Raw genomic sequence first — 72089 nt, forward strand, 5'->3', positions numbered from 1 at the left:
GTTGGGTGGCCCTTTTGTGTCAGGCCTGCCACTGTTGAGCCTGTATGTTCAGTTTACACTCCCATGTCGTCTTGGCATTTGAAATCCCTTGCAAAGTCTTAGAATCCCCTTTTATCACATATATGTCACTCCTAGGGTCGGCCCTAGGTAGCCCATATGGCAGGGGGCAGTGTAAGTAAAAGATAGGACATGTAATTTTAGGTTTTACATGTCTCGGTAGTCAAAATTGCTCCAATTCATTTTTCACTTCTGTGAGCCTTTCCCTCCCATGGGCTAATATTGAGGAATCCTTGTTATATCAACTATGCTGTAATTCCCAATCGGAAGGAGGTAGGTCTGTCATACTTGGTACCTTTGGAACTGTAGTGATGAATCATCTTTTTTTTTATTTTTTATTGAACCAGATTCGATCAGACACTATAAACAGAAAAAGATAAAGTACAATAACTTATTACAAATAATACAAATACAATTGATACATCAATACTGAATCAATAAGGCTATTAAAAGAAGCAACATGCAGTTGTAAAACATAACACACATAACAAAAATACGTATATAACAAGAACATTGTCTTAATTCATAGTTACGACACCAGTTTTCCAATTTGTTATTGGGTGCCATATTGAATCACCACGTTTCTTTGCTCTAATTCCCCTAGTAGCATAAATAGCTGTCTCATAGCTAAAAACTGCTAAGAATCGAGCTAACCACATGTGGAAGCTAGGGGGTTCAAGTTCTTTCCAACGGGATGACAAAATAATTCTAAGGACAGCCGTTCCAATAAATAACAATTTTTCCTCTTGATTTGAGAGTTCTAACAAGGAGTCATAACCAAACATAAACAAAGTATCGGATTCAGGGAGTTTACGCCCAAATATCACCAGCCAAAAATCACTAATCGCTATTTTAATATGATTGAGCTTTGGACAGTTGCTAAACATATGTACTAGTGTCGCTGGGCCCTGCGAACATCTAGGACATAAATCATTTTCCCTTTTACCCCAGTTGAATAGTTTAGCAGGAGTATAGTAGAGGTTGAATACAGTTTTATACGTCTGAGCTTTAAGATTACTAGCCATAAACAAAGAATCGCTTAGTTCCAACACTTTATAGATATCGACATTAGGATTATTCATTTTTCTAGCCCAGTTTGCTTCGGTTTTCTCCAAATCATCTTGGATGTGAGTTGATAAAATGTCATACAGTAATCCTATTTTTATATTTGGTCTATTAACAACTTCTATAATATCCACTCTTGTTAGACTTATGGCTGATCCTTTTGCTTTGAGATAAGCATACATTTGTACATATTTAATATAATCACCATTAGATAATTGATATTTATTCTTTAAATCTATAAACTTAGTTTCAAAATTATTTAACAGAAAATCCTTTATTCTACAAATTCCAAGTCTTTGCCATTTCCTAGCTATAACATCATGGGAAAAACAATGAGTGGTTCTCGGTTGCCATAGTGAAGTATATCTATTAAATTTCGTAATTTTCATATGTTTAACAATCCTAGCCCAAACCTTCCAAGCACTGCTTACAATTTCAAATTTACATATCTTTCTAATATCTTTGGCTTCTGTTTGTTGTAAAAACAGCCCATTTACATCTCTTCCGAGAACTAGCTCATAAATTGATGGTGTTACACTGACGTCCACGATAGCTATCTCAGGACTATAATTAAACATGGGTGACATTTGTTTAAAGAGTGCTGCCCAATGATATAGACTTGTATTGGGAATGGCAAGCCCACCTCTATCTCTCGATAATGATAATAGCTTGTGGGATCTCCTAATCTTTCCTTGTTGCCATAAAAATGTACTCATAACAGAGTTGAGTGTTTTTAAGGTTTTGGAGTCTACTGCAAAGGTAATTGCACGGAACAGATATAAGCATCTAGGCAGCACATTCATTTTAAGAAAATTGCCTCTTCCAATGATTGATAAGTGTAAACCATTAACCCGATCCAGATCTTTTTTGATTTTTTCAATAAGAGGGTTATAGTTAAGAACATTTATTACCTTAACATCAGGGCTAATATTAATTCCTAAGTAGGTAGCTCTATCAGCCCCTCTCTGATCGATATAATTAATGTTGTCAGTACATAGTACAATTGTCTTCTCCCGGTTCAAAGAATACCCTGAGTGGATACCATATTCAGAGGTGAGGGACACTATTTCCTCCATAGCCTCAATCGGGTCAGATGTAATAACCGCAATATCATTGGCATATGCCAGAACTTTTGTTGTATATTGATTACAAATAATTGGGTTGATGGGTTGACTCTCAAGAATTTTTAAAATTAATGGATTTATATACAATGCAAATAATAGGGGTGAGCATGGGCACCCTTGTCTGGTACCCCTTGTGATGTTAATATAACCAGACTCAGTTCCTAACATCTGAAGTTTGGCTCTGGGAGATATATACATAGATTTAATGGCTTTAATACATTTGGGGCCGAAATTATTATGTACCATAACTGCCCAAAGGAAGCTCCACGAGACACGATCGAAAGCCTTTTCGGCATCCAGCAAGATCATTGACATCTGACCCCCTATGACAGACATGGCATCAAAGAGGGCAATAGCCCTACATGTATGATCGGTAGTGCCTTTACCAGGAACTAAGCCATGCTGCCAAGGGGAGACCAGTTGTTCAATAACCCTGCTGAGTCTCGTAGCCATCACTTTGGCATATCATTTAGAGTCCGAATTTATCAAAGAAATAGGGCGATATGAAGTTAATTGCTCAGGGGGGTTTTCCTTTCTTAGGGAAGACAATTATATTTGTTTCTTTCCAAGAATGTGGTGATACACCATTCCATTGTATTCCCAAAAAGAGATCAAGAAGCAGAGGAGATATTTGATGACTAAGTATCTTATACAGGTCTATTGGTATTTTATCAGGTCCAGCTGCTTTGCCCGATGAGAGTGATAACAGAGCATTTTCCACTTCATGTAGGGTGATTTCACTTTCTAAATCATCTCTAGTAGTATCATCTAAGATTTTTGATGCCTCATGGTTATGAAGGAGATTATCAAGAAAACAGAATATTTCATTGTCAGTAGATTTAGTTTCTTCAGTATAGAGTTTTTGATAATACTGTTGAAATTGATAAATGATGTCAGGAGTGTCAGTATAGGTTTTACCACTATCAGTTATCTGACTGATATAGCTAGATACATTCTTTTATCTAGTGCGCAAAGCCAGTTGCCTACCAACTCTCTCCCCACTCTGGTAGACATATTTCCTGTATGCTTTATACGTTTGGGCCGCTTTTTCACTAAGGCTTGCATTCAGCTCCGCTTTTAACAATGATAATTGATACATAGATTGTTTTGCATCTAACCTTTGTGAGATGATCAAGGTGTGACTTTATTCTGCCTTTGCTAAGGCCGCGAGTTTCAGGCTATAGTTCATGGTGTTTTGTTTTTTAGCCCTAGCTTGGAAGCTTATAGTTTCCCCCCTAAGTGCCGATTTATAGCAGTTCCATACCACATTCCTTGCGGCGCTAAAGCGATGAATGTTAAAAAATTCCTCTGTCCAATTACTAATATAGTTAATATAATCATTGTTAGAGAGCAATTTGCGATCAAAAGTCCATTGTCTAGATTTGTTAGTTGACATTTCTATTTTCATTGTGAAGGCCAGGGCGTTATGGTCTGATATAATTTTGGGGTATTTACTGATAGAGGATTGCGTGGCTAGATCTCTAGTTGTGAAAACATAATCTATACGAACGTGCTTTTGGTGTGAATGTGAAAAATATGTGTATCCAGCATTCTGGGTATTCTGATTTTTTTCCCCCCATATATCAATTAATCCCAAGCTATTCACCAGTCTCCTAATTGCTTTATATACTTTAGGTTTCCGGCCTGTATAGGTCTGTTGAGTAAAACTAATGTTATTAAGCATAGGATTAAGAGAGATGTTGAAATCCCCACACATAATTAGAGGGCCCTGCCAAGTGGCGAGTTCTGATTCAAGAAATGTGAAGATTGTAGGGTCATCTTGGTTAGAGCCATAGATGGTACAAATACTAATACCTATGGCAAGTTTTACAATTGCCCATCTTCCATGAGAGTCAGAGAGGTGACGTACCGGCCCACCTAAGTGTGATTTAGCTATGATTGCAACTCCTCTTATATTTGATGACTGCATTGATGCAGCTAGCAGATTATAACCTCTTACTTTCAATAATGATCTTCAAGCCCATGGCACATGTGTCTCTTGGAGACATAGTATATCTACCGGATTCAGGCCAATTAGTTCTGCGAACCGACGTTGTTTCTCACTGTTCAATAGCCCCCCTACATTCCATGTTTGTATAACCAACTTACCCATTATTTATCACGAAAAATTGACCAAGAGATTCTTTTGGTGTCTTGTTATTATAATCAGTCATTATAAACAAACATTTTTTATTTTTTTTAGTATATTCGAAAAAAAGGGAACGTTATCGTATTGTTCTGTCTTCAGATCTGGTTCATTTTTATTTTTTGTTTGAGTGCCCCACCAACCCCCCCCAACCCCCCCTAGCAGCCCCTCCCACCCCGCCCGCTCCTTTCCCCCCCCAAAGTGTAGGCCATCAGACTCTACCAGAGTCAGACTAGTGATGGATGCAGTGTAACACCTGAGCTACCGCTTCAACTAAGTGAGAAAAAAATGAATAATTTCATAATGTAATGATGTAGAGAGAAATTTAAAAACACTAAATATACCAGAGAAAAAAAAAAAACAAGAAAGCATATTACTAAACGTTTTTCAACATACCTAGATATACCTAAGCATATTTAGAAAAAGCCTATAAATCGTAAGAAAATATTTAGGTATAAGAATTATTCTAAATTTTAGCAGTACCCTCAGGCATAAATTAGAAATCTGGTTTTCAATTCATATTCTTTTCTATTCAGATTATTAGTGCAGATCCTCTAGATAGTTTTTGGCTTTGATCTCAGAAACAAAGAATTTGGTTATACCACCCCACACAACCTTAAGTTTAGCTGGGTTATTCAAAAATGCTTGGGCTTCTTTCTCTTGAAAGGGTTTGATTAATGACCTTAAGCGCCAACGTCTCTCAACAGTAGCATGACAAAAATCAGGTCTCGTAAAAAAGGTAACTTCATTAACGGTTAATTTCTGATCAGGTCTTGCTTTTTCTGCTACTGTTTGCCTTAGTAGAAAATTACCAAAGTACACTAATATAGCGCGAGGATATAGTCCTGGTTTGGGCGGTAGGTTAAAAGGCATTTGATCACCACGCTGAACTTCAACGTCCCAATCTCAGGTTGTTAATTCCGGCATTGCCTTGCTAAGTAGTTCCACAACAAAAGAGCGAATATTTACACCCTCCATCTTTTCGGGGACCCCCAGTATGCCTAGATTGTTCTTGCACTGCCGATTCTCAAAATCCTCCAGCTTCCATTTAATGTCAACTAATTCTGCGTCTTGCAACTTGATTTTCCCTGAATTTGCTGTTACTTCGTTTTCTGCGGAGAGTACCCTTGCTTCTATTTCGGTGACTCTTTCCCCAATTTGATTACATGTCTTAGTCAGTTTTTTAACCACCCCTTGAACTTTGCGTATAGCTGCCCGGGATCGTTTGCTGTCAATAGCTGTCTGTTCTCTGTGAGCAACGATAGCCTGTAATATAGTTTCAACCGCATTTAAGGGGATCTCTTGGTTATTGACAATGTCACCGTCTGCTTCTAACCCTTCAGCATCTTGAGTAGATTGCATAATGGTTCGAGAGGTAGCAGGATGCTCAACCGGCACTCGATGACTCAGCCTGGATACTATTTTAGCCTTAGATCTGATTGTATTGAGCTGTAAGCCCTCCTCGAGGCTTCCTTCATCCGAAGTGTAAGAGGTGTTAGAAAAAAGCAGAGATTCATCATTTTCATCTTCGGATTCTTCACTAAATTTTTCATCTTCATTATCAAGTGATCTAGATTCTGACTCGACCTCTACTCATGTCTCGTCTGAGAATGAGTAGAATACATTTGTCTCTTTTTCACCTTCAATTGAAGCAAGATGATTAGAATTTTTCAGGTCAGCATTGGATGTTGGTTGTTTGACATCATTGTGTTCATTAGGTTCATTATTTTCAGTGTCTAGTGACTGAGGTGATGGTTCCGTAGCTAATTGGCCAGAAGCGATAATAGCTGGGGTAGGTAGCAATGTGTCTGTTCTAATTCGCTCATTTCCAGCCCCAGTCTCATTTATCTCCTGGCTAGAAATTTCAGGCGTATTTGCAGCGGAGATCAAAATAGTTTGCCCTACCACAGTTTCAGCTACACCCATGATATTCTCTCCTGCCCCAGAGAATGACATGCTATGCTTTTCCGTGGCTATTTGTTGACCAATACCAGTATTAGAAGGTGAAGTATTAGAAGTATTAGAAGGTGAACCAACAGTGTTATCTACATCAAGCGCCACCTCAAGCGCCACCTCAATCGGCTCTCCAATTACTTGTGTACTCACAGTTTTGGCGGTTGTAGCCGGCTGCGCACGTTTTGATGATCCCACAGCCTTATTGACATCTTCCAGATCCAGATCTAGATCAAGCATTGGTGACAGGTTGGAGCGCTGAGAGTTGGGGGAGGCGTTTATTGAAGCACCTTGTTTTCGCAGCAATAAATCCATCACGGAGTTTCCTGGTGTAGCCATTGTTAGCATGTTATCTTTATTTATTTTGCGTTTGGTCGCTAGCACCTCTTGTCGTGGTGTGGGCTCAGCAAAAGGATTAGGCTGCTTTTTACTTCTAGGTTTCATGGTTGTATTACCTCCAGATGCAGATCCTGCTATTTTCTGTGAGATATCCTGAGTTTGCTGTAACTCTTCTAATTCAGCCTCGCGCAGAGCTCTGGCAGCCTTCGCTAATCTCGAGCGGGCTGCTGCTGCAGACGCGGCTTTAGAAGACATGTTAGTAGTTGCTGCTATCCTGGTACTGCAACACCCGGTTGCCGCAGGTGGATTAGGGGGCGAAAATATCAGCCTACACACTGCCCGTCCCAGCGCTAAATATAGATCTTCTGTGATAGATTTCCTCCGATCCTGTAGTAGCTCGTGCAAGACAAAAAATACAGACGTCGCCTCTGACTCACACTCCGCCTTAGATTCCTGCACGCAGGGGACGCTGAATGTTTGCTGAGCCTGACTCTGACTCAGGCGTGTCAATTGGGAGCACCGGTGTGTGGTTCCACCCTCAATCTCACAAACAATCCAGCCAAGCAATGCCTGCAGCCTTTCAGTCAGGTCCGATGTCTCGAGTAAACGTTTTCTTAGATTTGGCGTTTCACAGCCTGCGCCGAGCATTTCTCCTGATTCACCTGTGAGTTTTGCTGGATTTTCAGGTATGACTACGGGCTTCAGTCTGTTTCAGTCCGTTCGGCGCCAGGCATACAAAATACCTTTTCTCTGTGTTCCCGTTTTTTTTTTCTTTCCTCCTTTTCTTTATCTAGTTAGTCTCATTGCTCCGTTTGTTTTCATTGCTGATTACCATCGTTTTTCATGGCTCGACGTTTTCCCGCTTTGAAGCAATCTCGATTTACTAGTAGAAGCGGAGCTCTGGCGTTGTGCTGCACTTCGGTCTATAGCCAGACCGCCATCTTGCCTCCCCTCATCTTTAATGACAAAGCACATTTTAAAAATGCCACTTTTATAAAGATTGTGTTTTTTTGCTCTTAAGCCCTGTCCACTGCACTGGACTTTGTATATTCCATTTGGACTGCCACACACAATTAGAGTTTATGTGTGACTTGATAGACTGTCCTGGGAGGATGGGAGGGGGGGAGCTGTGCGTAGTCTCACACGTACACCTGAATAGGCTGTGTCCTGTTCCCATGTAAAGGGCTGCATGCCCCCTTGTAGTGAGTCTGAGGCAAGGGCAGGAAGGGAGTACCTCTGTGCACTTCAAAAACCCTTCTTGGAAGTCTTCCCCTCTTCAAAGGCTCCAGTGGGAATAAGAACTGGACTTGAGAACCTACCACTTTTTACCCTTCTGGACCATTTGATACTCTGCCATGAAAAAGGACTGCTGTGCAGCTGAAGGAAAGCCACTCTGCTGTATTGCTGCTCTGGAAGAACTGCATTCTTGCTTTTCTGACCTGCTATCCTTCTGGCTTGGTGAGAAAGATGGGATGTACATCACTTGATCCCTAGAACCCAGAGTGACTCCAAGGGCTTGTTGGCTAAACTTCTGATCTGAAGTCTCACGGCCATAACTAGCCCCTCGCGGTGAACTCTGCTCTTCCAGCAGAGTTTGCAGAGATTTGCCTACTCCGCGCTCTGTGGCAAACGTAGAGATAGGCAAAACTCTGCCTCCTTGGTGGAGCAGAGTTAGCTGCTCCCTCCCCCCTTCCAAATGCTTTAAAATTAATAAAAAGAAGGCACGTACCTGTGTTTCTGCCATCTCCCCTGTCTGGCGGCTCTCCTTCCTGCTCCTCTCCCGTCCTTTTTCATTAAAAAAAAACCACTATGTTGTATATCTTGCAAGTGCACATGCACGCACGAGACGTACAAGGTAGTGTTTTTTTTTTCAATGAAAAATGACGTGAGACAGTGAGGAGCAGGAAGGAGAGTGGCCAGGCAGGGGAGGCGGCAGAAACACAGGTAAGTCTCTTCTTTTTTATTCTTTTTAAAGAATTTGAGAGGGGGTAAGCGGGGAGGGAGCTAAGCAGAGCTTTGCATAGCTCCACTGAGTTTTTTTCAAACTCTGTGGAGCTACGCGTACAGCGTCTACGCCAGCTCCGCCCACTGTTAGCCATAATAGACTTCCAACTATCCTGCTTCTGCACTTGGACACTGCCATCTGTGAGTCTATCCTGTCCAGTGGTGCCACCCTGTTCTGGACCCTTGATATTGGTCAATGGTGCTTGCTTAGCACTTTACCGCCAATGCTGTGATGAAACTGGCACTTCACTGCAACTGTGTGGTCAGAACCGTAGCATTTTTGCCACTGCACAGATCGGAACAGGTGTATCGCTCTTGTTTGTGTGGACCAGAATGGACATATTGCTGCATCTGCATGGCTCTGATCCTCTGCGCCGCCTAAGGAACCACCACTATGCAATACTTTTTAAGGCACATTCTCGCATCTCTCTCGATGACAGCATCAAAAGTAAAATTGAAACTCCACATCACACTGGAGACGATGCATAAGCGATGCTGCACCGCCATCACCAGTGTATCCATGCCGAATGTGGGGATCAATAATGGCACATTGCCTCCTCTGCCCTAAACATTCTCTCTGTCGACAGGATCTTCAGCCTAGATTAAGGTACTTTTACTCAGCTGGCCCAACCTGGTCCCTGTAGTCAACCCATACTCCATCGCTGTTGGCCTGGACATTTGACTTTGTCCGAGTCCAGCACGACCAGATATCCCTTTTTGGCACTTAGTGCTTTTTGGTGCTATTTTCACTAAATTCTTCTAAAATTAATATCCCCTGTTCTACTTATTGGATGTTTCTCATTTTAGTGTCAAATAATTTGGTTTGGGATTTCACTTGTGTTGTTTTGACTTTATTACTGTTTGTGTGCAGCATAAATACTTTACACGTTGCTTATAAGTTAAGCCAGACAGCTTGTGTGCCAAGCTACCCAGGGTAAATCATAAGGTAATTTTGTGACTTTTAGTGGTTCACCTGCAAGGGTAGGTCATTGTTGCTTGACTAAGGTTAGCACCCTCGTCAAACAGCAACTTCAATTCTCACAACCACAAACCAGAATCTTAAAATACTATAACTAATACTAAGGGTCTCAATCACCCCATCAAATGGATGTAGATAGTAGACTATTGCCACTTTCTCAAGGGGGACATTCTATTAGTACAAGAAACAAACATGGACTCAAAGATGGGCTCCAAAATCAGTATGAACTGGTTTGGAGCTACCTTTTACTCCCCAAATGCCAGAAAAAAACAGAACACTCACTGTCATTTACAAAAGTTCAGGGATCTCAGTTTCATCACACGAGCATGATAGCAAGGGACGCTGTCGAATTCTCTGCACAAAGAAAAACAACAAAAGCTTTTGTCATTATTTACAAACTTTTGATGCACAGGAGTGCAACAGGGCTTCCTGCTGCAATGCCATGTGTCAAAAGAAAAGGGCTGGAATGCACCGTATCTACAAGATACACTGCATTCCTGTCCTTCTCCCCTGTGCTGGTGCACAAACAGCAGCCATGCGTCAATGCAGACACCATTACTTCATGTTGTAAAGGTGCCTGCATTGCGGGGATGATGCTATCAATATTTTTTTTTTCTGCAGGAAGGTGTCCCTTCCTTCACAAAAACAATCATTGGTGGCCCTTTCCTCTTTCTATCTGTGCTGCAGAATATAGCACACGCAAAAAGAGGAAAGAACGAGAAGGAGTAACATTATTTCTCCTCCTTTGCCGAAGCGTAGGATTCTGTCACATTCCCAGGTTTACGATTCCTCGCAAATCTGGAAATGTTTCAGATTCCTTGGATGTTGTATGGGAACAGCCAAGGAATGCCCCTTTCACACAGTGTTCTGTATGAAAGGGGTACGCATTTACAAGGCCATGAAAAGCCATGTAAAGTTGCCTTGTGTGGCATTGTAATTATGCTGCGACACGCTGCGCCACCTGAATGTCAAAAAAGTGACACTCCAGCAGCATAAAAGGGCCTCTAGTGCCTTGTAAATGATGCCTTTCATGTTGTAAACAGCTATGCCCGACTGACAACACAAACACATTTTGGGAACTTCTGGACCTTACCATGCACCATCTCCTCAGAAATGTTCCAATAATTCTTTGAGGTGACTTTAATCTGCCTATCAATGTAAAAATGACAGGATTTGCAAAACTAATTTACAGGCAGCGGTTCCCTCACAAAAATGAAACACTGTATATCTAATCACAATCTAATCGACATTTGGAGATTACACAACCCCACACGGTAGCAAATTTACTTTCAACTGTAATCCACACCACACGCTAAATGTTTTGTTGAAGACAGAGTCTGCTGTAGCCTGTGCTGCTCCCCTGCCAGAATTTCACGACCTCATGTTTTATTCAATTGCTGTTTTTAGGAAAGTGTGCTTTTAAAAACTGTCATAATCTGCTGCTCGTAGCTCCACTTACCTGTTGTTCAAGCCTGATTAGGCAGTCCCCGGTCCACCACGGCAAGTGCCGATTGAGCAGAGGGACCAGTGGCTATCTGGACTGCCTCACCTGTTCGGGGGATTGTGTCATAATACTGGCCCGCCCCCTCAGGCACTTAAACCAGGGCCGGGCGCGGACGCGCACAGCGGCGCGCCAAAGGCGCGCCATAGACAAGCTCGTCTGCGCCCGTCCGCGCCAGACTGCCGCCAGCCGTCAGGACCCCTGCCCGATTCCTTCAGCGGCGCCCCTGTGAGTACCCTGAACCTATGCTACGCTACTCTAGCCTGGAGTTGCGACTCCTGAATCCTCTAGGTCCTCAAACTTATGTACCTCCACTGCAAATAGGCGATTCCCGTTATTGTCTTGTACCTCCTGTTTGGAATTGTTCACAAGGATCTGCCTCCCCCGGTAACACTATTGCATCCGCCGTTCCAGAGGCAAATTTTAAAAGATTTTCCAACCAATTGAAAGTCATCTATTTAAATGCCAGATCTATACCAAAGCATGCAATAGAACTCTGGACCCTCTTAGAGGCTGAAACACCAGACATCTGCTTCATTACCGAGACATGGCTCAGATATTACTCCAGCCTTCCCTCCCCTGTATCACCTAACTAGACTGGACAGGGAAACTGGGAGACGAGGAGGCATTACAGTTGCCACTCGGGTCCCTTGTGAGACCAAAGTTTTAGAGTCCTTTACCTCTGCAACACTAGAACTTCTAATATTCAGGCTGGAAACCCCTGACCCTTATACCTGTGGAGGAGCCCTGGTCTATAGACCTCCTGGGGCTAAAACTTCATTTGTAAATCAATTATTGGAAGCCATAGCGCCGCACACCCTGGCACTAGACAACTTCTTGTTAATTGGCGACTTCAACTATCACACAGAACTAATTTTGAACCCAGACACCAGCTTTTTAATTCAAACAATGGACTCTTTAGGACTAGTGCAGAAGTCAGTTGGCCCAACCCACCTAGTCGGACATACATTAGATTTAATATTCACTAACACATCTAAACTGACAACGGAAGAACCTTCCCTGCTTCTTTGGACAGATCACTATCTGTTAAAATTTGGCCTGTCAATCTGCTTAGACAGGACTCCTCGGCCGGTAAGAGACATCCTAATCTGTCCTTGGCGCAAACTTACCTCTACTGCCTTTCTATCCCACTTCAAGCCCCAGCTGATCTCTGATTCAGATACAGTAGAACATGCAGCAAGTATGCTCGAAACATCCATCATTGTTGCCTTGAATAAAGCCGTCCCACTTACTAAAGTAAAGGTAAAGAGTAAAGCATCCCCTTGGTTCACGGCTGCATTGATGATTGATAAGTATCTTAGCCGTACAGCCGAACGTCAGTGGAGGAAAACCAAAAGGGATAAAGATCAAAATAGCTATCGGCTAGCCCACCTCCACTACATAAAAAATATCAAATCGGCAAAAAATCCTACCTCACCCTTCGAATAAATAACGCCTCTCACTCCAGCAAGGAACTTTATAAAATGTTAAAGGAATTCACCTCTCCTATGGCGGAACAGTCCTCCTTCTCCCCTACTCAAGGGTGGGTGGACTCCGTTTCGTCTTTCTTCCATAACAAAATTAAAACTATTTATTCATCCTTCTCTGATTCCCATTGTTCTATTGACTCCATGCCTCTAGCGCCAGCATCTATGACGTCAGTTGCCTTGGAAACAACTGATGTCCCAGTGCTGCAGGAATTTGAACCAATTGTCACCACTGAGGTAGGAAGGCCTAATTAAGATAAAATCCGGCTCTCCCGCAATACCCTTCCCTCCTCAAGCTTGTTCTAAGATCATGCCCCTTCTAGTAGAGGCATTAACCCAAATCTTCAATATGTCGTTAAGACAATCCAAGGTTCCCTCCAGATGGAAACAGGCCCAAATTAAGCCTATCCTTAAGAAACCCTCAGCAAACCCTAACATACTGACTAATTACCATCCCATCTCCCTGTTACATTATTTTGGGAAGGTACTAGAACACCTAGTCAATAAAAGGCTCACCGCCCATTTGGAGGATAGCGGTCTCCTGGACCCCTCCCAGTTTGGTTTTAGGGTCACCCACAGTACGGAGACCGCCGTCATCGAGATTGTTGACAGCGCTAGGCTCACTTTGGACAATAGGGGATCAGCAATTTTGGTGCTATTAGATCTGTCGGCCGCTTTTGATACCATCTCCCACAGTATACTGAAACATAGACTGGGGGAGGTGGGAATCAGAGGGAAGGCTCTCGACTGGTTCGAGAGCTATCTGGCTGACAGATCTACCACGGTTGTAGTGGATACCTTCTCCGCGTGCAAGCTTCCTGTGACCGTGGGGGTCCCACAAGGTTCAATACTGAGCCCCATGCTGTTTAATCTTTATCTAAACCCATTAGCTGCCATTATCAGATCACACGGTTTTGAAACCGTGTCTTACGCCGACGACACTCAGTTACTCGTCACCTGTGACTCCGATCCTGCCGGCACTCGGCTCCGCTTTAGGAGTTGTATGACCCAAATAAATGAATGGATGAGCGCCAATAAGTTATAACTGAACAGAAGTCCGAGATCATTTTGTTTGGAAGAGCTGAGGAGGTTTGGTCACATGATTGGTGGCCTGCGGAACTAGGAGTGTGCCCCCACCCCAAATCATCTGTCAGAAACCTCGGCATCATCATGGATGCCCCCTTGTCCATGAAGCCCCACATAGATCAGGTTCTCGGGGTCTGTTATGGCATCATGCGCAGTCTCCGCAAGATTTTTAAGTGGCTCCCTATTGAGGCTAGGAAACCACTGGTGCAGGGCCTTATCGTTAGACGTTTGGACTACGGAAATGCCCTGTTTACTGCCCTGAATGCTAATCTGCTCTCCAAGCTTCAGATCCTTCAGAACACGGCAGCTAGGCTGGTCCTTAATCTCCCCAGTAGATCTTCATCTACCTCGAACCTCCGGACCCTTCACTGGCTCCCTATCCGCCACAGGTGCCACTTTAAAATCCTAAGCCTGGTCCATAAGACAATGCTTAACGCCGGCCCTAACTATCTAAAAAACAAGCTCCTTAGGTACATCCCTGGCAGATCTTTAAGGTCCAGCTCTAAATTCCTCCTTGCTCAGCCCCGTTTTCGGACTCTGCGAAACGGGGGTCGTTCTTTTTCCTATCTTGCCCCAATGTTGTGGAACAAACTACCGGTCCATATTTCAGCCATAATCATTCTCAAATGCTTCCATAAAAAATTAAAAACCTGGCTTTTCCCCCCTTCCACCAACTAGCCGCAGTGCTTGTCCCTGTCCTCCATTCTTTAGCTGCTAGCGCCTTGAGAGCTTGCGGTGAATTGTGCGCTATATAAGAATGTATGACTATGACTATGACATTGTCAATGGTCGATTATATACTAACCGATAAATCCCTGGTTCCACTATACAACTCACCCACTATTCATGCAATGCTTGATTCTGATTACACCTGCATCACACTTGAAGTTGAAATTGGAGATAACTTCAAGCCCCTAAACAATAAAAATTCAATGACAGCTTGCTTGACGATCCCAGGTCAAAAATTAAGAATTCACAGGATACCAAATTCTTCCTAACAGATAACAAAGCTGATGATACTACCCTGGTAAAGAGTTGGGACGCATTGAAGGTCACCCTTTGTGGAACTATCATGAGATTAATGTCTGCCACTTCCCCAGTAACATGTGGGCGATTTTTTCTGTGTTTCTCCGTGCCACTGCTGTAGTTTGGCATTATGCTAATTTTTCCTTGATGTCAGTACTCTACCCAGCAAAAGTGTCATGCACCGGTCAAAAGGCATCACAAAGTAACAGACATTTCATGAAATCTAGAAGTAGTTCTGAGATTCTTTGAAAATTATCAAACCTGTCATATGATCAGCAAGTTTTTAAAACATGTTGTTCCTTTTGATTGTATATATTTACTTCTGTTGTCACAGAATGAAATGTGTCAGGGTTTTGCCTGAGCAATAACTACATCAAGAGACCTCTACTGTGCATCACAGTCCATCTCTAAATCAGTTTGGAAAATTTAAAAACAAGATGTGAATTGACAGCATATGCAGTAGGTTAAACTCAATACACATTTCAAAATAGAATTTATAATTTGAAAAAAGAGGATTGAGAGGAGAGTGATTTATTTTTCATTCATTTAATTATTTAATTAGAGTTCGGATATAATTGAGTATTTTGGTCCTTTTATAGCATTTCAGGAACATAAGTGTTACATAAAACGTTTAGATACAAAGTCTACAAAAGTCAAGGCTCCTGCACACTGAGTCCCTCAGTCAGTTTGTTTAGGAGTGGGAAATGGTGTTAAATGAGCAAGGAGTGATTTCCCCACATTTAATCTGTGTTTAGATAAAGGCTGGGGTGTAAAACAGGCCCTGCACCTCCTAAGGTGCAGCTTCCCTCTTGTTAAATGGGACCTGCCTCAGCCCAGGGCCAATGAATACCTGTTCAGTACATGCAAATCTCAGGTGCTCCTCACAGCATTCTGAACTGTGGACCCATAATTGTGGTTTACTCCACTGGATAAAAGTGTTATTATTGCATAAAAGATGCTGTTTTCCACATCTACAGGTGCAAAATATCATCAGCTTTTATTCCATAAAAGCTGGTGCTGTTTTTCACTTTTAAATGTGGATAAAGGGGTAGGTAGCATGGGAATTCTCCATGTAATTCTGAATTCACTATAATTCTATTATTACTAGTTATGGTAAAGCAATTATCAGAATGGGACCTTCAATCTCTCAATGAAGAATGTGCATTTCTTTCATGGGTTTAGTTGATTGATGTCAGTGACTGAAGCTGCCCCTTTAAGTAATTTCTGCTGTTCAGATCAGGCCGGATGACAATGATGTAACACTTGGGAATAAATATGCAAACTACAATCCCCATTGAGGATGAGATGATAGCGAAGACCTCCACAGCAACCATGTACTTCCCTTTGGTGTTCTGATAGGATGGAAGGAACAGTGTCCAGACGGTTAAGAAGGTCACCATGCTAAACGTGATGAGCTGAGCCTCATTGAAGCGGTCAGGCAACTTTCTTGCTTTAAATGCAACCAGAAAACTGGTGAGGGCCAGAAGCGCCATGTACCCCAGGGCACACCAGAAGGCCGTGGGAGAACCTTCATTACATTCAATCACAACCTTCCCAGTCTGAGACTTCATATTCTGTACAGCAAAGGGATGGAATGAGGCCAACCAGACTGTGCAGATCAGAGCTTGAATAAGTGTGCAAACAAAGACTATTATAGTTGATATCTTAGAGCCAAGTCCACTTCTCAAGGGCGTGTTTGGGTGGGTGGCTTGGAACGCCATCAGCACAAGGACAGTTTTGGCCAGTAAGCATGAAATGCACATGACAAAGAGGATGCTGAATGTGACCTGGCGAAGCATGCAGGTGATGTCAGTAGGACGTCCTAGGAAGAGCAATGTGCTTAGAAGGCAGAGTGACAAGCTAATTAGAAGAAGGTAGCTCAGGCCCCGATTGTTTGCCTTCACTATTGGGGTTTCTCGGTGCTTGAAAAAGACAGCAAAGATTGCGAAGACAGCCATGGTACTGGATGTGGCCACAGCAAGCAAGATGAAACCCAGGGGCTCTTGGATAGAGAGGAACTCCACATATTTCAGGATGCAGCGATCCCGTTTCTCGCTAGACCACTGGTCATCTGGGCACTTCATGCAGTCAGGTGAATCTAGAACAAGAGACAGATATCCATGAGACAAGATCAGACACACCATCTTGATTTATTTGGTTGGGGTTGGAGTGGAAGCATTCTACAATTACCCTTCTGTTGTGTTACAGGTACATTTCTGTCAACATTGTCAACAACTGAGTGAGGTGGCAAGGCATGGAAAACAGTCAACATCTTTTTTATTAGTGTTCTTTGTGTACATCAGGCTTTCACAATGATTAGCTTGTGAGCTACTAGTAGCTCTTCAGTTTTCTGTAAGTAGCACAACTGTGTGTAGATTAGGCCACTTACTTAGATGCTTTCGCTTGTTTGAATAATATATGCATACCAAAATTGAAAGGTGTTTATTAGAGATTATGTTAGAAGGAAAATGGTTGAATTTCCAAAATATATGTACAGCTATTATTTGAGTGACAAAATATGTGACATTGAGGACTTATTACTCATAATATTGCCTTTGTGCCAGGGGTATTTCAGCTATGGTTGTTATGTGTTACTTATATAGAGGCATTTCAAATTGATAAAGCCCTTTTTAAATTACTACTGGCAAGCCTTCCTGATGCACTGAGATGGTCACTGTTGACAATATTGCATGGGCATTGCCACCCAGAACTTGTATCGAGCAGCTGGATGCATGTGGGGCCACCAGGACTAATTTATTGGCACAAGCAGTTCTTTTTACCTCAATAGATTGTGACACAGAGGGGAACATCCTTTTTAACGCGGATGTTACCCCGCAGTGCTTTTACGACACGTACTTTACAACGCAAGTCGTAACCACGACTTGCGCTGGTGGGCGGTAAAGGATAAAGAATAGTATATTTACTATTCCAACACCTTCCCTACTATCCACGGGACTGGTGTTAGAATAGTAAATTATACTATTCACTATCCGCGCCCAACAGCGCAAGTCGTTGTAACGACTTGCGTTGTTAAAGACGCGTTGAAACGGTACGCGTTGTTCCATAACACATCCGAAACAGAGCAAGAGAGAGAAAAGCAAAATGGGGGAAATAAGGAGAAGGAAAAAGACGGAAAAACAGTAAGAGAGAAAGCGGGGATAAAAAAGAACCCACGAGGGGGAGACAAGGGGGCAGGGAAATGAGGTGGAATCAAGACTATGCAGCCATAGTATTCGGCACCCCAACCTTTGGTAGCGCCAGTCATGGTCTCCTGAGCAAAACATTGTGCCCCTGCACTTAGGGCCTTAATATGATGTTGGTCAGAAAGGCTCCGAACGGCATTTGGATTTTCCTAACCTGTGTCGGAACCCATGTTTCCGACCAACTCGCAAACATTTCCAACCGACCAATTATGATGGAATGGTAACTGTTCGGTCTTTCCGACTCGGTTCCGAACGGTATTCGGCGACTCTGAGTCAGTCGGAGCCAAATTGTACAGGTCTATGAACTGTGTTCCCGACCGACGTATTACGGGGATGGATTCGGACAGCCTTTCCTAATTGGTCTGTCCCACACAAAAAGGCTATCAGAAACTGAATTTGGGGGCCTGCAGCAGGCCCGCTTCACTTGAAGGCATCGGGTGGGGGCCAGTGGGGGTACCCATGAGACCCCTCTTTACAACCTTGTACAGTGTGGCAGTGACCATGGGGTGCCCACCACAGGGTGCACGGTTTTTAGCAAACACCCCATTTTCATGGGAGTCTGTGTTGTCAGTCGGAACACAGGCTCCCGTTGAAGTCAATGGGAGTCCAACCGAACGGTGTTTGGAAACATCGTAAGCGGTCAGTCGGCCTCTCCGAACCCAAATCGGTCATAAATTATTCCGACAAGGAGTCTGTCTGAATGCTATCTGACCAACATTATAATGAGGCCTTTACTCTTTTACAAAGTAGGCATTAGTGGTGTAGAAGAATTTTAATGTATTCATAATTTTGTGGATCATTTACAGTGTGCAGAATGCATTTTTACACAAATTTCACTCATCTTTACTTACGCTGTTGCTTTCGAAAAATGTTTCTATGATGCCTAGAAGTCTGTTTTTCTGATGTATATTAATTAAGCATTATTTTACATACACAGACCATCTTTTACAAAATGGAAGTCACTCTGTAACTTAAACTTCTTCCCTACTGTCCACCATCTATCCTCATAAACTCCCCAGAACACAGTCAAGCTAAAATGTACTGGTTTATGTACACTGTTATTGTTATTCCCTCAATTAACTCTTCCCAGTTCAAACACAACTCAAAACATTGTGCAAGGTTTTTCCACTGGTGCACATTCAGCATATAAAGCATTATAGTTCGCATATCCAGTGATGTTCCAGCATCTCTGGATGACATGAGCATAGAAGCTGTTAAATAAATATTTATGTAGTGTGTTAATTATCAGATGTGAAGGCAATGTCACATTTATTTGCTGTATATGGGCTCTGATTTGCTGATAAAATTCTACATTTGCTCACACCACAATAAATCTGCGGATTCTGTAATTTCATATGGAAAAATAATTTATAAAAACACTTAATTTTGGGGGGTGAGCCAGATAACTTTCTTTTCCTACTCGAAATGCTGTCCATACTCTCCTGATTTTTGCTGGCCTCTTGGGATTTATAATAATTTCTGGTTTCTGCATCTCTGTGTAACTCTGTATTGAGATCCTTCATACAATTGATATGCGTCAACACATATCATCTGCAACTATTTCCTTTCTGAGAACCTGCCTACAGGCTCAGTATCAGGCTTCCCATTCAAGTGGTTGTAGCATAAATTGAAATATCTGACAATTCTGATCAGCACAGATTTCATGCGAGTGGCAGCAGGCAACATTATGGGCCTGATTGACATAATGCAGTGGAACTTCTTGAAATGGCAGGGCCTACATCTTTGTTTTTGGTGCCTAATCCAAACTATTTAGATGTCTGTGTCAGCATGTTTCAATTACGTGATCAGCGTGATTCCTCAACTAATGCCATGCACGACCGTGCGGAAAATAGATAAAGATAGAAAAAATTCTGTAAGGGACTAGGGAAGACCTCAACTAGCCATGTCCAATCTAAATGCAGAGTTAAGCTCAGACGGCCTCCTCCTTCCTAGTATGGAATACTACTATATGTCTCATCAGCTGTCACAAGTCACTGACCCATGTTCAAAAAGAGTTAGAAACTCCGGATTTGGTGATCATACCAGATGAGATCCACAATGAGGCCATAGGCTCACACGTCCTATATAAACAACTTCAAGATTCTAAAGATCCCAATAATCCAATACTACAATGTTCCTTGCAAGTGTGGAAGTCAAACCACAAAGCAATGATACATGCAGCAGCGCTGCTTTTGGCACAATGCCACCTTTCTTGGAATCAGTGGATAACCAGGAGCATTTAACACATAGGTCACCTCTTTCAGGCAGACGCAATGAAATCATTCAGCGACTTACAGCATGAATACAAACTCCTGCATACCCAGTTTTGGAGGTACAGACAACTGAGCAGATGTCTCAGGAGTACCCTGGGATGCTTCCATTCAGATCCAACAGAATGCTCTTCGGTACATGACTATCTAACAAAATGGTATGATTACAGAAACATTATCGCTGACTTGTACTCATTAATACCAGGCAACTCTTTTCTAAGGCTACTATGCAGGACGAAGTTGGCCAACTGTCTTATGGAGTTTGAGGACAAAGTGTCGTTAGGGATCCTGCATACTCTCAGAAGATACCTGAGGGAAGCACATATGGAATTATGTTACTTCTAATGACTGCATGAATGGCATTGGTCACCCTATAAACTATAGAGGACACACCTAGCTCCGTTCTCACATTGCAGGCACTGTGGTCCGATGGAATGAGACATATTAGGAGGAGGCACTGGTCTTGCCCCAAATGATCAACTTTCTGGACCTCTGTTTGGTAGAGATTTATGTTCATTGCTAGAGTTTAGAGGACTTATGTTTATTTGACATGCCTAAGTATATTAGGAAGTAGTCCTATATTTGTTGTAGGATGACAGGGGGGTAGATCGTTCTTTCTGTAGCAACAGCTGAGGCTTTTATTTGAGGAGTGTAGACACTCTCGTTCAGATTATTTTGCTTTTTTTGTTTTTTCCTTCCTATGTGAAACACAATAGACCCATGTCATAGTTCAAGCTGCATTGCAAAATAAGGGAGTGAGATCTTACAAGACCTATATGTATGATTACTCCAGAATGTTTTCTGATGTAAAGCAAAATATAAATATTCAAACACTGAAACTGAGGTTTAATACCACCTCCAATCCAGTAAATGCATGGATTGAGGTAAATTTTGGGGTGTCTAATATTTTGAGATACAGTTTTTCTTCCACATTTTTGGTAGTAGAGGATAATTGAACATTAAACAGTACCTCCTCTCTGCTTTAGAAAATTCCTGTTAGCCCAGTTCTAGGTGATAGTGAATTTGTCACGTTTGGATTGATTCTGGGCAGCAAACTCCGCTCCCCTCACCCAGTTTGCAAAGTTTTCCACACTCTGCATTAGGCGGAGCTCGCAGTGTTCTGACAAACTCTGTTCCTTTGAGCGGAGATTTTTTCCTTGATCTCATTCGTCAATGTCAAGTTGGCAAGCAAGAGAGAGGAAATTCAACCATCCCGGGGAGATTTCTCATCGCGGGTAGTCAGATTTCTCATTGCGAGTGGTCGCTTATGCTCACGTCCACTCGCGTTGAGAAACTGTCCGTTCGCATTGAGAAAGCTACTGCTTGAGTAGAAATCTACTCGAGCAGCAGAGTGGAAGCAGCACCCGCTTGCGCTATGCATGGTGCCATTCACGATGATTGCACAGTGTGGACAAGCACCTGGTGCTGAAAATCACTGCAAACTGCATTTATCTAATGCACTCCGCTGCTTGCAGAGCTCCGCATAGCGCGGCAGAGGTCTTTTTCTTTTTTTTGGAGTTCCCCGAAGCAGAACTCCTTGAACTCCACCCAGGCTTAGTCTGTGTTACCCTAGAGGGTTTTGCAATGAACCTGGCTTAAAATGCTATTCTTAAACGATTTGGATTGGAAGTATTATTAGGGCGAATAGTGAGTGCAGATGCTGTGTTTATGACGTGCAGTTCCATTCCATTCCATTTGTAGAGCGCGCGGCTACCACCAAAGGTGGTGTCTCGGCGCTAGGCAGCAGAAAAAAAAAACAGCGGAGAACAGAGAGAGCAAGACAGGCTAAAGCAGATCAAATAGCCAAATCTTCAAGGCCTTCCTTAACGCATTTTCTGACTCTGCTTTACAAAGATTTTCAGGCATGAAATTCCAAAGGGTAGCAGTTCTCACTGTGAAACCTCGCCCCCCAATCCGAGTTTTGGAAAAGCGAGGAACCTGACGCAATTCCTGAGAGCTGGATCGCAGGGTCCTAGTCAGGCTATACTTCTGGAGTCTCCGCTTTAGGTAACCTGGGCCGCAGTCTCTGGAGGCTCTGAAGGCCAAAGACATAGCCTTAAACTCTATTCTCCTCCTGAATGGGAGCTAGTGCAGGCTGCGCAGATGAGGGGAGATGTTTTGAAGTAGCAGCACATTTTTGATAAGCCTAGCCGCGGCATTCTGTATGGTTTGCAATTTTCTCATCAGATACGCTGGAAGGCCAAGGTACAAGCTATTGGCGTAATCCAACTTGGATGTGACCAACGTGCGGACCACTGTTTCCCTGCAGTCCCTTGGCAGAAGATGCAGGAATCTCTGTAGGGCTTTCAACTTCCAGAAACAGGAAACAGAGACATTCCTAATCTGGACCTTGCACAAGAGTGTGGAATAAAATTTGATGCCTAGGTGTCTGGCAGCTGTGACAGGTGTGGGCGGGGGATTAAGTTCAACCGTCCACCAGAGATCGGCCCGTGGTGGGGAAGGTTGATTAAAGAACATAACCTCCATTTTATTGGTGTTCAGCTTCAGGCAACTGTCAGTCATCCATGAAGTAATGTCCATCAGGTATTCCCTGAATCTGCCAAAAGCGACCTCAGCGTGATCTTTGAAGGAGAACACCAACTGGGTGTCATCAGCATATGAAATCACTCGAACTCCACAGTGCTCAACTACTGATGCCAGAGGAGTAAGATACACATTAAATAGAGTGGGGCTAAGTGCCAAGCCCTGAGGGACACAACACACAAGAGGACTGGAGGAGGAAACATGAGGGCGGACAAAAACTTGTTGTGACCTGGTTGTCAGAAAGGAGCGGAACCAGGCTAGAGGGGTTCCTGTAACTCCAAGCAGTGCCAGTCTTTCTAGCAGAATCTGGTGTGATACCATGTCAAATGCTGCTGACAGGTTCAACAGCACTAACATGGAACAAGCGCCCTGGTCTAGCGATTCACGTATAGAATCCGCCACTTCTAGTAGAGCAGTCTCCGTACTGTAACCGGCACTAAAGCCTGATTGAGAATCATGGAGGTGGTTATTGGCCGCCAGGAAGCGACCTCAGTGTGATCTTTGAAGGAGAACACCAACTGGGTGTCATCAGCATATGAAATCACTCGAACTCCACAGTGCTCAACTACTGATGCCAGGGGAGTAAGATACACATTAAATAGAGTGGGGCTAAGTGCCAAGCCCTGAGGGACACAACACACAAGAGGACTGGAGGAGGAAACATGAGGGCGGACAAAAACTTGTTGTGACCTGGTTGTCAGAAAGGAGCGGAACCAGGCTAGAGGGGTTCCTGTAACTCCAAGCAGTGCCAGTCTTTCTAGCAGAATCTGGTGTGACACCATGTCAAATGCTGCTGACAGGTTCAACAGCACTAAGATGGAACAAGCGCCCTGGTCTAGCGATTCGCGTATAGAATCCGCCACTTCTAGTAGAGCAGTCTCCATACTGTAACCTGCCCTAAAGCCTGATTGAGAATCATGGAGATGGTTATTGGGTGCCAGGAAGTTGGATAACTGCCACTGAACTTCCTTCTCATGGATTTTTGCAGGTTCAGGCAGGAGAGAAATCAGCCTGAAAATGTTAAGTATAGAGGGGTCAGCATCCTCTCTTTTAAGAACTGGTACAACATATGCCTGTTTCCATGCTGATGGATAACAACCTGTAGACAGAGTGGCGTTCCATATTGAGTTGAGATGGGGTTTGAGCAGAGGGGCCAGCAGTTTAAACAAGCATGCCGGACAGGGGTTGAGGGGAAAACCAGACTTAACTCTCTTCAGATCTGACAGTGAGGATTCTAAGCTGTATTCATCCCAACCATTGGCAGGGGTGGTGGGCAAAATAGCAGTGGAGTCAGATCCCTACCTAGTTAAGGCAGAATAAATTGCTTGGATCTTATCTTGAAAGAAAGTCGAAATATTTTCACATAAAGTATCAGAGGGGACAAAGGTGCTTTTCATTGCTTGTGGTTTCATAAAACCCTGCACAATCGTAAAGACTTCCTTGAGGGAGTTATCAGAGGCCTTGATTTGGTTAGCAACATAGATTCTGATCGCACAGCGCTTGAGGCTATGATTAAACCCTGATCAATTGACTGGGGGGTGAGTGCTTGCAATGTTCAACACTCCATCCATCATCCCCTTTGGTTTTGCTTTGTTCGCCCCAAGTTGGCAGGGTATGCCCAGACGTGGGTCCCTTGCTCACTTTGCACTGGATTCAAGCTAGCCTGGCTGATGACGGAAAAGCTTGTTTCCGGTCCAGGTAAGACATGGCTTGGCAGTTCGGGCTGGACTGTTCCCATGAGGCACAGGGTCAAACTGATTTGCACATGGCCATGTCTGAACTGGGGTGGCGGAGTGAGCTAAAGAATGATGATGGATTAAACCCATATCAGTTGACTGGGGGTGAGTGCTTGCAATGTTCAACACTCCGTCCATCGTCCCCTTTGGTTTTGCTATGAATGTATTTTAAGGCAGCTTTATAGCCCTATTTAGCTTCTGAGTCATAGTTTTTGTGCCAAATACGTGCTAACCTTTTACAGGCACTTTTCTCACTGCGAAGGTCCATCGGGAACCATGGGGCAGAAGGCTTGTTCCTGGCTGATTTAATTGAGTTGAGGGTCCGAGTCTTCTGCTGAGAAATTAATTGTTATGCTGTATGTGAGGTTTTTGGTTATGCTATGTTGATTCTGGGTTCAATTGGTGGTTTGATCAATGTTGTTATACTGTAGTACTTTTTATTTGCGAATTGTGTTGAACTTTATTTTATTTATTGCTGATTGGTTTGGTTATCGGATTTGTAGAAATCCAAGATATTGTGATATACTGGTTTTACTTGTCTGCATAATATAGTGTGATTTGATGGGTGCCTCATGTACACAGACATGGTTTCATTTAATTAGCAATATTTCCTATCTAGGTGTGTGTCTAATCTAGTTGTATACATTAGGTATACAAGATATCTACCTAGGTATTTGTGTCTAATCTAGTTGTATACATTGAGTAGGAGTAGATTGCACTTGGATGGGGATCTGCTTAGTGTGAATTGAATTTAAACAGTCCCAAAAAGGTGCTGTTTCTGTTTCCTTCGTTTTGAATATTTGTCTCATTATAATTTACTGTTTTTCCTCCCATTTAGGTTGAGCAAACAAGGTCTATTGTGATTTATTTAGTGTACGTTTTTTATTGGATGGCCGAGGAGCTGCTCTGGGACTGGTTAGACTTCACCACAAAGCCAGCACTGTCATTGTTTGGTTACTGACTGCGCCACTCTGTGATTAGTTGACCTTTGGTATAGCACTGCTAGGATTGGTGTTGTATGCTAGCTTGTTCTGTGTCGTTTTTGGGTCGTTGTGAGCAAAACTATAGAGTGCTCTTGAAAAAGCCTAAAGCCCCTAGTGTACATTTTACTGAGGGTCAGAAAAGGTCTGCTGGTGAAAGCCTGCATATGAAATGATAACAGATATTGGGTTTCATACGTGTGCCTGTTTTTCTGAATGGCATGAATGCACTAGTTTTGATGCAGAACTAGAGTTTCTTTTAAGGGTACCTCCAACATTACAAATTTTTAATTTACTGAAACAAACTATGCATCATAGAAATCCATTACCTAGACCTCCACAGTTTGAAGCATTGAACAAAAGGGATCAGATGGCTACAGTGAATGAGAATAAGAAAATGTTGAAGCAGGTGAAAGGCTGATTTAGACAACGCTTTGATTTTTTTTAGTTCCAGACCTCCATATACATTGGAAGAACAGAGGCAGTGACTTGGTTCTGCTGTAGTACCAGACACAGGTGCAGCAGGAGATAAAAGGGTTTACAACACAGGGACCAATTACATCTGCAGTCGCGACTATGATAGCAAGTGCCACAATTGAGATTGAAGTGACACCATTGCCAAGTGCTAGCAGAAATGCTTCAATGCTTCTTTAGTTTCAATTGATCCTCCTGTTCCTTACCTACCATTGTGGAACTCCCTAATGAGAAAGTTAATAATTTTGGTCTTTTAAAAATTTTATTTGGAGGCATTTTATAAGGGCCAGTTGACTTAAACAGATTATTGACATACAATGTTGATGCCATGAGATATTTAATCAAATAATAAGCCAATATGTGTAAATTAAGCACATTGAAAAACTTGAAAACCTGGCTGATGTACTTGAGGTAGATGTCAGTAGAATGAGGAGTTTGAGAAGAAATTACAAAGTGGATCTATCCAATGATGAAATAAAAGACCTGGGTTTATTAACCTTAAGAGCCCACAAGAAGAATGTAGTATAAATGACACAGGGATGGAGGGACTTAAAGAAATACAGATAGAGAAGGAAGAGAGGAGTTACTATTAAAAAGAAAGCTTCAGAAACAGGGAAGAAAGTGAAGGGGTCAACTAGCGATTTAGAAAGAGGAACAGTTTCCCATTAAGAGAAGTACAAGGAGGGATTAAATTGAGTGCATGGATGAGGCTGATCCATATGCTTTTATAACAAACTTTCCAAAATTGCGAGAGGAACCTGAAAAGTCAAACAAGGATGTTCACAGGTTGACCCCCTTTTCTAAAATGTTCTGGACTGATTTTAATGTGTTGTTTGAGATTGTAGTCCTTAGTAAGGATTGATCCAAGTGTAAGGTTGCTGTTGCTTGGCTGACTGAGGAAACTGTTAGGGCTGTGCCTAAGAATTCTCCTTCTAAAGTTATTGCTGACAAATACAAGGAGATGATAAAGCATTTAAAAAAGAAGGTGCCAGAGAAAGAGAGCAACTGGGCAAAGATATTGAGATTCTCGCAAGACCATAAAGAGTCAGTGCATGCCTTCTATGAGACACTTATGGAGATATTTAAGTACCATAGCAGAGTTAAAATCTTGAAAGATGGTGATAGTAGTGTTTTTCTCCGATTTTGTCATGGGTTTGTGTCCCAAACTTGGTTCTTATATTAAAAGTGTGTGTGACTGGAAAGAAAGTGTATAGATGAAACTCAGGAATTTGCCAAATATGACATTGATTGGTTTGATACGTAGCAGACAATGAAAATATAGAAGCTGATGGGTGTCCAGATTAGGCAGTTTGAGAGAAATGGTAGTAAAACGTTGATGGGTTCTGACTTTGCCTATGTTCAATACCATTCTGGAATAAATGTGCAGTCCTCAATGCAAGGTATGGTAATGGTAAATGGAGTTAAGCAAGTGTAAGGTCATGGAAGAGAATACTTATGGAATTAATGCTAATGTCAGCATGCTGAACTAGAGCACTCCTTGTAATTTCTGTGGTAACATCAGGCAATGGATGTGGGGATGTCAAAAAAATCCAGATCAGATTCAGAATCACGTGTTCCCTTTTTTCAAATACAGATGAACGTACAGTCAATAGTCCAAGCCCAACCAACTCCTGTGCAGAGCATGCATGATCAGAAACAGGTTTGTATGAATTAATGTTCCAATTGCCCTAGTGTTGCAGTAAATAAATTAAATTAAAATACCATATAATACAGGGTACTAACAGAATCCATTGACTCAAATTAATGATGTATCTCTATTTTCACCAGAAAATAATTCCCAATGATGGTGTCTGAGGGCAAAGAGGATTGCTTACTTGGAGCACTGCTGGAGGTGTACCAATGTAACCCATACATTGATGATGAACTCAATGGCCATCCTGTTTTTATCATGATAGATATGGGATACCCATTCTACAGTTCAATCTGTGGACACTCTAAACCTACCCCTCTCAAAAAGAGAAGTCATAGTTATAGGAATCAGTAATAAGCAGGCTATTATTCACGTGGAAAATGATTACTAGTTCATTCTGTGTGATTCAAGTTCTGTAAGCTTGTTGGGCAGAGACTTGTTTTGGAAGATAAATTGCATGAATTATTGTACACAGGATGGTGTTGCAATTGAAACCCCAGATGAAGATTCTGTCTTAAAAATTAAGTCACATGATTCAAGAGTTTAGCTGTTCCCAGTACTGAGTAAAGATGATACACCTCTTTAAGAGGTCCAGAGGTAGTATTTCTCTGGTAAAGAGATAGGATTACAAAAAGTATAAAACCTGTTAAGATTAACGTAAACCCCAAAGATGGTTTTCCCCAGAACTAAACAATACTAACTATTAAGAAAAGGGATGAAGTCTGTCATTGAAAAAATGAGTGAAGTAGGAATGGTTCAGGAAATTCTTTGTAGCCCTTACAACTCTCCTGTGAGGGGAATTAAGAAACTGAGGGGCATATTACCAACCAATAGAGATAATTTTTGTCTCTAACTTGTTTAGAGACAAAAATTATCGCCGCACATCGGCGATTTTTATCGCAGATAAACCTTGCTGTTAGCAAGGTTTATCGCAAATGCGATAAAAAACGGCCGCAATGCATGAATATCGCTGAAAAGTCAGCGATATTCATGCATTATTGAGCAAATGCTCTTAGCCATGTTATCCACCTCCCATTGGTTAACATGGCTAAGAACTGCTCAGGGCAGGTGTTAGCTTTTGGAGATATTCGCGCTTAGCGCGAATATCTCCAAAAGTTGGTAATAGGAGATAGCGATGTTAGCGACTGTTTCCAGTCGCTAACATCTTGGCACGTCCACTTTGCATGTCATTAGTGATAAATATCACTGACATGCAAAGCGGGGCTCAAGATGGTCGCTATCTCCTATTAGCTGTCGCTAACTGGTGTTAGCGACAGCTTGGTAATAGGGAGATAATTTTATCTCCGCTTTCTTGGCTTTTAAAGCCAAAAAAGCGGAGATAAACCTCCTTGATAATATGCCCCTGAGTGGGGACTTTTGCAAATAAATATGCTGGTAAAATGGGCAGATATTATGTAGTTGAAAATGAGAAAGTGATTTATTGAACAGTGCAAGGTGAAACAGGAGGAATTTCTATGATAAACACAGAAGATATAAGTATTTTGAGTGAATCAAGAGATTTCTAGGAGGTGTTTCCAGAAAATGAGAAAAGAAAATGAGATATGTTAGGTTACAAGAGAAATTATCAGGTCTTATATGTCACTCCTGAGTACAAATATGTCCTGTCTAACTCAATGTTGCATCCCACGGCCAAGTATTTGTACAGTCAGTCAAAATAAGGAAGAGGTTGTAAGAACTTGTAGTAAGTATTGGGCAAATACAACATTTAGAAATGTTACTGAAGAATTGTGTAGCCATGGTTGAACATGTCAAAACAATAATTAAGAACGTAAGAATAGCATTTTAATAATTCATACTGCCTAATCAAGCAGATTTTCTTAAAATGACAGTTTAAAAGGGTCTTAAGTACATTCTTGTGACTGTCTACCTGTTTTATAAAGGGGTCGAGGCATATCATATCTGGAGATCTGACAGTCAACAGTTACCAAACATTATTTGAGGGAATTTATACCAACATTTGGCCTACCTATCTATACTGAGACAGATCGTGGCTCAGATTTAAAAATTTGATTTTTCAACTGATTTGTACCGCTATCCAAATTGATTGGAGGGTTCCATGTTATTTACTGGCCTCAAACTTCTGGAGTAGTTGAGAGAAAGAATGGAACGATTAAACATAAACTGACCAAAGTGTGTGCTTCTACTCGTTTGAATTGGCCAGATGCTTTGCCTCTTGTTTTAATGAACATCAGGAGTACAGTGCTCCAGTCAAACAAACTGTTTTATCGTTCATGAAGTATTGATGGGCAGGGCAATAAGATTGGCTTATACTTTTTGAGCTAGACTTCTTTCAATTACTGATAACATCATTTTAGATTACTGTAAGGGTCTGGCTGACATGGTGAAATCTGCTTCTCACCAGCTGAACTTGGTAACAACATCAGCTAAAGGAACTAAATGTCACTCATTGAACCAAGGTGACTGGGTTGTTATAAAAAAAACTGTTTGTAAGAGTTACAGTGAGGAATGGTGGTTCTGCCCTTAGCTAGTTAGATTGATGACTACCACTGCTGTGAAGTGTGCAGGAATTCCACAGTGGGTCCAAGATGCTCAGACAAAAAGAATCAAAGTGGTGGATGAAGAAGCAGTGAAAACAACCACTGATTCACTGACTGGAGCTCAAACTTGCAGCATGGAGCCAGAAGGGATGAAAAGCAACTTGAAACTTAAACCAGTGAAGACAATGATGAAGAAGTCCTTTTTTATGAGAGGGAAGATACTGGCTGAAGGTACCAGCATTTGTCTCCAGTTTGAAAGTAAGGATCAGAGTGAAGAGCTGTGAAAGTCAAAGGCATGAGTGGTAGCAATAAGAAGTAGTCTCTGATCTAATCATTGATAGGCTCCAGTTGAAATAAGAGTCACAAGAACCCCGAAGGAAAAAAGCAGATCATATTGAATCATGCTACTGATGTTGATAGAAGTTCAAGTCTCCTGTGAGTGGAGAAGATTAAGCAGTACTCACAAGTATAGACTAAAGGGCTGAAGTAAATAAGTCACCAAATGGACCTGCAGCAGAACACACTGACAGAATGAGAGACTAAAGCCAATCAATGAAGAAGTGGAAGTAATTGAAGGTGATTCATAGAACAGTGAATATGAATCTCCAGCTGCTCCAAGACTAGCCAGAAAGAGAACTCCAAAAATAAGTGTATCAAGCATCAGTATCTGCAGAAGAGGAAGAAGAAGAAACAGAACCAGAGATCTATAGTCCAATAAATCTTTGGCAAAACATCTTTGAAAGTGAACCTGAAAGTGATCCTGAAGAAGAAGAACCACCTTGGAAAATCTTGGGAATTTCCAAACAAAACATAGATGGAGAAAAAATATCTTTCAAAGCATGAACTGAATGAACAAAACCCTGAAAAATAGGAAAATAACTCCTTGAAATGTACTTTTGATTAATATTTTCATAGAAATAAGAAGAAAGGGATACATTTGTATCACTGTTTTAAAGATAATTTTAAATAACTTGGAATTTCATGAAATGTTTTTTTTAGTCTTAATAGAAAATATCATAAAGTAATAGTATTAGTTTGATTACCTTTTTAATGAATCTTATGTTCTTAGTTGGTTTGCTATTGTGCCCCCTTTCTCCTGTGGGATATGACTTCAAAAAGTTGAATTAACTAAAGTACGTTATGATCATAAACATGGCACACTTCCACATATGGAAAATTTTGATGAGTGGATTTCTTGATAATATTTATACTGAATTACCTAATGTGTATATATTGAAATTTTGAATGTTAAATATTGGAATGTATGTACTTTTCTTACCTCTTCTGTAGGTGAAGGTGATACATGTTTAAAACTGCACATGGCATATAGTTTATCATGCAATATGTTTATTAGTATTTTTTTAGAAAGATACATTTTTGTCTCCTATCTGCTGGATCTCAACATCTCACTGGAAGATCAACCTGTTTCTGGAAATGAAATTATTAATAAGGGTCTTAAATATGTAATTTATTAATACAATTGCACCAATTAAGAAGAAAATATAAGTGCTAATTACAAATATGTATCTAGTTTGAGTAATGAAGAGCATCAGTATGACAAGAGGAGAGTTAAAGCTGTGAGATATTGAAGAGATGAAAGAAAAATAAGAGAGCAAATTAATGCTGAAGATGAAATTTGATTGTGAAATGTTCATCCTAAATTGAGAATTGAGCTAGAGAGAAAGGGTGAGCTATGTATGATTTATTATGAACCCACAAAGATTGGGAGAATTGAGTATGGGGTGAAAGTGAATATATGTTAAAAATTGTGATGTAAATGATGGTTTTCTGGTTGATGAACTGCCGAATCCAAGAGGGCTCTATTATGTGTGTGAAAAGCCTGCTTATTTCAATCTACTGTGCAATTGGGTTGGATCTTGTTTTGTTGCTTTAGTGTTTCGGAGATTCTATCATGTGAGCGGAGTGAATGATGCAGTTAGTATGTAGAGAGCGAAACAATGATTGGGACAAATAGTATTAGAGATATGAGGAGCTAATATTCCACCCATAGGTGTAGCTATGAATGACATGAAAATTAGATGTTTGTCTATGCTTTTGGACTGACTATCTTCAAATATCAGTTGAGCTTGCACTCAAATTATTTGGAATCTAACTGCAATGTGGTGCAAGGATTAAGTAAAACCACATTGCGATAGGTATCCTTCTTGTGGAGAAAGGAGGTGTTTGCAAGGTATAGAGTGTAAAAGAGTGCTGATCATACATACCTGATAACAGCAGGGTTATTAATGCCTATGCACATAGCCTTGCTAAAATATCTTGTGATGTTTAAGTTTTAGAAGCATGTGGGAATGTGTGGGTTCCTACATTAGTGAGATAGGGAAGAGTTTTAGAAAAGTTGGTGAATGCATTGATAATTTGGCAAGGTGAACATTGAGAATAATCCTATCCCCTGTAATTATTATAATGATTTGTGCGATTGTCCTGTTTCTCTTATTCAAATGTCATTTTCTGTGTGTCTGTTACAAATTTGTGAGTATAAGAAGAAAAGAAAGTCTTTGAAATGAAATAGAGAAGAAGAGCTCAAAATGGAGAATGTTAAGGATTGTTTTTACAAGCAGCTACAGCACATTGAAGAATCTACCAGGAAGAAATAGAAAGTGATATAAATTATGTTATAATTTGCAATTGGCTTAACCATATTAATTGAGTGTTTTAGCCATTTTAGAATAACCAGAGGGGGAATTTGTAGATTTATATCTGTCATAATTTTGGTGCATCATTAACAATGTACAAAATGCATTTTCACGATCAGTTTTACTTGTATGCTTTTATATAGTGCTGTTGCTTATGAAACCAATTTTATATGATGCTTAGGAGTGTATTTTTCTAAAGTTTCTTAACTAGGCCTCAGTTTAAATACAAACACCATCCTTTACAAGATGGAAGGCATCCCTGCCGCTCTCACTTTACCCCCGCCCACCTTCTTTACTTGTAAACTCTGCAGTCAAGCTCAAATGTACTGGTCTATTTCCACTGTTTTGGCTATTCTGCTCTCGAAGAGCTCTCCCCAGTTCAACCCCTACTCAAAACATTTCTCAAGGTATTTCTGCTAGTTTGTTGTGCCTATTCATTCATATAACACATTATTGTTCTTGTATAAAGTTATGTCCTAGCATTTCCGGATGCCAATAAAATAGAGAGTGCTTGTGAGAAAGTGGTTTATTATATGCTGTGGTTGTGTAACCTCACAGTGTAATAAAGGCACAAATCCATGTATTCCAGTCAGGTTCATTTGAAAAACCCTAGCTCAACCCTTGGAATCGGTGGCTCTGAGCAGTCAGGCTATATAAAAGAAACATGTGTAAAGCATTAGGAAGTACCAAAACATTTTAATAAAAAAATACAACATAATAAAAATCTGACACAAATTTATAAAAATTGTTTGTACTTTTACCTTTAAATAGACCACTCAACAACAAAAATCAACCTATGGGTTCTGGGGTTATGAATTAAAAAAGAAAACCAAAAATCACAGATTGTCACTCAGCACAATAAATCACTGCATCTCACAGTTTAGTGTTACCCACAACATACGACTTGAAAATAGCTATAAAGTCACTCTTGTGATCACAATTTCCAGGAGGATCCTATCCCTGTTGAGATGAGTAAATCAATGAGGTTGAATACAACTGTTACAATGAAGGTGAATAAAATAATTACATCACATTCAAAGCAGTCTCCAGTATAGTTGCAGGCTCTATGGGCGAACCTCCAGAGACTTTAATGGAGTGCTCCTGGTGAAAAGGATACAGGATGCTGAAGATGCTAAAGGATGCTGAGGATACTGAGCCTGTGCTGGGGGTTTCCTGAGCTCATCCCTCAATCCATGAACATGTAGGGCTGACTTTGGAAACAGATGACCCTCAAGTCTGAGTAAAGTCTAATAATAAATAAAATACAGCTGCCACCGGTCTACTGGTTTCCAGTTACAGCAAATAAGCATCTCCTTCTAACTGGTGGTAACTTCTTTGATGGGTGACAAAGCTACCCTCTGACAACTCTTCTGGGTCCAGCAGAGTCGGGTGCAGCTTTTGAGGGTCGAAAGATTCATCTAGGCTGTGCTTTGGAGGTCAGTGATGATCAGGCATTCTTGACTACCAACTCACCAAGGCAGGCTTCTTCAGCTTTTGTGACCCGGTGGCTGTGACAGGAAGTCTGCCGAATGCGTCTTTCAGTCACTGCTTCCATCTGGGGCTCAGTGATGACTTATCCTCCAGCAGGGCACCAGTGGCACAGTTCTCGCCTTGCTAGCCCAAGGAGAAGCAGGTGTATTCCAGTCTTAGGTACAGGTTCTCCTTGCTGGGTCCAAGGAACAGCAGGGTAGTCCTTCTTCAGTCTTTTCTCCATTTCAGAAGTAATCTGACACCTGGTTGCCAGGGTTGACACTTTCTTGCCCAGATTGTGACCTTGGGGATGAAGCAACTACTAGCCAATATGGAATGTTCTTCAGTTGGGGGACACCAGTAACAGGGAATTCTGGTCCCAGAAATCACTGCGCCTGGAGGAGGCTGAAATTGCGTTCCTAAGTGCTGCTGCATTCCTGCTGCGCTGGATGCTCTTGAGTTGGGAGGAGCCAAGGGACACAGACTTCTGATCCCAACAAGCACTGGACCGGGAGGCGCTGCCTGCAGCCAGTGACACTGCGTTCTTAAGCTCTGCTGCTTTCCTGCTGTGCTGGACACACCCAGGAGCAGCTCAGGCCAAGGATAAGCACGCCTGTGCCTGTCTCCACCCATTCATGGCCAGATGAGGCTGGGCTGGGTCACTCCTTTTGGCCCTTGGATAAAGGTACAGTGGGATGTATTTCTTTTCAGATCCCAGCCCTCTCTACATTGTGTGTGCACCTGCTGATTAATCCACTTAGCAGTGTGCAACCATGTGCCCTGAAGGAGGCCTGAAAGGATGTCCAAACAGAAACTCGAACTCAGATCAGGGGGGTCCTGGGCTAAAAGAATTGCTAGCTCTCTTGACGGTTACATCAAAAACGTATTTGGGGTAATTAATAAAGAAATCCTGAATGTAGAAAGAAGGCTCTCCCTTGCACCCACTACCTCCAGGCTGCTCCTGTGGCCAATAATACTCAGGGTTCCAGTCACAAGAACAGGCCCAAACACTTGGAGTCTTGCGCCCTAAGTGCCCACCCAACCAAGGCTCCCACTAAGCCAGAAAAAACCCCAGGCTCTAATCATAAATGAGGCACCACCTGAAAATCAAGCAATTCCAGATCCCACTCGAGCTGTATGGGGAGTGATTACGTTATTAGTGGTGGCCCTCTCATGGACAGTACTGAGGGCACGTTGCACTACCTGGGTAAAATGGTTGAAGCGATTCTGGATGTTAAATTGAATCGACTGATTGACTGCCTGGAGGCTTTTGAGGCAAAGTTACTAGCCTCACCCAAAAGCAGGACCCTGGGACTACTGGAGAGGCCCGTACAAATGTTAGTAACTCCATACCAAGCATGCAGCAAGATAGTCTCTTCCTTGAGGGGAGGAGATCGAGCAAGATCCTAGGCCCTGGTGATGGCTTAGGCGCAGGTGAGCCATCTACATCACATGTAAAATCAACTCAGCAGGTACAGTGGCACCAAGAGGGGCCCTTTCCTGCATGCAGTAGCACTCCCACAACGAGTAGTCATCAGAGTCAGGTTTTTGGCACTAGTTCTACGTGTGACCACCCACCTGCAGCCTACCGCTTTGTCATCGGGCTTGTAGATGTGTCAACCCTTCAACCCAGTGAAGTCAATTGAGGATCTAATTTATAAATCTATTCACTGGATCCATGACAACAAATAGTGCCGAGCCAGCCTATTCAATGAAGTGCTCATGGCCAGAAGGCTGGGATGGGGAAGGAAGCTGCACAAGGAATTTTTTGGTGACTGTGTTATTGTTACTTTCTGAAACACAAGAGTAGCAGGGAACCTGATTGGGGCCTTGTCACAAGGTCAAAATAAGGCCAGCAAAGTCAAGATCTGACTCCTTGGCTAGTTCTACACGCCATTAGGCATTAACTCGTAAAATCCAGTACACTCAGAGGGCGTACAGCGTACTAAGCAAGCCCAGCCATATTCCTATACTATCCGAGTTCAGAATAATTTTGGACCTCTGGGGAGCCTGACTGATGCGGGTTGACTCAGGAGCAAACTGAACAAGTCTGTGTATATACTGCAGCAGGATGACCATGCCGAGGCAGGCAACCTGAAGGACATGGTATGGGAGAAGGCCCTGCAAGTATACTGCCCTGCAACTCACCCCATCTTGAAAATGGCAGTACTATTCTGGGAGAAGCCCCTGTAAGCCTTTTCAACCTGACTTCCCCTCATTTTGAAAATGGCAGTGTGATCCCAGTTAGCCCTGTTGACACTGCTCACCAGGTTAAACAACTTTTTTAGAATGTTGCTCGGTCAGCCAGCAAAAAGGATGACTGGGTTGCTCGCATTTCGAGCCGCAACATGATACTTCTCCAAGAGACCTGGGTGATGAAAGTTGTAAGCTTGGACTAGTTTGTTGCCTATATGGTCCCAGCAACTCCTTCCCCTTCTAATAGAGGCAAAGGAGGAATGATGGCCTACTTCCGAGTTACCCTGGAGTGCAGTATTTGCATAAAATACACAGGGTGTTTGACCATTCAAGCATTTCTCTTGATTTGTCCCAATGGCATACATATTGCTTTTATTAGTTTTTACAATGGGCATTTTGGTATGGATGTGTGCACTAATATTAACATATTGTAAAATAATATATTGGGTCTTGACATCGAATTAGTCCACTGTCTCACAGGGTATCAAATTGTGGTTGGAGGCAATTTTAACACTAAACATGGTCATACGCCACAAGTTAATGAGTTAGCCATCATGGATGAAGATTGCACAGGGGGTGTATCCCAGCAGCAGGATCAGAAATCCAGGGTTCCTTTATTTGACCATGGTTAATACCTTCAATCCTATTAATGCCTGTGATGCAGTGGACCCCACCTATTCTATGAATGTCACCTATGTTAGGGGTGAATATAGGTCAATCATTGGTTAAATCGTTGTGTCATGGGACACTTTTGTGCCCCATGTGTTTAATGGGGAGTGTCCCAAGGGGTGGTACCAATGTAACAGTACTGAGCGACCATAATCTCTTGTGGTTGGGTTTAACTATTCACAAGGGTGAATGTAGGGCAAGAGGCATCCCTAGGTCATCCCTAACTGTTAAGTCTCAGGGGCTCTGTCTGGCCTGGAGGAATGCCGACCTGGGGGCCTTGATGTAACATTTGTGTACCAACCATCTTGGTATGCTGTACAATTGCTGAAACCCTCTGAATGATATGTGGGCTGAGGTCAATTGTTTAGCCCAATTGGGGATAGCTATTTGTAACCTACCGTGAAGCCAACTAAACCTGTTACCTCAGGGGTAGATGGTTTATTTTCTCTTGCTTAAAGGCATCTGAAAACCTGCACAGGGCCCTGAAGCAGAAACCCAGAGATAGCTTGAAGATCCAAGAGCTTAGAGCTGAGTATATATGTGCCTTGTACAGCTGGTATAAGGAGATTAAAAGGGAGCACTGGAGGGGGTTGGTTCAGTCATATAGACAGAAGGACTCCAAGACCTTCTGGAAGGTGATTAAGGATATTGGCACCATGAGATGCAGTGATAATTCAGTCTTTATTACTATTAGCCCAGAGGCATGGGTGAGGCATTTTACTATTCCATACAGCTCTGGCATGTTCCGGGAAAGCTTGGAGACAGAGGTGGTCTTCCCAATAACACTGAAATTTACCCTGGAAGAGGACCCAATGGGGTCCCTACGGACTTGTATAAATCTGTCCCGGAATTCTGGGCCCCATTATTATGCAATTGTTTTAATACCTTCATCAGCTCTGGGCTCCCTGACTCATGTCACCATTGTACCCGTTTTTAAAAAGGGACACACGCAGTACCCAAGCTACTATTGTCAATTTCCCAGTTAGACTCTGCTGTAAAAATTACAAGGAAATCTGTGATGGAGCGCCTGCTGACCTGGGTCTTGGAGACAAACATGCTGTCTGAAGTGTAATATGGTTTCTGGGACGGTCTGGGCAAGGTGGCAAGGTGGAGCAATGCTTAAACTTACAATTTGTTCATTAGCTCCATAGCGAGGCCCAACCTTCCTGGATCTGTCCAGCACCTTCGACTGCATGGTAAGATCTAAATTGTGGACTATACTGATTGATCTGGGGTGGATCAAGGGCTTATCCAATTTTTACGGGCCTCGCATTTCGATCTTTCAACATCAGTTAGGTTTGGCCCTGCAGAAGAGCATACCTCCACCTTTCTGCTGAGAAAGGCCGTACACAAGGGCTGTGTATTGGCCCCAATTCTATTCCTACTGTACATCAATGGTCTTGAGGCTGTATTCTCTGCCTAGTTTGTGGATGTCACCCAAGTGGGCGAGAAAAAGTACCCACATTACTTTATGTGGACAATGCCTTCTTACTGGGGAGAATACACACAAGCTTAAACATCTTAATTCAGGAGTTCATCAGCTTCATTGGGTCCCTGGAACTTGTTATGAATCATTCTAAAACATACACCCTGTCCTGTGGCCCCCAAATCTTTGAAGACGAAGAGCGTATTTCTCTAAGGGTATCCTGTTGTTTCTTATTAGGATTTTTTCGTATTTGGGTGTGGTCTTTGATGCTATGGGGAAATACAGCCTAGCCTCTCGCATTGGTAGAAAGCCCATGGCCCCCCTGTTGGAGGTCATTAGGAGTAAATGCTTCCTGGTTTCCACCTATGGGCCTAATATCTGGGGATACTCTAACACCACTGCCCTGAAGACTGAAGTGAACAGGGTCTTGCTGCACCTCTTGGTAGTCCTCCCATCTCATGCCACCTCTACTGTTCACTAGAGACTCAGGGCTTAGTAAGTAGAAGATTGCATTATACTGGTAACCTTGACACTATGTTGTGCTGTCTGGGCAAACCTGCATGCAGACCTTAATAGGAAGGTGATTATCAACTTTCTTGCTTGTCACAGAGATCTGGAAAACCTTTGTTGCCATAAATCAAGCATGAAATGTCAAACCTGGGGAGACCAGAACTCTTTTCACCCCCCTCTGGTATGCCTAAGGCTGTCTTAAACTATGTCAGAAAAGCGCTCCAGGAAAAGGTGCCTTAGAGAGGAGGGCAAACTTGCTAATATCTCTGTAAGGGAGTATGTGAACCTACAAGCCACTCCTAATATGGTGCTGTGTTTGTCATGAGTGCATGCTACCTGCGATAGGGCCCTTTTAACCAGAGTTAGATTTGACCTTGTGTGGGGAAATTTTGGCTTCCCCCGGGTCAATTTGATTCTGGCAACGTGCTGCTCTGCCCTTGTGAAAAGTCCTCACCGCAGAGTCTGCTCCATTTCACTGTCTTCTACAAGTATTACCTGGCACACTCCAAAAGGTTTCTGTAAGGGAGTATGTGAACCTACAAGCCACTCCTAATATGGTGCTGTGTTTGTCATGGGTGGATGCTACCTGTGATAGGGCCTTTTTAACCAGTTAGATTTGGCCTTGTGTGGGGAAATGTTGGCTTCCCCGGGTCAATTTGATTCTGGCAACGTGCTGCTCTGCCCTTGTGATAAGTCCTCACCGCAGAGTCTGCTCCGTTTCACTTTCTTCTACAAGTATTACCTGGCACACCCCAAAAGGTTTCTAGTTCCACTAATTAGAGTATGTGGCAGCAGAAAATGTGCTGATGCCTTGTTGTACCTGCCATTGCTAAACTCCCTCAAACAGTGTAGCAGCAGTTGTTCATTTTTAAAGTGCACTATTGCTAAACACATTCAAAATATTCAAAAAGTTACATATGCAGACATATCTAATAGCTAGGCATAAAAGCAATTCAATCCTTTCGATTATACCTAAAATCATTACCTAAAATCATTACAATGGATTACATTTATGTTCACCTTTAACAGTTCATGTGATCTATCATTGCCTAATAGATATAGGGTATGTGCACCGCCTTGTTTGTACAAACAATGTTTATACTGTGCTCATAGGAACCACTCCCCTCCTGGAGTGTATGAATAAATGCTCACTGGTTGCACACCTATAGAATCGTAGGTGCATCTCCCATGGCACCAGTGTATTTGCTGAATCAGCTAACGGTTACTCTTCAAATAATTCAAATCAGTCCTTTACTTGTAAGTTGATAAAATTATATTTCACATTGTTTTAAATTGACACAATGTATTTCCATATCATCATTTGTAGCAATAATAATCCAATGCATTTCGGTGAAACCCTTCACCTTCGTCAGGGATTTTCTACAAACAAAATAAACAGTGTACATTGTAACTCGCTTTAAATCAACAATGGTTACATTTACGTCAAGTTATCACATTAGTTACATTCGCTCTTCTGCTAATATGTACTTCCTTTCACTTTTAATCTCCCTTCTTAGTTCATACTCAAATGCATTCTAGTTTCTGTGAAACTAAGACGCTAAACCGCTGCTGCTTAACTATCCGTTAACGCGGTGGTTAGGGACAGCCTAGGTATTCAAGCTACGCTGCTGCGCGATTAAAAACTCACTACCGATCTCCTCGTGCTTCCTGGCGTTCTAAGCTCACCTGGTGCTACTGCGATAGTTTCTTTCCGCTCCTGTCTGCGGGTAGGTCTATGGCGAAATGAGCTCTCGAACTCTGTGTAATAACGCTGACGCTGCGTGAATGACGCATGCGCAGTAAGGGAGTAGATCGATTTTTTTTCTCTGTTTCTTTATCTGTATCTTTATCAACTGCGGGTAGACATAAAGTCAAAAACTCATATATTACCCCCATACATAAATACCTAGTTTGCGTTTCCTTGACCCTTTGACATCATAGAGACTGTATTCTAAGTTATATATGCTATAGAACCGGGCTCTACACGATTCAAAAGATAGCACTTCAGATTGGAGCCACAAAGACGTTAAACACTGTAACGACAAAGAGCAAGTACCGAAATGTATACATAGGGTTCCCATAGCTCAAGATCCTCATCGACCACTAGCAGCATCATGGAGGCCGAGATCTTAACAGGCACCCCAGAGATCTCCGTAAGGAACTTCTCTATATGTTCTGTAGATGAGGCCACCTTGGGGCAAGCAAAAGAGATATGGAGAATGTCGGCATTGTCCGTTCAACACGGAAAACATATACCATTGTTTCCCCTCCCCCATTTCAACATCTTGGCTGGGGTATGATACAGATTGAATATAGTTTTATAAAACTGGGCTTTATGATTTACTGACAGGCAAATTTCCCCAGTAATAGAAATCGCCTTTCCAAGGAAACACTAGGCTCTCCCACCTTGAGTGCCCATTTAGATTTATGTTTATCTAAATCGTCCCTCCTTAAATCTAGCAGAATATTATATAAAAGCCCAATTCTACCCTGACTCCTGATAGCCTCAACTAGTTTGAGAGGTTCCATTATAGATTTTTTGCTCAGAAAATCGCGAATTTGTAAAAATAAAAAAACTGATTTTTATGAAGGACAAATGTATTAGCTAAATCTGTAAAGGATACGTAAAGTTCCCCAGCCTCATAGAAATACCCAATTTGGATAATACCCTTAGATCTCCAGCAATTAACCACAGGGTCCTAGAAAATAGAGGGTAATATACCTATGGCCGTAGTAGGGGATAAAGCGGTAATCCCTGAATTTGAAGATTCTTTTGTACCGTGCTCCGAACCTTAAAGGCTTCCCCCAAGATTTTGAAGTGCGTTCTTTTATGATAACTCCTATCCAACCTCTTAAAGAGTTAGTTCTTGACCTCTTCACCTAGCAACATCTGAAAGATTGAGAAAGCCTCAGCAGCGTTGCTAACACTTACTCGAGTGTGCATTATCCCCATGTTTGATAAAAGACACGAATAATAATAAAGTGTGAAGTTGGGGACCAACCAACCCCCCTCTCTCCCTGGAAAGCATCATAAACTGCATAGCCCTTCAAGGTTTTCCTGGAGCCCATAAGAAGTTAGAGCAGAGTGCATGCAAATGTTGTAGCTGGGCGCAAGATACCTCTAAGGATACATATCTGAAAAAATATAAAACCTTGGGGAGTATGTTCATTTTCAGAATATTAGCTCTGCCTACCAAAGATAAATGTAGACACTCCCATCTGTCTAGCGATTGCTTTACCTTGGTGGTGATATCCCCCCAGTTAACGTCCACCAGATCTTTCAAGTTTTCTCGAATCTTAAGTCGCTAGCCTTAATTTCCTTCGTACAAAGGTTCTGGGTTTTTGAGATATTGATCTTAGAGCCCGAGACTGCGCCATACTCTCCTGCAAGCCGTTCCACCTCGGATATAGCAGCGAGAGGATCCGATGTTGTTATGCCGATATCATCGGCATATGCAAAAACAAGGAAATTATATTCCAAGACGCGAAAGGGTTTAATCGGGGAGCTACTTTCAAGCATTCATAAGAAGGGGTTAATGTATAGGGAGAACAGCAGGGAGGAACAAGGACACCCCTGCCGCGTGCCTCTGAGATTTTGATCTGAGACAAGTCCCATAGAGCAAATCCTAGCAGTAGGTGACCGGTAAAGTACTCTCATAGCCTGGATGAATCCCTGACCAAGCCCCATCTGCTGCATAACCTCCCAGAGAAAATCCCAAGCTATGCGATCAAACGCCTTCTCGGTATCCAATAAAATTTATCCTGTCTCTGGATTCAGCCTGAGCAATATCAAAAAGCGTCACAATTTTGTTAATATGGTTCACGGTCCCCCGACCTGGGATAAAGCCATGCTGGTTTGAGGATGCTAGGTGAGAAATTACTTTTGCCAGGCGGTTCGCCAACATTTTGGCATAAATCTTCCCATCACAGTTGACAAGGGAGATTGGGCGATATGACCCCGGCTGATCTGGCAGCTTATCTTTTATCTTAAATATGACAATATTGGCCTCGTCCCACGATTGTGGTGCCCCCCCCCCACTGGGCTGCTTAAAAAACGGCCAACAAGTCTGTTTTAATTTCTTGAAAAAAAGCCCTGTAGACCTCAGAGGGAAGCTTGTCGGGACCCGCTGCCTGACCAATCGCCATGCTATTTATTGCTAGCTCTAAATCTTCCAAAGTGATGGGACTCCCCAATATCCCTACCTCTTCCTGTCCAACCAGATCCACTAATTGTTGTATCCCAGGGTTCGGAATATGCACTCCTGGTTCTTTTCCCAGATAAAGGTCTTCATAAAATGTATGGAAAATCCCAAGAATTTCTTGAGGATCAAACACCATATCACCAGACAGATTTCTCATACCAGCTATTCTATGTGTAGCTTCATTAGAGCGCAGCTTATTGCCGTACTCATAGCATTCCTTTTAGCTGTGATCTCCTTACTCCAGGATAAATTGATATTACTCTTACACCTAGCGACATTAGTTTGAAGTTCGGTGATATTGCTCTTAGCTAATATCCCTTGTGCTAGATTTTCTTCCGCAGATTCAAGTCTAGTATACGAGGCAAGATGGCGTCTGTAGCTTCAAACGTGTAAGCTGCCGCTCATAGCTGCTCTAATCCCCCACGCTGGCTATGGTAAATTAATCGTTTGAGAACGGAACAGAGGAATATCTCACCGGCCGGGCATGTAGATTGTTTCAGCGGCATCGATCTTGGCTGCTCTACATCCCCTATATCGCGGCAGCTTCTCGAGGTTCACCCGGGGCCTGCGCTGGTCTTCGCTGACGGTGCCTGCTTGCTACGGTGGCCACAGAGGCTCAGACAGGATCTTGCTCGCAATACCTCCAAAGGCTGGAAGAGGGAGGACTAGCCCTCATATGGACATCGCTGGTACTGCCATTGGGACAAAGAACACAGCAACTGCAACGACTATAGCAAGCACTCCCAAAACGCCGGGCAAGGAGCCGGCTGTAAAGGGAGCAAAAACGCTAACGAATGTGGGTAAGCGCTCCATCCCGACCCTATTTTCTGTGGGTAAAACGAAAGATAAAGGGAAAAAAAAACAGACTCTCCAAGATCCTCAGGACATATCTGCTGACGTGGCGACAGGGGTTGAGAGAACGATGGACTCTACTCTAGAGCAGCTGGGGGGTTTGACAGACCGTGACCCTAATGGCGCTAGTAATTCTAACATAGGCGCGATACCTATACACGGAGTCACCTCTGGGGGTGAACCGGGTGAGGCTGTAATTGTTGCGGGCAATCTCCCGAGTCACGTAGGAGGTGCTTCTACTCTGGTCTTGCTGAATGGTGACATTACCGCCAGCCCAGATAGTATTAAGGGCTCTGGTTCAGCCTCAGAAGGACACAAAATAGATGATGTGACAGGGCTCAAATCTTCACTGCAGGACATAGAATGCGGGGACTATTATTTTTGCTATCGGATCAGTCAAACTCATCTAGTGATGATCTTGAGTCAATTTTTGAGGCCACGGACATGTCTGGTCCTGACGTTGATGGTGGTAGTGACTATAGTGGCACACATTTTGAGGATGCGGTCGATGTAGACGGCACACAAAATACAGTGCGCAAAAAACACGAGGTAAAAGGCTGTGTTAAACAGACAGATGATGGTACAGGGGGCAATGCTCTACAATGGAACTACTCTAGCTCAATTGACTTGAGCGTAGAGAATGGCCGTAGCCCGGGGACTGTTACTGATATTCTAACCAACCCTTCTGAGGATATCTCACTGGCTCTGATTTATCAGACTATGGTCAGCCATAGAGAGGAAGCACGATTAGAGAATCAGAGAGTATAAGGGTCTTGCTGCAAATTGCAGAACTCTGTGCGCTTGATTGCTAAAGCCTGTACAGAGTTCACAACGAGATTTAATGAATCAGAAGCAAGAATCTCATGTTTTGAAGACAAGCTAGTTGCTCAGAAGGCTTTGACAGATTCTCTACGCTCTTTAAAAGACGATACACAGTGGAAACTGGCCGACATAGAAAATCGTTCTTGCAGGAACAATCTAAGGGTTTTGCAAATTCCAGAGGGGGTTGAAGGACAGGATCCTCATAAATTTATTATCGATTTGTTTACGGAAGCCTTTCCTGAACTGAACAAATGGGATTGGTCGCGGGAAGTGGAAAGAGCACACCTCTTTCCATTTAACCCCCACCCCAGATCCGGTTAAACTTTAGAGCGACCAAGAGCGATACTGATATCTCTCAATAGCTTTCTGGCTCGGTAATTGTGTACTCCCTGGCACGTCCAGATAAAATGCAGGCAGGCAAGGGGTTCGAGTTTTTTGTTAGGCCTGACTTTTGTCATCTAACTGTGGAGAGGCGCTGATATCTACACCAGCTTATCGCACCATTTCAGGCTAAAGGGGCTCAGGTCTTTCTACTAAACCCAACCAAGCTTAAAATTGCGGTCAAAGATCAGACCCGATTTTTTTCCTCTGAGATACTCGCGAAAGAATTTCTGCAATCTTTACGAAAACTGTCCAATTTCGTCACGGTGGTCACAGTTGTAAAAATGAATGCCAGGGCTCGATTTAATATATAGCCAAGCTACTAGTTCTATTTGTCCTTTATCCCATTGATTTTCTGCTCTATTTTTCTCTTTCTCTTCTTTCTCCGTTCCTTTCTCTCCCTAAACATTCGTATCACCCTATTCTATATCTGATCGGGCAACCCGGACAGTTCAATCGATTATGACAATATGGCTATATGTATATGTTTTTTGAATGCTGTGAATTCTAATCTTTTTTTTATTGTCATAACTATTGTATAGGGTGAGGGGTCTGTCGTGGAGGTGAGCATATGGGTGGAGGGAGCTTGTCATCTCATAGACCATGGGTCCCAATGCCTTTGCGGAATGGTATGGGTAGGGGAGAGGGGGTATGGGGGTCGGGTGGTAGAGGTCGGGGGGTGACTGGGGGGTTGCGGTTGGTCCTGGGGTAAAATAAGGAAAGTAATCCACAGTATCTGTAGCATTTTCAGTTTAATGTATCTAATATTTTTTTTCTAGAGTGATGAGAATTAGCTTGTCCCCCTATATCCCTACTGGCTAGACCAGGACTGCGAATATGTTCTTTAGATGTCTGCAGCCTAAATAGCTACAATAAGAGGCAGAGAGTTGCTGCTTGAACTTCGTGTGATTCAGCCAGATTTGATTTGCTTACAAGAGACCCATGTACCCTGGGAGAAGCGGAAAACTTTATCTGATATGTGCTTCATGCTCTTAGCAGCTACGTCACAATCCTCAAGCACCCAGGGGGTGGCTTTGCTAGCCAAACCTACCATGCAAACTTCGGGACGTGTATTAGCTGATAAATTGGGGCGCTGGCTTATCGTGGCCGTCTTGAATACTTTTTTGCCTGACCTCTACTATTTACAGATGCCAAAATGCGAGTATTCCCAAGAATTACATCAGATCATGCTCTAGTGGTCCTGGACATCCCTGCACTAGGCTCCTCTATTAATCCACCAACTTTCACTTTCAATAGGAAACATCTTCTTGATGATACTTTCTTAGATCAAATTAAGAGCTGGATCAAGGGGTTCTTTCAAGACAATCGGCATTCAACATCTTTCGGGTTTCTATGGGATGCCTTTGAGGCCGATCTCAGAGGGGAGATCCTGAGTTATGGCTTGTACCAGCAAAAGAAAGCTAAATCTCTAATGCAGGAATTGAATTGCCAAAAGAAAACCAATGTTATTTTAACTGACAGATGCCCAAAGTTACACCAGTTTAAATGCATTTGTCTGATGGTCTGCCAGCTGTGTTGACCCCTACAGTGTGATCTTCTTACCCTGACTATTTTGGCATTTACTTTTTATCTGTTTTTTGGTTTTGTATTGCCTGTTTTTATCATGTAATTAACTATTTGCTGTTTTAAATTTTGTGCCCAGATGATGACCTGACAAGTGTTTTAATGGTGTTTTAATGTCTGTATTGTGCTTTTATGTGGGGTTTTCGGCACTGACATTACGTATTATCTGATCTACTAGCCAATGGGTTAAAAGGTCCCCTTCCTCCTAGTGACAACTTCCTGTAAAGTGTGGTATATAGCTAGCACAGAATGCACCATTCTGACCACTCCCAACATCCCCCTCCCTTGCCCAGCCCAGTGGCGTGGATATGCAGGGACTACATGCCCAAGGGAAAAATGTTTGTCAGTGTCTTACCCCACTCTGTTCTCAATGAAAGTATGTTTGGAAATACAAAGGATCAGACAGTCGTGTGTGTATCCACTATTTGCCTTTCAAAGACAACAACCTCTTTTGAGCTTGCTTTTTGGGATTACACCTTGTTTGGCCTTTGTGCCAAGTAGAGGTTACACTTATTCCAATGGCATGCCCTTTGTGTTCCTTCCTGAGTTTTGGTCACACATCCCCTACCCCCAAATGGTAGAAAGATGTCTCATGGCCAGCAATCATGAACAGCCACTGGAAATCTTTTGGCAAAAAAGAGGCAAATTTCTAAAGTTGGCATTTGTGCAAATGTTAAAATTAATTCAACTTGAGCATCAAGTCTGGTTTAATGCAATTTGTCAGTTTCCATAAGAGACAATTGTTTCCGCTTGTGGTTGTTAATAATGCCAGTTCTAGGGATCCTACAAAAAGCCACTGTCTTGGGTTCCCATAATTCAACAACAACCATTCAGGAGTTCTTCTACATAGCACACTCTTGGGTTTCTGTAAACAGTATGTAGCCTTAAGGCTAGAGCGGTCAACCTCGAAGCTGGAGAACAGGGTTTGAGTCTCGACAATGACGCTCAACATCCTGTGATTCAGGGCAAATAACTTAATCTCCTCATGCCTAGCAAAAATTCATGTGTAAATCTGTAACGAAACTGGTGCTCATGTAAATCGCTCTGATAACCTCGGGTCTAGTTCGCGCTATATAAAACGTTTTAATAAAAAAAAGGCTACATTTCCAAGTTCGTAAAAGAGCCACCCTTCTAAGATTCCTCTAACATGGAAATTCCTTATAAAACCCCCTCAGAAAATAACTCAGTCACAGAAAGGGAGTTGAGAATGCACAGGAGGCATAATTCTAGCCGTGACTGGGCCTCACTAAACTTACTGGTGTGATTGGAAATCTCCCCTTCAGAGCATGGGATGCAGTCGTAGCAGCAGACTCCTTGGCCCTCTCGAGTGGATTTTCTGAATCCAACTTTGCACATTTCACTGCAGGAAGATTGAGGGATCTGGGAGAACAGAAATAAATCAATTAAATGAGATGTTTATATACAGTTGAATTTGAATCCGGTTTATACAGTTTCTTCTGCTGATACCATGATGATGGTTCATGTTTTACCTTTGAATTTTCCATAGGAACAAGCTTGTGTAAATCTCTCTTCCACAGCAAGAATAATGTGAGGCACATATAGGCTTTATCTGACCAGCACTCGTCAAGGACTGTTGTAAAGAGCCTTGGGCCAAACTCAGGCTCACAGTCAAGCACTGGTGCAAGTCAATGCAACTCAATTTATTGCTGTGTACATGTGCCTTTAGAATGGTGGGTAAACAAATGCTGTATTTTGCATCATATTAAGACATGCAATTACCCAGGCAAAATGTTAGTAAAGGTCAACTCAAGACCTGTTGATAGACTCCATTCTGTAGCAAATTTAGTAGTAATACAATAGTACAATTCACATAATATGAAATGCTATTCACACATCTACATGAGGGTGTCCAAGCCTCTACCTGGCCTGTATTTCTATGTGGAGACCTCCGCAATAGCTGAAGAGATCACCGCACAGGTATGCCTTCACTTTGAAGCATATATGGAAAAACTAGGAAAGAGGAGAGGTTTAGGGAGGGACAAATTCCCACCCACAAAATAGTAAGCTCATTGCTTATCGCAAACTGCACTTCTAGAATTATTACAGTCACAAGGTCCAAAAACTGTTGTAAATGTACTTTAGCTCGGATCTGGAGTTTATTTCAGCACCACACTTAACCAACCACTTTTACTGAAACATCCTCCCAGGGCAAATAATGGAGGCAGGGATTTGTAGCCTCTAGGAAATGATGTTAAATAAATATACATTTGAATTATTGTTAAAAAAAATTATATAAATACAAAATAAATATTTCTAATTTAATATCTTAAGTATTTTTAATTTGAAAATAAATGGAATTATTTTTCACAAAATATTTTCATTAATTTAAATCAACTCTACATAGCATATATTCATTTTAAATTCGTGATAAATGTAAACATTTTCATTCATGTGGATGTTTTTTTAAATTAAATACATCTTTCAAAAAATGATTTCAATGTAATGTAATTTGTTTAAATTATTTAAATATTTTAACTAAATTAATTTAATAGTGATGTAGTATTATGTTATTTTGTTTATATCTAAAATGTTAACATTAATATTTAAAATAAACATATGTTTGCAAAAATGTTTAATTAATAAACTTTTTCAGTGAGTTGTAATTGAGGTTTTTAAGACCAAAATAGAGTAAAAAATCATTGAACAATATAAACATGTAGAAGGCACATCAAAAATAAGTAAACATGAAGAAAGAATAGTTACATCCTTGAAAGAAAGGGGAAAATTATTGAGGGATCAAGTAACGGGGGGGAATGTCGTGCCCAGACAGTGGACACTAGGACCCTGGGTCTGGGGCAAAGGACAGGGGACACCGGACACCACTTCCGGTCAGGGGAGGGGGCGACACGGAAGATGACCAGCAGGGCAAGGGGCCAGACGTAGCTGTATGCTGTGCCATAAGAGCCAATAAAGTTACCTTGTAATCAGCCACCGCGTCCTGTGATCGCTGGGGCTTGAGGATACGACAACTGGCGACGAAGGTGGGATCGTATCGAGTGCCCAGCAGGAGCGAGACTAGGAGCCCACCCTGGGTCGCGTCGAGGGACGAGCGCCGACTTCAGCGAGACCAGGAGCCCACCCTGGTTTGCGTGTGAGCGAAGAAATCGGCGCGGGAGCCCACCCCAACCGCCACAGAAGAAAGAAAAGAAGCATCGTGAGAGCGCCGGTAAGCCAACTGAATGACCCAAGTGAGCCTGATCACAGGGAAATTTGAGCGCGAACTCGCGGCGGCCATCTTGAAGTCAGGCGGCCAGGGCCAATCGGTGTGAGAGAAGATCGGGCAGCCATTTTGAAGTCAGGCAACGATCCGATTGGCCACGAAGTCTTGCGAGACTACCGGCGGCCATTTTAGAGTCAGGCAGATGGACCAATAAGGGGGCAGAACAGAGCGGCGGCTATTTTGAAGTCAGGCAACAACGAAAAAGCCACGAGAGTGCCGAAAAGAGCACCACCAAAAGAGAAAAAAAAGCACAAGGCAATGCAAATGACTAAATAAGAACAAAAAGAAGATAAAAGGGTGGAAAGAAAGCACAAACAGATGCAAAGAAAGGCACCTTAAAAAAAAAGAAGAAACAGGGAAGGACAGTGGAAAAACAGAGAAGCAAGTGCCACCAAGAGCACAATGAAAAGCAAAATGACAGAGCAAAGGGGCGAAAGGCAGAGCGCCCAATATCGCAGACCTCTCCCATTCAACCTGTCCGAGCCGCAAGTGGGTATACGATGGGAGAGATGGGTCAGGAGATTTGAGAGGTACATGGAAGCCACGGATGTGACAGAGGCCAAACAACTGAGCCTATTCCTCAACTTAGTAGGCGATGAAGTAGAGGATCTACTAGTGACCCTACCAGAAGAAGAGACTTCTGCGTACAAGAGACTAATCAAGTGCCTAACGAACAAATTTGATCCGCAGAGGAACGTCGATTTTGAGCGATACACCTTCACAATAGCATTTCAGCACACAGACGAATCGTTGGGTGATTTTGCAACGCGACTGCTGAAGCTAGTAACTCACTGCGAAGTCGACAAATACGACAATGAACAAGCGATTCGCCTGCGCATCATTGAGGGATGCCGTGACACGGACTTCCGTGCGAGAATCCTGAAGGAACCAACATCACTGGAAAAGATCCTGTCACAAGCAAGAGCCGAGGCAAGAGCGACAGCGCACACAAAGGAGATGGAGCGAGGAAAAGAACGGCGAGTTGAACCAGCCCACCGCATGACGGATAGCAGCCGCACGAGCAGCTGGAAAAAAGGGCAAAATGAACAGGTGACAAGGAAGCAACCCGAATCGACCTGCTACAGATGTGGACTTGACTTTCCACACAGAGGCACGTGCCCGGCATTTGGCCAAACATGCAGGAAATGCAACAGAAACAACCACTTTGCCAGCGTATGCCAGGGACTGCAATTTAGAAATGAAAGAGGAAGAGCAGGAAGACCGCAAATGATGACTAGCAGACACGTCAAAACAGCGCACAGAAGCTCCTCGATAGAGTCAGGAGAAGAAGGGGAAGAAGAAAAAGTAGAACGACTCTACCTCATGTCAGACGCTGCTGCCATGTCCTCTGATGAAGGCGGAAAGCAAGAAAGCATCCGCCTTGTGGACAGTAACACGATAAAGAAGACGGAGTCCGTGACCATAGGCGTAGGACCACACAAAGCAAGGTTTGTCCTAGACAGCGGCACAACATGTAACATCATGTGCGTGTCGGAATACAAGAAGATGGAGGTGAAACCAACGTTGAAGCCGTCCGAGAATTCACATGGGGGTCTAGAAAACCAGTGACAAACATGGGAAAATTCACTAGAACCTAACATACAAAGGTCAAACGATAAAGGAAGAGATTCACGTGCTGTAGGGTGACATTCCAGCACCGTGCTTACTGAGCAACGTCACAGCCCAGGTAATGGGCTTCCTCGAAATGACATACAACATGTCAGAGAAGAAAAGCATCTTGAAGGAATACCCCAAGTTACTGCAAGGACTAGGGAAGCTAAAGCGGCGCCAAAAAACGCTACACATCGATGAAGCAGTGAGGCCAGTAGCTCAGCACCACCGGCGAGTGCCAATGCACCTGCAACCGCAAGTAGAAGAAGAGCTTGAAGCGCTGCTCAAGCTAGATATCATAGAACCAGCAGAAGGACCGACACCCTGGGTGTCACCAATAGTGGCGGTACCGAAGAAAAACACATCCAAAATATGCATCTGTGTCGACATGAGAATACCGAACACAGCGATCGAACGTGAGAGACACCCTGGACCTCGCCTTGATGATATGATCAGCTGCCTAACAGGTACAAGACGCTTCTCCAAGCTAGATTTGTGCAAGGGATATCACCAGCTAGAGCTCGACCCTCAGTCCAGATACATCACAACGTTTTCCACGCACCTATGTCTGTTCTGATATAAACGGTTGAGTTTCGGAATATCGTCCGCTGCTGAGATTTTTCAGGAAACAATACGGCAAGAAATAAGGCCGGTGAAAAATAGCCTAAATTACAGTGATGATATTCTGGTGTTTGGCAAGTCAGATGAGGAGCACGACAAGGCATTGCGAGAGGTGTGCTCCCAACTTGAACAGGCGGGGTTGACCCTGAATGAGGACAAGTGTGAACTGGGGCAAGACGAACTAGTATTCTTTGGCCACATCTTCTCCAAGAAAGGGATGCGGCCAGATCGCAGCAAAGTGGACACGCTGGAAAGAGCGAAGCAGCCAGGTGACATTGCAGAGGTGAGGTCATTTCTCGGCCTTGCCAGCTACAGTGCAAGATACATCAAAGATTTTGCCACAGTGAGTGCACCCCTGAGAGAACTGACAAAACAGGGCCAGAGTTTCACGTGGACAGAAGACTGCAGCAAAGCTTTTGAAGAGATCAGACACGCTGTGACAGCAGTAGACCACCTGGCGTACTTTGATCCGCTGCTGTGCTCTGATTTGACAGTAGATGCCAGCCCAGTGTGTTTGGGGGCAATACTGGCACAACACAGACCAGGCAAAGACTCACCAAGATGCATAGTAGCCTACCGAAGCAAGAGCCTATCATACGTCGAAAGAGCGTATTCCCAACCGGAGAAAGTGAGTCCGGCGGTAGTGTGGGCATGTAAACACTATCACATGTTCATCTATGGGAAACCTTTCACAATAATAACGGATCACCAAGCACTGATAACAATTTATGGAAATCCCAATGCAAAAATACCACCCCGGATAGAGAGGTGGGGGATACGGCTAATGGACTACAATTTTCAAAATAATACACAAACCAGGAAAGGAACACAACCCGGCTGACTACATGTTAATGCACCCCCTGCCACATGCATCAGAGGCAGAGGAATACCTAAATTTTGTACTGAAACACAACACACCAGCATCAATAACGATGGAAGAACTGGAACGGGAAACAAAACAAGACCCTACCATGCAAGCCATACAAAAGGTAACAAGACAACAAAGGTGGAGGCATGTCAATAACAACAGCATCCTGGAAGAAGGAGTGATAAAAGAGGAACTTCTGGCGTTCAAAAAGATCCATGAAGAGCTCTCAGAAAGCGAAAATGGAATAATGATGAGAGGTACTAGAATAGTGATGCCCCGAACGCTGCAAAGACAGACGGTAGAGCTAGCACATGAGTCACAAAGAGTAGTGGTAGCAACGAAGAAAATGCTACAAGAAAAAGTGTGGTTCCCGGGACTTGAAAGCATGGTCGAAGCAACTGTGATGCACTGCCACATCTGCCAAGTGACGGAGCCACCATCCAAGCCGGAGCCACTTCAGATGTTTGGACAGAACTGGTGGCTGACTTCTATGGGCCCCTGGAGACAGGAAATTACCTGTTGGAGATAATAGACAAATTCTACAGGTTTCCAATTGTAAGGCAAGTAGCGTCAACCTTGGCAAATGCAACCTTACCAGTCATGGACGATGTTTTTGCAGCATGGGGCTCACCGCAGACATTAAAGACTGAAAATGGCCCGCCATTCTCAGGTGAAGAGTTCAGAAGATTCATGGAATACCTAGGGATCCATCATCGGAAAATAACACCTCTGTGGCCACAAGCAAATGGGATGGCCAAACGATTCATGGGAACGGTCAAAAAGGCGATACAGCGAACCAAGATAACACAGATATCGATAGGGCAAGCCCTATGGCAGGTACTGAGGGACTACCGGAACACTCCTCACAGCTCCACAGGACGGTGCCCCGCAGAACTCGTGCTGGGGCGCTCGAGCAGGACCAGGCTACCACAAGTGGAAGCGATGACAAGCGTGGAGCGAAGCATCATAGCTGCCAGAGACGAAGAAGCAAAAGCAAAAATGAAGGCGTACGCCGATCGGAGGAGGCACGCCACTAAAACAAAAATAAAAGAAGGAGATACCGTGGTAGTGCAGCAAAGACAACTGCGGAAGTCAGATAGCGCATTCTCAAAGGATCCTCTGACCGTGACGGAAGTGAGGGGACCAATGATAACAGCATCAGCAGGGCGATATCACATCACAAGAAACAGTTCGCATTTCAAAGAACTAAAAACAAAGGAAAAAGAACAGCAGGCACCAGTGCTGGAGGAAGTTAAACAGGAGGAAGAAGCACAAGTGGACAACAGAGAGACACGGCCGAGAAGGGAGTGCAAGAAACCACAGAGACTGATTGAAGAGATGTAAAGTGACGGAGGCCTGTAAGGATATCTCTCTCTCTCTCTCTCTCTCTCTCTCTCTCTCTCTCTCTCTCTCTCTCTCTCTCTCTATCTCTCTCTATCTCTCTCTGTGACCACAGGCAGCATCCTGGGAAATATTGTTTTGCAACAAGGGGGGAGATGTCGTGCCCAGACAGTTGGCACTAGGACCCTGGGTCTGGGGCAAAGGACAGGGGACACCGGACACCACTTCCGGTCAGGGGAGGGGGCGACACGGAAGACGACCAGCATGGCAAAGAGCCAGACGTAGATGTATGCTGTGCAATAAGAGCCAATAAAGTTACCTTGTAATCAGCCACCGCGTCCTGTGATCTCTGGGGCTTGAGGATACGACAGGGTATAGTAGGAGAAGGATTCCTTAGGCCAAATCTTACCTATAAGTTTACCAATATGGGAAAGCGTAAAGCTGCTGAGGGTTTAGAAAAGGGGAAATCATGAAGAATAGGGAAAAATACAGCTGAGAATTGTACCTCAGAGAAGAAGTAGAGTTGTTACTAAATAACAAACGTAAAACAGTAAGTAAGCATAAATCCAAGACCACTGCCTTTTATAGAAAAAGTTAGGCGATTCCCCCAGAATAATAGAATCCATAGACCAGGCGAAACGTGCAACCATTGAGTTTTCCCCCCAAAATAGTTACTCCACAGTTAGTATCAACGCTGCCACTTGCACAAGACTGAAAAATACACCATGAAACAAACCTCACAGTTGCAGAGGGCCTAAATTGCAGCACTAGGGTCAATGAGGTCAGGCCAACAATTGTGTGTTCAAACAGGTATTCACAGCTAGCCTTTGTAACTTCTCTAGATCATGGAAGCATTCATCCTTTAACCCAACAATCTAACTATGCGCCCATATCATAGTAACCAGCAAGCTCAAACAAAATTAAAGCCCGGTTCGCTGAGAGTGCCCGAACCATCGGTTCACGGGGTAAAAACTAATGTCAATGCTCAGCTGGTAATAGAGCTAGTGCAGAGGTTAGATGCCCTAACGATACAAGTTGTCAACTTCAAAACACTAATTGGGAATCTTATATCCCAAGGTAACACGGGGAGGAAGGGTGCTATGGCGGATGCACAAGGTTATAATAGGATATTAAAGGATGACCTCCAGGTTCCACAAATACCAAACAATGGACAAAATGTTATTGTTACACACGGAATTCAGCAGGGAGTGCTAAAGAGGATTTGCAAGATCGAGGGAGCACTAATGGCAATAGTTGGGAGAGGAGGAAAACATGCACCATAGAAGAAAACCCAGAGAGAGGGGATATGCAAAAGAGAAGATGGAATGCTGGACAAAATTATATTGCTAATGATAAATTGCATTATAATTACAATACAGGGGCACTTCAATTCACCTGCAGGAATTACAACAAATGGAAGTAGGGAGCAGGACCGACAAAATAGCGCAGCTGAAGCAACGTTCAAACAATAGACATGCAGTTTTTAGGCAGAATTCAACCAGTAATACAATTAATGAAGATTTAGATCAGTGGATCGAAAAGTCTTCATAACTAATGTCCCCAAATTAACCCTTTCCTCTTATAGGGATGATATAGAATCATTAAAAAAAGGTAATACACTGGATAAGATGTAAACGCGGGTGCCTCTCAGTAATATGTTCTGATATAATGAAAGCGGAACGTTTGTCGAGTAAAGACGAGTCTTTTGACACCATAATTCTTGTCCTTAAAACACAGAGTTTAATCTACGATCTGATTGCACTGGGCCTAAGAGCATGCTTAACCTCTAATTCCGTGCTGAGATGAAAGCTAAATAGTCCCACAACTAAGGATAGAGAGAACAACCAATGTCTGTAGATCTTAAAAAAAACACATACATCTATTCATACTCAAAATGACCTGGAGGTAGTTGACTGACTAGTAACACACATATGCAATGTGATAGGCCTTTACACACTCCCAAACAGTCTATGGGAAAAGCTGAAGGAAAGTTATTATTAATACTATTAGAAAATTATAATCTAATGCTTCAGGGACTGTCAGGTTATAGAAATAGAAGCCGTACAAACTAGTATCCTTTACAGTGATGAGGAACCCCAACAAGCAACTAAATGCATAATATCATGTAATATAGCAGGGCTGAAACAAAAATTAATAGTTCCTGATTGGCAAGAGTACATGAACCAATATGACTTTTGCCTCTTGCAAAAAACTTGGGCTTTGTATCCAGCTCATGAGCTGGGCTGCAGGACACTTTCAACATCAGGATACCTAGTTATAGGGGCCAAAATCTCTCTAAAGATAGAAATTAATCAACTGCAACTACCATCTCAAGATATTATTGGTATCAAAATAAAAACACAAAATAAAGATATTTATCTTCTTAACCCGTTGTGTGCTCGTGACGGAACCGTTCCGTCACGAGCCTCGGGTGGGCTGTGCTGGTGACGGAACGGTTCCGTCACGGCCCGCTCACTGCGCCTGGGCGGCGCGAATTCCGCACCTGCGCGGCGTGAATTCCGTGCCTGCGCTGAGCGTTCTGATGAGCGGGCGGGGCCATGACGGAACCGTTCCGTCACAAGCAGAGCTCACTCGAGGGCCGTGACGGAGCGGTTCCATCACGAGTACGGGAGCGCCGCACGGCCCCGCCTCCCCCTTAGCGCAGCGGCAGAATAGCCGCCGCAGCTAAGGGGTTAAAGTTTATATTAGACCAAGAGCAGCTAGTGTAGGACCACCAGAGATAGAGCTATTGGATACTCTTTTGAGCTCTACTGGTTCTAGTATATCAGTAATCAAAGGCAGAGACCTCAATTGCACGTTTGAGCCTGTAGTGGGCTTGGAATCCATTCTCGAAGAGGAGAATATGTCAAGAGGTATCCCACCGTTGGAGGCTGGTACCCATGTCCCTTGCACAACTGCAGCAATCCAATTGGTCTGGTTTGTCTCAGGGCAAGGATTGAGGGCCTGTAATGGCAGGCTGTCATTGGACAGCCCAAGTGCACATACCTTCAAAAGAGGCACCACTAAGAGCAAAATGGATTATATATTTGCCAGTGTAAACATATGGGGTAACTTAATAGATCAGCTTCTTAGCTGCTATTCGACCTGTGCCTGCGCTCTGTGCGCTTCTGGACCTGAGCTGCTGCTCGTTTTTAAACTCACCTCGTTTTTCATTTTATTTGATTTTGTGTTGTTTTCCCCTGTTCTTAATTGCGCCTGGCCCTCACTTGCACTCTAACTTTTGGGAAACACACCGCTGTTGGGCGGGTCCGCTTCCCGGCGTAACTCCTCGCAGTAGCGCCATCTTGGAAGTAGATGGTGCCGCTTTTCGGCGCTAGCAGGTAGGCTTCACGCTCTAGTCGTCAGAAGGACGCTAGGCGTGTACATAAGTGAGTCATGCAGACGCGCAGCGGTCACGCGCAGCGAGGACGCCTGATTGATGCCGGAGTTACGCCAGAGTTCAGCCCGTCTGCGCCCGTCCGCGCTGAGGACGTGCTGCAAGACGGGCTGGACCCTGGGACTCCTGATATGTCTGCTTCTGCTTCCAGTGACGATCTGTTACGCGACTTGGTGTCCTTCAGACCCCCTATGCTCCTGTGCCATCATCGGCTCCCCCCGGAGGCCCTATGTCAGGCGCGGGTATGTCCCTCGTGTAAAACTTCTTTTAATTTCTTTACACAGGCTGCTAGGAAATTTGCTTCCCCTACCCTTGGTCAGCCCGGTTCTCAACCCAAACAAGTATAGACTTTCATGACTTTGTAAGTATGAGGCAACCCGACTGGGTCTTTGTTACCGAGACATGGGCCTCTGACTCTTCTGGTCATGATCTCCTTTTGGCTATTCCGGAAGGATATGCATTCCAGAGGCTGGATAGAGTGCGACGCAGAGGAGGTGGATTGGCTATTCTTTTTAAGTCCACACTCTCATGCACTGTAAAACCTCTATCGGTACCCTCGGACCCATTTGAGGCCTTATACTTTTGTATTGTGAGTGCCCCCTCGAGTTCCTTTACTGGAATTCTGGTTTATAGACCTCCAGGATCCAGAACCAACTTCTGCTCGGAGCTTTTTAGAATCTTGGAACCTTACTTTGGTAGATCCCATTTCACTATCCTGGGTGATATGAATTTCCATCTAGAGGATCTGGCATCTAAAGACACTTCCTCCCTGGTCAATTCCCTGGAGGCATGTGACTTTGTCCAAAGGGTACTCCATCCAACACACAAGGCTGGTCACACCTTGGATGGGATATTTTCCAATGATTCTAGACTAACAGTCGGCATGCCTCTGCCGATAGTTTGGTCTGATCATTTAGCAGTTCCACTGTCCTTGGACATCCCTTGTCGGGAAGTTAACTCGGGCATCAATAAGAAATGTTTTAAAAGAAGCTTCAGGAATTTTACGAATGAGGCGTTGGCCCCTTTTATTCAAAATACTAACATTACATCCCAGTGGATGGTGAATGAGGCGGCACAAGAACTCGCTGACTCCATCACCAAAGCAGTAGATGAGTTAGCCCCTTCCTCACTCAAATATGTGGCGCGACGTAAGCCGACAGCTCCCTGGTTTACGGAAGCACTGAGGCTTCTCAGACAAAAATGCAGAAGAAAGGAACGAGGTTGGCGCAAATCCTGGGATCCTAAAGATCGAGAAGTGTACAAGGGCCTGCTACGAGAATATAAAAGTAGAGTCATTAAGGAGAAACAGGATTATTTTACCAACTTGACCTGTTCTCTTACATCATCTAAAGAGCTCTTTAAGATCGTGGACTCCCTATGCTCTCTCCAGGCACCCGACCCTGTGGTTGCATCACAGGAGCTATGTAACAACATCTCGGATTTCTTTTATCAAAAAATTGATGACATCTATCTTGCTCTACAATCACAGAGGAACTCTCTGAGTGAGGATGACTCCTCTCGAGTCAAACATCTGGAAGTCTGGGATGCGGATGTTCCCCAGGCCCTTATCCATTTTCCTGCGCTTTCTTTGGAGGGACTTGATCGCCTCCTAGATAAAACGAAATCAGCTTCTCCTCTGGATCCGGTTCCTTTGAAGATACTAAAGGACTGTAGGGATATCATTCTTCCTCCGATGCTGGAAATAATGAATGGAGCTATGGATCAAGGCATTTTTCCGGTGGCATGGAAGAGGGCTATTGTAAAACCTCTTCTTAAAAAGCCCACCCTGGATCCTGGTCTATTGAAGAACTTTAGACCAATATCTCTTTTGCCGGCTCCTACTAAGATATTGGAGGCCCATCTGAATTGTCATCTTTCCAACTTCCTGGACACCTCAGGGTTTCTGGATGGGTCCCAACATGGCTTCAGAAAGCTGCACAGCACGGAGTCTGCTTTGACTAAGGTCGCAGATAACATCCGCCGGAAAGTAGATCTGGGACAAACTACCGTGCTAGTATTGCTGGACCTTACAGCAGCATTCGATACCCTGTCTCCCTGTACTTTAACATCTAGGTTAAGGGAGGCAGGGGTAGCAGGACCGGCCCTTAGTCTCCTGAATTCTTTTCTACAGCAGCGAGAGCAGCGTGTGATGCTTGGAGACTACCTCTCCCCTGCTAAGTCTTTGCAATGTGGGGTGCCACAGGGGTCGGCATTGAGTCCGACCCTGTTTAATATCTATGTTGCCCCCCTTGCAAGACTAGTAAAATCTCAGGGGATGGAGGTAGTGTCATATGCTGATGACACACAGATTATGGTGTCCCTGACCCACTCTGTGAATGTCACCGCGTCCAGCTTTAGGTCCTGCATGCAACTTGTTGCATACTGGATGATTTTCAACTCCCTAAAGTTGAATGGTGACAAAACTGAGGTCCTGGTCTTTGGCAATGACCAGGGCATGTGGTCAGGTGAGTGGTGGCCTCCATCTTTAGGTATCTGCCCCACTCCCACACAATCTGCTAGAAACCTAGGCGTCATCTTTGACACCCGGCTCTCTATGGAACTTCAGGTCAACAGGACGGTGGCCACCTGTTGGGGTGTCATCAGGATTCTGAAAAGAATCGTTTACTATCTTTCCCCACAGGCCCGTAAGCAGGTTGTGATCGCTCTTGTTGGCTCAAGGCTTGATTATTGTAATTCACTCTATGCCGGGGCCAACAAGGGCCTTTTGCAGCGCCTGCAGGTTGTGCAGAATGCAGCGGCGCGATTTGTCTTGGCCCTGCCGTGGCTGTCCTCTGCGACCTTGGCAAGGAAGAATCTCCATTGGCTCCCTATCCCCTCCAGAGTCTCGTTTAAACTTCTCTGCCTGACCTACAGTGCCCTGATGGCAGGCCCGGCTGATGCTCTGGGATCCCTGCTCACTAGGTATGTCCCGAACAGATGTTTGCGCTCTCTAGAGCTAAACCAACTGGTAGTCCCACGCGCTAAGAAGGCTAGATGGGGGAGCAAGGCCTTCTCCATTCTGGCTCCCCAATTATGGAACTCACTTCCCCTGGAGATCAAATCACAGCCTTCACTTGATCTCTTCAGGAAAGCCTTGAAAACTTGGTGTTTCATTAAAGCCTATCAGTAAGCTCCTGTCTCTCGTTGCCCTCAGCTAATATTTGAGTTAGGCGCCTTGAAGCCCATTGGGCATAGTTGCGCGTAGACAAATCCCCCATTCATTCATTCATTCATTCAAAAGTTGAGTCACGAGAAGAAAGTGACCACTTTCCACTAAGTCTAACATTAGAGGGAACCCTTCTTGAAAGTTGGGCTTTGGGGAATAACTCCAACAATGGAAATATACTACAACCGCTGGTCAGTAACAATCGTAGAGCATTAAAATCTATCATTGGTAATTCCGAAATTAAGACAATGATCTATAATACCTTCTCCATTGCTTTATCGCCTTATACAAACACTGCCCTATGTATGATCCCTATTATGCAGATCCATTGTAGTATGGTAGAGAAATTGAAATAGCTCTTGAGCAAAATTCCCCAACAGCATGAGCCATTGAACATCACCAAAAATTTTCCATACAATCCTTGGTTCACTAAGGATTGCCGTGAAGCAAGGTGCCAACTGTTTGAGGCTGTAAGGTCCAATACATAGTGAAAATAAGAGACAGTAGGGCGAAGTACAAGAAAGTAATAGTACAATCAAAAAAGGACTGGGATGCGTGCATCTGGATCGAATTGATTGAAGCAGCCAAAAATAAGGATCATGCTGGTTTGTGGAAAACACTTGCTCAAGGAAATAAAAGTGGCAACTCCAGCCTGAACCAATATTTGGACTGTGGCACTTGTAGTAGAAATTTCTTAGCCCTATGATGCTGTAGACCCAGTAGCTGCTGATCATCCTATTAAGGACAAAAATCCCCCCCGAAATTGCCTCCCATGGTTGAAATACCCCTCTTTATTTTAATCTAGACAATACAGTGGCAGAAATAGAAGCTGTCAATCCTGGAAAAGCGCCAGGCCCTGATAAGATACCAGGTGACCTTTGCGGGCACCTTATATAAACTTACTTTGAATTGATTTGGCCGCAGGGGCACCAATACCAGAATCTTGGAAAGGAGCTGAAATAATTCCCATTTTCAAGAAGGGTAATTGTCAAGTCTGGCCAATTACAGCCCAGTATGTCTAATAGATGCTTTACAAAAGGTTTATGCAAAACAGTTCCAAAAGTGGTTGGAGAAAAATAATATTCTCTCTCTGTACAATGCGTGGTTCATAGTAAGAACAAGCACAATAGACTAGGGTTTTAGATTATTATGCATAGCTTGGAAGTCAACTAATTTAAAGGAAGGACATATGTATATAGCTTTCATAGATCTGAAGGCTGCTTTTGATCTTATCCCTAGAAAATCCCTGTGGGATTGCTTAAAAATTCAGGGAGTACCTGATGAACATTCGACACAGATTGTACAGCTTCCTAAACATAATTATGCAAGGTTTAGATGGAGACCAAGGGGTGAACTCATGGAAGCAGTCTCAATAAAAAGAGGATTAAGACAGGGAAGTGTATTGGCACCCACCCTCTACTCTCTATATGTAAGTGATGTTGTGCAACATCTTCGCTGATGACACGATCCAAATATCACTAACACCTAAGGGACTACAAAACCTCTTAGATTGCTGTAGCGATTTCTGTACCTTAAAAGGCTTTGAAATAAATTAAAATAAAACCAACTGTATGGTTATAAATCAACACAAATAGTCCAAGAAAAACATCTTTGTTCAAAAGCAAAAATTGGGATACATGGCCAATTTCAATTATCTGTGCATTACGTTAGATATGAAATTGTCATGGAAACCACATATTCAAAAATCCAAGGTTGCCTTGCTAAAATTCTATGGCAACTGTGAAAAAAGAACAGGATAGTATGTCAAAGACAATGTCACCTGCCCAGGAAGTCTATAAGTACAGGGCCCAATCTTCAACTCTTTATTGCGCAGAACTCTGGGGGGCCCACAGTCAGAACATGGTTACTAGGGAAGAAAACAAAGATGTTACTGCAACTACCAATTTGCACACCTTTGATACCCATTGTTCAAGACATAAACATTAGGTGAATTGAACATCAAGCCACATTAACACCTTTATTGTTCTGGGTCCATTTGTAGACCACACGGTAACTCAAAAATTATAAAGAAGGGTTAATTGAGTTATTGAGACACGATCATAATACTACACTCGCATGGGTTCGACATGTACGAAGCTGGTATTATAAATTAGGTTTAAATAGCTTTTGGGATGCTCCCCACTTATTTACACACTTTGAAAAATTCTTACTGGACTCATGTACAAAATAGTATGCATCACTCCCCAAATATAGGAAGGTTGATGTCTCAGTTTTTGTCTATAAAATCATCTCCTGCCTTTGAACTATACCTGGATGAAATACAACCTCAATTGGTCAAGTCTCTGTATATGAAGTTTCTCGTTGATGTCCTATAGATAAAATCTAACACATCCAAGTGTACGTGCAATAATACCAATGGCAGAGAGGTTTCCTGCATCTTATGTTTACAAAATCCTGTAGAAAATGACTCTCACATATTATTCTTTTGTCCAGTATATACTGTTTCTAGAAAAACATGAATTAAACCAATTTGTCATAATATGGGAGTTAGGTCATACCCAGGAGCATTAAGAATTTTAAAAACTGACACATCTCAGATAATTGTTTTAGATTAAGTAGATATCAGTGGAGAAGCGTGGCTCAATGGTTAGAGCGGCAGACCCTGATGTGGAGGTCTGGCCTGGGACCAGGGTTCAATTCCCGCCTTGGTGGCTCATGTACTCAATTTCCCCAGACCTGATAATGTTTGCCTCGGTGCCTAGAGTAATCATGGGTCCCACTCTGGGCAATAGCGTTTGAATGCCTGGCTTCACCTTTGGGGTACAGCTGTATGAATACAGCGCTACGAGACCTCTGGGTAGAAGTGCGCTATATAAATACAGACACACATTTACATCTATTTGCTGTAAGCTTAGTACGTAAGGGAAAGGACTTTAGATTTTAATCTATCTTTGTCTGTTTTTTGTTACCAATTCTAGCTTTGCATTTTTATATATATAGATATATATGTGTATGTTGGTTTTTACCAGAAAGTGGATAATGTGATTGCTGCACTTGCACTTTGCCAATTTCATGGACTGTATTTGCATTTTACTTAGTATCTCAGAAAGCAAATACTGTGTTTGTTGCACTTGCACTTTGCTAATTTTTTGGACTAAACTTGTACTTTACACGCAATTGAATGGGTATTATAGTACTACTTTTTGGATGTATTATAATTAATGAGAAACTGGATCGATTTTCATCATGTATGGTAGTGTAAATGTACCTTTATTTATTTGACATGTTTTTAATGTATACATTTGAATCTTTTATGGCTTATCAAACCCAATAAAGATATCTACTACTACATCCTTGATATATAATAAAGGAGCAGCGGGAAACTGACAGTTTAAGGCTGTTCATTGATAGATTTGGAAAATATATTCTGCAGAAAATTAAAATAAAACCCAACAATATGAGCAGGAAAAAAAACTCTATTGCCCTTGAAAATCAGGGTAGCGAAGCGTGATGTCAAGGAGTCTTAGTGATGCACCAAGGCTGTATAAAGAGGGCAAAATTAAAAGGGGGCAGTGTGAGAGTAAGAGAGACAGAAAAGGGGGATATGAAACAGAAAGAACATAGAAGTGGTGTGTCTCTTGTAATAAAATAGTTCTAAAGTGTTCCAGATTTTATGAGATATTGTGGGCTGACCTGTGAATTTATATTAGGAGATGAGGGTGCTGTGTAAATATGTTAGCCAAGGTCACCAGGTGATGAAAGAGACAAGATTGGATGATTTCCATTCTAGCAGTATGACTTTTATATCGATTGCTAATAGTAAGTCAAGGTGTGAGAGGTCCAAACAGGCTGAAGCAGCAGGAGTTCCCAAGATTATAGTAGTAGAATATAGTAGGGAAATTGAAGTTTAAATTTACATTTGAAACAAATATATCAACCTAATTTACATTCATATTTAACATAAGCATATGTTTACTATTTTTTTTAACTTAACCTAGTTGCCAATTGCCACAGCCCACGTGAAATGCCCACGTGAAATGTTATTGGTAATAACTTCATACTCTTTAATACTCTTTAATTGTTCTCTGGTGAGGTGTACATGAGAGAAGTTTGTTCCACACTTTCAGCACAGGATTACTACATGTTTGGGATCCCAAAACATTTGGAGGCCAAAAAGAACTTTTGTTATTGATGTATTTGTAAGCAATTATTTATTTACTTAGGGACATGACATATTTGAAAAATGGTCTTTCACTGTATTTATTTTAATATTACAAACAGGAATCGTCACTAATGGGCAATTAGCAGTAATTGTAATCAACTGTAGTCAGAAGTGGATTGATCTCTTTATGGGGGTACAAATCTCTAACCCTTTCCTTGATCTCCTGTCATCTATAACTCAAAGAGCTATCAGAACTGTTGGACAAGGTGCTAGATATGTTTTATCAGCTTCCATTTGCAAGGAGGAGATTATTTTCCTATCCCTTTTAGTTATAAATGCTCTCTGAAACAAAACACCCTTGTGGTGCGTTTTAGTGTCTCCCAGACTATTGAAGGATCTGCTGAGGCATCATTTTCTGGAAATAATTTTTGAATCTCCATGTCACCTTGTTCGTATACTTGTACGCCTTATCCATAATCAAACTTGGCCTAATTACTGCCAAGGCGTCTGAGCAGGTAAACACTAGGACTGAATGGTTTAATAAGTCACTAACATGGTTTGATAGCCACAGAAAGTGATGCTAAAAACATATAAATCCTAGAAGTGGAGTGGAAGCATTTCGAATAACAAATTAAAGATTTTAACCCTGCATGTTCTGACCTCCAAACATCACATAATCCCAGACGACTGCACAGATCTCCAAAGACTCTCCCTAAGTCTTTTATGCTGGCCACACAATGCGTTAGAGAAATACTGCGCAAGATCTAGCAAAAAATGTAAATCCCCAACCAAGATAACCTCCCCAGTGGGAGGACACAAGGACCATAACAAATTCTGAAGATGACTGGGATCATCGCTGACTAAGCCATAATAAATAGGACAAGTTACAATGCATGCATTTGAAATGCATGCCATTACAACACATTTTTTACAGCGCAACATCCATTACAACAAATATATTACAACGCAAGCCATTACAATGCATAATCCATTAAAACACAAATTACAATCTTAACTCCAGGACTAACTCTCGCGCCGGGACACTCATGAGTAGCCGTGCGCGTTATACATTTTTGTAACATAACATAACTCCGCCGGGGCGTTACATTGGGGAATGCGTTTTAATGGCATGCGTTGTAATGACATGCATTGTAATGGATTTTGTGTTGTAACAATTGTGTTGTAATGGCACATTGTAACACTTGTGTTTCAAACAATGTCTCCTGGCCATAATAGGTCCCTATAATAAACCTACGTGTCCCACCCCCTCTATGGGGAGGATAGCCCAATGCCCTAAAGATTCTTGATGACATTTTAATACTTCGCTTGTAGGTCTTTCCTATAAAAAATAGCAACTCACTTTGCGTTGTGCTCTCTCTCCTTCTCTGCTCCTGACATCCAGTGAGTCTTCTGTATCAAAACAACATTTGGATTACATTGTTTCAACCAAACAAAAGCCGCTGCCCTCTTGTCCTTGGAGTTAAAACTGCTAGCATTGAGGCTTACTTTGCTAGGTGAGGGACTTGTTCCATTTGTGTTGTCTTTGCTATCAACATTTATGATAGGATACTCTTAAGCAGCTGTCTAGAGGACCGGCCTGAAGAGAGTAAGGCAAGCAAGCTGTCTGAGTCAACTGAACCCTGGTTTCCCATGCATATAACAACTGGAGTCATCTCTATGACATTGTTTTTTTGTCCTGCTCGGGCAATTTGCTCTACTAGGCCCATGCCTTTACTATCTTATGTGAGCTCTTTCAAAATGGCAAATCTATTAAAAGTCAAAATCTGTTTGTTGTTGAGGCCACCCCCTCACAGATCTCCAGGGTGTACCGCATACTCTCCAGCTGTTCCTAGATTGGTTTGACACTTATATTCTTTTACGTAATAGATGTTGTTTAGGCCATTATGTCTTCCTCCCTGACCTGAGGTTTGGAGGGGGTATGTTTGCCTGGCCTCTGACTCGAGCCCTCTGACCTGCCTACCTACCTGTTCTCCTTTCTTGCAGAGTCTTATGAAGGTTCCCCTCTCCCCTGACCTCCTTGCTTGTGGGCTGTAGGTTCTCATCTACCAACCTCATGGCAGTCCCAAGAGTCTCAGGGTTGTCTCAACATTGCTGCCCTGGCAGGTTATCCAGGTTTGTGCCAATAGTGTGACTGATTTAATTAGTTTAGCTGGGCACAACACGTGTTGTTGTGCTCACCATCTTCTCAGTTTCCAAAGGAGTTTGTTGATAGGTTCTAGCCCCTTTACCTCACTCTACTGTTAATTCAGGAGAGACAGAACTTCTTTCCCCGGTTTTATAGTAGATGGATCAAGCATCCCTCTCCCTCTTCCTCTCCCAATTGATCCAGTACCTGTTGCTGACCCGGCTCTTGCAACCCCATTCAGGCCCTTATTTGCTAAGCGACTAGCCAGCTCCTTTCTAGATTTAGCCACCATCCTCATGCACCCCCTCCTGGTTTTTACTTGAGGTTCCGTGGGTTTATCAAGTGTAGCAACCTGCCAGGTACAATACAGTCCCTCTGAGGCCTTTGGTGGAACAACAGAGTGCATAAAAGAGAAGTAATGAAATAAATTGTTCACCTAATTTGGTGCACTACAAAATAGATTGGGTAACCTGCTGCAATTGCCATAATGGATCCAGGAGAAAATGGCTGCATGCATGTTGGTTTTTGTTGTTGAGAATGTTGGAGATAAAGTGAGGAAAAAGAGCAGGATCAACCACCACTGAGTCCTCAATCATATCATCTCTCCATTATATCTCCACCTCCTTCCTCTGAGAAAGTGCCATATCAAACGGGATTTATTAGAGGCTCTAGCCTGTTCACAAATAAACAATATATGTCTAATGTCATCTACTTAGTTACGGCAGACTCTGTTTTGGCATCCATTATCCTACTAGATGAAGAAAAGGCATTTGACATCATGAGCGGGAAGTGTCTTTCTCATATAATGGGTACATTAAGGGCACCAGTCCAGCTCACAAGGTTGATCTAGGCATTATAGCAGGGAGACTCAGCTAAATACCCAGGCAGGGGAAATAGTGCAGGAGTGGGGGAACAGGCAGGGGTGCCATCCCTCCCTGTTAATATTTGCCCTAGTCACAAAGTCATTGGCTCAAGCTCTGTTCCAGGATTGTAAGAATTTGTCACCAATCTCAGGGCTCTCTGTCATAGAGTTATATGCAGATGATGTGGCAGAGTTTTTAAAACCAACAATGGACAATATAAACAGAGAACTTCAAATAATCAATAGCTTCAGAGTTCTAGGAGGCTACATGATAAATGATACTGAGGCAAAATGCCTACATTTTAATGCCTCTCCAGAAAAGCTCCAGCTCTTCTCAAAAAGGAATTATAAACCGGGCCCTAAGAGTTATCTAGGTATAAAGTCCTTTAAAGATCAAGAGGGTTTTTTCCATGGCAACTATAAACCAGTCTTCGGGAAGATCGATAATCGGCAATATCGCCCTAATTAAGATGTTGATTCCCCCTTTGTTTTTATTCTTCTTTTTGGATGTGGCAAATAAGATAGATAATTCTTTTTTGTTAAACTGGACCGATCTTTACTTTCGTTTGTGTCAAATCAAAAGCATCCTCAAGTAACAAGCATTGGAAATGCAATAGGTCTCACATTAGAAAAGTTGGAGTTATTGGTCTTGTAAATGACATATTTTATTTATTTGTTGGTTTTTAAAATTGCTAAATTGATGGCTTTGTCATTTACAATGCCAATAGTTATAACTTTCGCGAATGTGACACCGATAGCATTTGGAATGCAACATGTTTTGTATTTACGTGACTTAGATGGCAGCTCTGGTCGTTAGGCCACATCTCTAGAGAGCAGGAGAGTGCAGCAGGGGAGGGAAGCACAGCAATGCAATAGGTCTCGTATTAGGAAAGTTTGAGCTATTGGTATTGTAAAGGACACATTTTTTATTTATGTGCTTGTTTTGAAAATAGCGAAATTAATAGCTTTGTTATTTACAATGCCAATAGTTTTATCTTTCGCAAATGTGACACCTATTGTAACAAAATATGTGTTGTGAGGGTGAGTGAGGGTGAGGGTGAGGGGTTGAGGGTGAGGGGTTGAGGGTGAGTGAGGGTGAGGGGTTGAGGGTGAGTGAGGGAGAGGGGTTGAGGGTGAGTGAGGGTGAGGGTGAGTGAGGGTGAGGGGTTGAGGGTGAGGGGTTGAGGGTGAGTGAGGGTGAGGGTGAGTGAGGGTGAGGGGTTGAGGGTGAGTGAGGGTGAGGGGTTGAGGGTGAGTGAGGGTGAGGGTGAGTGAGGGTGAGGGGTTGAGGGTGAGTGAGGGTGAGGGTGAGTGAGGGTGAGTGAGGGTGAGGGGTTGAGGGTGAGTGAGGGTGAGTGAGAGTGAGGGTGAGTGAGGGGTTGAGGGTGAGGGGTTGAGGGTGAGTGAGGGTGAGGGTGAGGGTGAGTGAGGGTGAGGGGTTGAGGGTGAGTGAGGGTGAGTGAGGGTGAGGGTGAGTGAGGGGTTGAGGGTGAGTGAGGGTGAGGGTGAGTGAGGGTGAGGGTGAGTGAGGGTGAGGGTGAGTGAGGGTGAGGGTGAGTGAGGGTGAGGGTGAGTGAGGGTGAGGGTGAGTGAGGGTGAGTGAGGGTGAGTGAGGGTGAGGGTGAGTGAGGGTGAGGGTGAGTGAGGGTGAGTGAGGGTGAGGGGTTGAGGGTGAGGGTGAGTGAGAGTGAGGGTGAGGGTGAGTGAGGGTGAGGGGTTGAGTGTGAGTGAGGGTGAGGGGTTGAGGGTGAGGGTGAGTGAGGGTGAGGGGTTGAGGGTGAGGGGTTGAGGGTGAGTGAGGGTGAGGGTGAGTGAGGGTGAAGGTGAGGGGTTGAGGGTGAGTGAGGGGTTGAGGGTGAGTGAGGGTGAGGGTGAGGGTGAGTGAGGGTGAGGGTGAGTGAGGGTGAGGGGTTGAGGGTGAGTGAGGGTGAGGGTGAGTGAGGGTGAGGGGTTGAGGGTGAGTGAGGGTGAGTGAGAGTGAGGGTGAGTGAGGGGTTGAGGGTGAGGGGTTGAGGGTGAGTGAGGGTGAGGGGTTGAGGGTGAGTGAGGGTGAGGGGTTGAGGGTGAGTGAGGGTGAGGGTGGGTGAGGGTGAGTGAGGGTGAGGGGTTGAGGGTGAGTGAGGGTGAGGGGTTGAGGGTGAGTGAGGGTGAGGGTGAGTGAGGGTGAGGGTGAGTGAGGGTGAGGGTGAGTGAGGGTGAGGGTGAGTGAGGGTGAGTGAGGGTGAGGGTGAGTGAGGGTGAGTGAGGGTGAGTGAGGGTGAGGGTGAGGGTGAGTGAGGGTGAGGGTGAGTGAGGGTGAGGAAGAGTGAGGGTGAGGGTGAGGGGTTGAGGGTGAGTGAGGGGTTGAGGGTGAGTGAGGGTGAGGGTGAGTGAGGGTGAGGGTGAGGGGTTGAGGGTGAGTGAAGGTGAGGGTGAGTGAGGGTGAGGGGTTGAGGGTGAGTGAGGGTGAGGGTGAGTGAGGGCGAGGGTGAGTGAGGGTGAGGGGTTGAGGGTGAGTGAGGGTGAGTGAGAGTGAGGGTGAGTGAGGGGTTGAGGGTGAGGGGTTGAGGGTGAGTGAGGGTGAGGGTGAGGGGTTTAAGGTGAGTGAGGGTGAGGGGTTGAGGGTGAGTGAGGGTGAGGGTGAGTGAGGGTGAGGGTGAGTGAGGGTGAGGGGTTGAGGGTGAGTGAGGGTGAGTGAGGGTGAGGGTGAGTGAGGGTGAGGGTGAGTGAGGGTGAGGGTGAGTGAGGGTGAGTGAGGATGAGTGAGGGTGAGTGAGGGTGAGTGTGAGTGAGGGTGAGGGTGAGTGAGGGTGAGGGGTTGAGGGTGAGTGAGGGTGAGGGGTTGAGGGTGAGTGAGGGTGAGGGTGAGGGTGAGGGGTTGAGGGTGAGGGGTTGAGGGTGAGTGAGGGTGAGGGTGAGTGAGGGTGAGGGGTTGAGGCTGAGTGAGGGTGAGGGGTTGAGGGTGAGTGAGGGTGAGGGTGAGTGAGGGTGAGGGTGAGGGGTTGTGGGTGAGTGAGGGTGAGGGTGAGTGAGGGTGAGGGTGAGTGAGGGTGAGGGTGAGTGAGGGTGAGGGTGAGGGGTTGAGGGTGAGTGAGGGTGAGTGAGAGTGAGGGTGAGTGAGGGGTTGAGGGTGAGGGGTTGAGGGTGAGTGAGGGTGAGGGGTTGAGGGTGAGTGAGGGTGAGGGGTTGAGGGTGAGTGAGGGTGAGGGTGGGTGAGGGTGAGTGAGGGTGAGGGGTTGAGGGTGAGTGAGGGTGAGTGAGGGTGAGGGATTGAGGGTGAGTGAGGGTGAGTGAGGGTGAGGGTGAGTGAGGGTGAGGGTGAGTGAGGGTGAGTGAGGGTGAGGGTGAGGGTGAGGGTGAGTGAGGGTGAGTGAGGGTGAGTGAGGGTGAGGGGTTGAGGGTGAGTGAGGGTGAGGGGTTGAGGGTGAGTGAGGGTGAGGGGTTGAGGGTGAGTGAGGGTGAGGGTGAGTGAGGGTGAGTGAGTGAGTGAGGGGTTGAGGGTGAGGGGTTGAGGGTGAGTGAGGGTGAGGGTGAGGGGTTGAGGGTGAGTGAGGGTGAGGGGTTGAGGGTGAGTGAGGGTGAGGGTGAGGGTGAGTGAGGGTGAGGGTGAGGGGTTGAGGGTGAGTGAGGGTGAGGGGTTGAGGGTGAGTGAGGGTGAGGGTGAGGGTATATGCTTTTCACTTTCTTCAAAGGTTGTCCGTGCATCAAGGGTAGTTGACTGAACTTTAAGTATAATAATTGTACGTACTCTTCAGGTGGCATTGAGCTCACACCCTCGAATGGTCTTCGGTAGTATTGTTTCCTGTAGAATTCTATTTCCTGCT

The 72089-nt window shown here is 43.5% G+C and overlaps 1 protein-coding gene across 1 annotated transcript; it reads right to left on the bottom strand.

The window, feature by feature from the left end:
- Positions 1-15945: 15945 nt before the first annotated feature.
- Positions 15946-48469, bottom strand: LOC144797985 (vomeronasal type-2 receptor 26-like). Its single transcript, XM_078668785.1, has 3 exons — positions 48401-48469; positions 48167-48290; positions 15946-16865 (listed from the first exon to the last, which is right to left on the bottom strand). The coding sequence occupies exons 1-3, from the start codon at positions 48467-48469 to the stop codon at positions 15946-15948; spliced, it is 1113 nt and encodes a 370-aa protein (XP_078524911.1).
- Positions 48470-72089: the final 23620 nt, after the last annotated feature.

This window comes from Lissotriton helveticus, chromosome 12 (assembly GCF_964261635.1).
Source record: "Lissotriton helveticus chromosome 12, aLisHel1.1, whole genome shotgun sequence".
NCBI lineage: Eukaryota > Metazoa > Chordata > Amphibia > Caudata > Salamandridae > Lissotriton > Lissotriton helveticus.

What these genes read in the sequence shown, in the direction of transcription:
- LOC144797985 (XM_078668785.1), bottom strand. Translation starts at nt 48,469, where the DNA reads ATGTGCCTCACATTATTCTTGCTGTGGAAGAGAGATTTACACAAGCTT. An exon ending in TTCCTATGGAAAATTCAAAG is followed by an intron (nt 48,291 to 48,400) that starts GTAAAACATGAA and finishes CTGTTCTCCCAG; the next exon opens with ATCCCTCAATCTTCCTGCAG. An exon ending in GGAGATTTCCAATCACACCA is followed by an intron (nt 16,866 to 48,166) that starts GTAAGTTTAGTG and finishes CTCTTGTTCTAG; the next exon opens with ATTCACCTGACTGCATGAAG.